This window comes from Crotalus tigris, unplaced genomic scaffold, assembly GCF_016545835.1.
Source record: "Crotalus tigris isolate CLP2741 ecotype Arizona unplaced genomic scaffold, ASM1654583v1 scf7180000024376.1991246, whole genome shotgun sequence".
Lineage (NCBI taxonomy): Eukaryota > Metazoa > Chordata > Lepidosauria > Squamata > Viperidae > Crotalus > Crotalus tigris.
In genome coordinates this window covers 202,248-274,336 of record NW_024100546.1, presented here as the reverse complement: position 1 = coordinate 274,336, position 72,089 = coordinate 202,248, and the positions used below count along the sequence as shown (strand labels likewise).

The 72,089-nt window shown below is 37.0% G+C and overlaps 4 protein-coding genes across 4 annotated transcripts in view; 2 read left to right on the top strand and 2 right to left on the bottom strand.

The window, feature by feature from the left end:
• The window catches only part of LOC120301331 (vomeronasal type-2 receptor 26-like), a 9,733-nt gene extending 2,959 nt beyond the window's left edge, over window positions 1-6,774 (top strand). The window contains exons 3-4 of the mRNA XM_039328441.1: window positions 3,325-3,451; window positions 5,873-6,774. Coding sequence (XP_039184375.1) covers window positions 3,325-3,451; window positions 5,873-6,774 — 1,029 coding nt within the window. The remainder of the gene's footprint in view (window positions 1-3,324; window positions 3,452-5,872) is intronic.
• A 15,565-nt stretch (window positions 6,775-22,339) lies between these two features.
• Window positions 22,340-37,912, top strand: LOC120301330 (vomeronasal type-2 receptor 26-like). The gene is made up of 6 exons (XM_039328440.1): window positions 22,340-22,515; window positions 23,234-23,522; window positions 25,624-26,466; window positions 27,669-27,896; window positions 36,134-36,260; window positions 37,011-37,912. Exons 1-6 carry the CDS (start codon window positions 22,340-22,342, stop codon window positions 37,910-37,912), a joined length of 2,565 nt encoding a protein of 854 aa, XP_039184374.1.
• Window positions 37,913-41,174: 3,262 nt separating this feature from the next.
• On the bottom strand, window positions 41,175-47,918 carry LOC120301329 (vomeronasal type-2 receptor 26-like). Its single transcript, XM_039328439.1, has 5 exons — window positions 47,628-47,918; window positions 45,431-46,294; window positions 43,945-44,175; window positions 43,048-43,174; window positions 41,175-42,094 (listed from the first exon to the last, which is right to left on the bottom strand). The coding sequence occupies exons 1-5, from the start codon at window positions 47,916-47,918 to the stop codon at window positions 41,175-41,177; spliced, it is 2,433 nt and encodes an 810-aa protein (XP_039184373.1).
• Window positions 47,919-54,231: 6,313 nt separating this feature from the next.
• LOC120301328 (vomeronasal type-2 receptor 26-like) lies at window positions 54,232-64,907 on the bottom strand. The gene is made up of 7 exons (XM_039328437.1): window positions 64,840-64,907; window positions 63,244-63,483; window positions 61,789-62,080; window positions 60,007-60,873; window positions 56,429-56,656; window positions 55,806-55,932; window positions 54,232-55,133 (listed from the first exon to the last, which is right to left on the bottom strand). The coding sequence occupies exons 1-7, from the start codon at window positions 64,905-64,907 to the stop codon at window positions 54,232-54,234; spliced, it is 2,724 nt and encodes a 907-aa protein (XP_039184371.1).
• Window positions 64,908-72,089: the final 7,182 nt, after the last annotated feature.

Sequence of the window (72,089 nt, the reverse complement as noted above, 5' to 3'; positions counted from 1 at the left end):
GTAAACTTCTTTTTTTGTTGCTGTTCTTGCTCTTTTTACTTTTACTAGTTTTTAATTCTTTTTTTAAAAAAAACAAAACTTTTTTTTTCTTTGTTAAAATGACCTCAAAACGTCCTGGACCTGCTTCTCTTCCTAAAGTTGCAACTCCTTCTTCAGTAACTCAGACTGTACAACAACAACCCAGACCTAAACTTTCTCAACCCTCACCACCACCGCAGTCAATAACACTTAAAGATTTGCAAGATGCTTTGGAGAACATTTATGAGAAAACTATACAAAAGACAGTAGAACTTATTGAGAAAAAAATGATCAGATGAGAGTAGATATTATTTCTGCACTGAAGGGGCTTGCTGGACTTGTAGAAAAAATTGATGACAGGGTGGATGAAGTGGTGGGGAAGGTAGAAATACTACAAGATAGAGTTGATAAGATAGAAGATAATGCAGACAATGTTCAGGATGAGATTTTAATATCACAATGTAGAGAAATGGAGTTTGCTTTGAGAATAAGAGGCTTAAAAGAGAATCTTCAGGAGAATTTGAAGGAAGAAATTGCAATTGAATTGGCTTCTATTTTGGAATGTGACCCTGAAGCAATGTTGAGAGATATAGAAAAGATTTTTAGAGTTAATTCATGGGTCGCAAAACAGAGGAAGCTACCAAGGGATGTGGTGGTTTATTTTGCTAGAAGATCATTGCGGAATGAAATTATTCAGGCTTTTTATAAGCACAGATTTCAGATTGCAACTCAAGATGTAATAATCTTAAAAGAAATACCTTCAAAAATCCTTAGGAGAAGGAGAGATTTTGCTTTTTTGGCGGATGAACTTAAGAAACAACAAATTCAATTCAGATGGGATATTCCTGTGGGGATAGTGGTGACTTATCTTGGCTTATGTTATCATCTTAATACAATTTCTAAAGCAAAAGATTTTTATATGACTGTGTTAAAAGCAGAGTCACCACCATCTCCAAGATCAAAAAAAGATGAGAGCAAGGCAGAAACACAATCTGATGTAGGCTTAAAGCCACACCCAGGAGAAGAGTTATTGGTTGAATCTATTCAATTAACTGATGACCCAAAACAACAGAGAATTACACGTGCTGCCTATAAACGTAGAGAAAGAGAACAACAACAGCAACAGCAACAGCAACTAAAGGTTGATGATGGATTACACTTTACTTCGGAGCCAGTGGGAGGAGCAAGGCCAAAGAAGTCATCGACTGCAAGTCTAGAGGTTTTGTTCCAAAGGCTTCAACCTGCCAAGAATGGCAAAGCTTCTAACCTGGAATGTTAATGGGCTAAACATTCCACAGAAAAGAAAGAAAATTTTTTACTATTTGAAACAACATAAAAATGATATTATTTGTTTGCAAGAGACTCATATTATCTCTAAAGATCAAAAATACTTGTTTAACCCTTGGCTTGGGGTACATTTTATAGCTCCTGCATTGCAGAAAAAAGGTGGTGTAGTTATATATGTAAGAAAAGAGCTTTCACCAAAATTAATTGACTTGGACTTTCAAGGCAGATATGTTATTATTGATCTTTTAATAAATGATAATAGAACTCTTCTAGTTGGATTATATGCTCCCAATCAACAACAAAAACATTTTTACAAGCTTGCCTTCATATATTGTGGGTACTTCATCACTAGAGGTTTTTAAGAAGAGATTGGACAGCCACTTGTCTGAAATGGTATAAGGTCTCCTGCTTGAGCAGGGGGTTGGACTAGAAGATATCCAAGGTCCCTTCTAGTTCTATTCTGATTAATTGTATTAATGAAATTGAACAGGCACTAGGTTAGAAAACAGAAGATTTTGAATTTAGTCCCACCTTAGACAAAAAAACCAACTAGGAGACCTTGGGCCACATACTCTCTTTCAGCTTATAAAGTAGCCATTAACAAACCAGTTCTGGAATCTTGTCAAGAATACTGCAGTGACTTTTCCAGGCAGTCACCAGAAGCCAAGACTGACTTGCAAGCACCAAAAGAAAAGAACAAACAACAAAAAAAACCCAAGGATATTGTGTTACACATCTCTGACTATAATTCTGAATCTATTTTGACTATATCACCCCCCCAAATAAAATGAATTGTGTAAAAGCTATAAACTCACAGTATGTAAAATATTTGCAAAATTATATGAATTTTTCTTTGTTGCAAACCTCTCTTTTTCCTAAATTTGTGATCCCTAAAGGATATGTTTCTTCTCCAAGATATGTCCAGACTTTTTTTACACGTAGTCCTCGATTTACAACAGTTTATTTAGTGACTGTTTAAACTTATAATGACACTGATAGAAGTAAAGGAAAGGTCTTCAAAACTTAATATTGAAAGAGAAATTTAAAATTGAATTTGCTGCAGTGGAAATTTACTGAGTGGAGAAGCAACTATAATAGATGGGAACCAGGAAAGGATAGCATAAAGGAAGGATATAAGAGAAACACATAGGCAAAATTGTTATCTGGGTTTTCAGAATGGAAAAAGGAGCTGTAAGAGAAGATAACTAGCAAAACAGGAAAGAACCTATTTTTCTAAGAAGTCATAAAAGGGGGGCAGAACTAGGCAAATGAGCATGTGCAATTAGTTGATTAATATTAACTGACAAACCTTGCATAAATTATCTCTTAATTTTAATGTACATGTGATGTATGATTTAGTATGTAGCAGGAAGAGACAGTCGGAAAGAGTGTAACCTCATAATACCTCAGCCAATAGGGAAAGAGGAGGGGTGTGGCAGCCGGGACAGGGCTGTATAAAGAAGGGAATATTTTGGGTTGGAACTTTGGAGAGAACCAAGCTTTGATAGCTTTTCTCCCAGCTTATTGCAATAAATGAAATAAAAGGCCTTCACTGTGTCTTGGCTGATTATTGGTCAGGCAAGCTTGCCTCTGGTCACAAAGGAAAGTAGCCAGGAGCACATAACAGCACCAAAAAAAGTGACTTATGACAGTTTTTTATACTTATGATCATTGCAGGATCCCCATAGTTACATGATCAAAATTCAGAGATTTGGCAACTGACATAAATTTATGACAGTTGCAGTCTTAGGGTCATGTGATCAACTTTTGTAACCTTCTGACAAGTAAAGTTAATGGAAATGCCAGATTCACTTAACAACTGTGTTACTAACTTAACAATTTCAATGATTCATTTAACAGCAGTGACAAAACAAGTTGTAAAATGGGGCAAAACTCACTTAATAAATGTTTCACTTAGCAACATAAATGTTGGATCAATTGTGGTCATAACTCCAGGACTACCTGTATATCTAAACCCTAAATGGCAATGGTTAATTCTCTTTCCTCTTCATTTACTAGACCCTGCCCATTTCATCATGTACAAACACCTGTCTCCCTGGTTACTTCAAACAAAAGCAAGAAGGAAAGCAATTTTGCTGTTATGATTGCCTCCTGTGTCCTGAAGGGAGAATTTCAAGCCATCATGGTAAGAGATTTTAGATACAAGTGACTGATTCATTTCAAGCTACTTAACAGAAAGATCAAAGAACACTGAGCAATGATGGGATAAAGTTTTTATTCCAACAAAGTTAGCATTTCATATGTCCGTGGTATCAGAAGAAACCTAATGAAAAGACTACATCAGCAGACATAAAAATATATTCATTAGTTTTTAATTTTTAGATAAAAAGGGTTCAGATATTATTTCAGGGCCATAAGAATTGATGCCAACCTCTTCATGAAATAAATTTATAAGTAATTCAGGGCATATCACTGTATTCAGAATCTCTTTCTTTGTATTGGGCTTTTTGGGCTTACCAATTATATCTTTTGTCATAAAATGTATATCTACAATGTTGCTTACATCCCTTAGAACAGGATGTCAAACTCAATTTCATTGAGGGCCGCATCAGCATTGTGGTTGCCCTCAGGGGCCGGGTAGGTGCGGCCTACTGGGTGGCTGTGGATGGAGTGAGTGTGGCCTACTGGGTGGGCATGGCCAGCTCTATATCATTCGTGTCAAGGGTACCTGTGGGGGCCTGGGCAGGAGTGGGACAGATCTGAGGGTTTCTGGCAGAAAGGGACCAGGGTAAGTGCCAAGGCATGATCCACTGGAGGAGCCTCACTGTTCCTCTCAGGCCATGTGGGGGAGGCTGGATGGTGGTGCAACCTACCTAGAGCCCTGGGCAGGAGAGGTCAAATGCCCAGCCTGGCTCTCGAGCACCTGCGGCATCAAGCCCAGCCCCACTTTCCCAAGGGGGAGCCAAGCTGCACTTACCTGCTCCTCAAGGCTGCTGCTGCTGTGCTTGCTCTCCTTAGCCAGGTTGCTCATGATGGGTACGAGGGCAAAGTCAGAGGAAGGTCCATTCCCTCTCCATGGGAGGAGAGCCGGCTTTGTATCCAAAGCTTCCTTAGCAGTAGGATGGGAGACCTTCGGGATAGGCCAGGAGGAGGGGACAAGGGGATGGTGAAAGGGCAGCAAGGCAGGACTAAAGCAGGACTTCCCTTGGACCCTCCCTCTCCTTCTTTCCTTCTTTCTCTCTTTCCTTCCTTCCTTCCTAAGTGCGGGTGGTGGGTGGGAAAATATTTGAGATGAGGGAGGGAGAAAAACAGGCAAGAAACGCAACTGGGGAGGTGTCACCCTTCATGAGGAATAAAGAAATGCACCATTGCCTGGAAGTGGCCAGTGCGATGGTGCATTTCTTCATTCCTCACAAAGGTGACACCTCCCCAGCCTGCACCCATGGGGTGGAGGTAAGACTGAATGTGTTTCAGTATAGATGGCCATCATAAAATTGTACATTGGCTCCTGGCCAGCCTGGGCCAGGGCCAAGTCAACAGGGGCCGTTCCCTCATAGGATGGCTTTGTGGGCCACATGAAACCACTTGGTGGGCCACATCCGGCCCCTGGGCCTTCTGTTTGACATATCTGCCTTAGAAGTATCAAATATATGCAACCAACAAAGGATGGAATTAACCTTCCCTCAGTTTGTTGCTCTTGTGAACTGTAACATAATTTATCTTAAGCAGACTTTCACATACAGTAGGATTTTCTGTCATATATGGAATAAACAGTGCAGGCTAATTTTAGGCAATGGATTTTTTTTATCTTAATTTGATGTTTTATGTTCTTGATAATTATTTATCATCAAGAGATAATTTCTTAGCTCACAATCACAGCTGAACTAACTTTTTCTTCTTTATTATATAATGCATATAATATATACAATATCTCTATAGTATAACATTATTTAGATAGCATACATTAAATATTTATGGATAGTAGATATTTATCTACTGGTTTGGACAAAACTCAGCAGCACTTTTTCGTACGGCTGCTGATAAAAACAGGATCGCCAATGTCCGATAACAGATAGGGCCCAAAAAGAAGAAGACATTTATCAAAAGACAGCAGTGGTAATACATTGAGTAATGTCAAGTGACAACAACGTCAGGAAGAAGGAGTATGAGAAGCTGGAGAAGTATCAGGATCTAAAGAAGGAACCAGGGAGGGTATACAAAGTAAAGGCCCATGTGGTGGAAGGAGGACTCAGGATTGTAACTCTTAAGTTGGGAAATAGATCCCAGGAACAACATATGAGTTCTCTTTCCAGAAGAATACAGAGCTAAAAACTGCACAGAATCCTAAATTCCAAGAGTACCATAGGTGTGATAAGGGGATTTCTCTATTTCTCCTCCCACTCCCAGTTCCTATCCTTACCCCTATCCCTATCATGTCTATCATTTCTATGCTTATCTATCTCTATTCTCTATCTCTATCATCTCTATTTCTCTATATCATCTATTTATGAATTACATGGAGGGATTGTATTATTGATAATTACTAATTAAACTGGAATAAATCCTGAAATGGTAATCATAGCTGAACCAACTTTTTCATATTTAGACATTGATGCCTGCTCTGAATGTCCACAAGATCAATTTGCAAGCAAGAAGCATGATTCATGCATTATGAAGACATTGACTTTCTTATCCTATGAAAATTATTTGGGAATGAGCTTAGCTATATTGGCCATTTCATTTTCTCTCTTCACTCTTTTGGTGCTAGTAACATTTGTGAAACATCACAACACTCCTATTGTCAAAGCCAACAACCGGGATCTCACCTATATGCTCCTTGTCTCTCTATTGCTCTGCTTCCTTTGTACATTTCAGTTCCTCATTCCACCTGGGAATATAATTTGCCTCTTCCGACAAATCAGCTTTGCCATTGTCTTCTCTATGGCTGTATCTTGTGTGTTGGCAAAAACCATCATTGTGCTTTTAGCATTCATGGCCACCAAACCAAGATCCAGGGTACGGAAGTGGGTGGGGAGAGAACTGGCCATTTCTATTGTCCTTTCTTGTTCTCTTATTCAGGCAGTCATTTGTACAATTTGGTTGGCAACATCTCCTCCCTTCCCAGATATGGACTTACATTCAGAAACTGCAGAAATTATACTGCAATGCAATGAAGGCTCAGTAACTATGTTTTACTCTGTCCTGAGTTATATGGGTTTCCTGGCAGCTTCCAGTTTTACAGTAGCATTTCTTTCTAGGAAACTCCCCAGCAGTTTCAATGAAGCAAAATTTATCACTTTCAGCATGTTGATCTTTTGTAGTGTTTGGGTGTCATTTGTTCCAAGCTATTTGAGCACCAAGGGAAAATACATGGTGGCCGTGGAGATCTTTTCAATCTTGGCCTCAAGTGCTGCACTACTGAGTTGCATCTTTTTTCCAAAATGTTTCTTAATTTTTCTGAGGCCGAACTTAAATATCAGGGAAGAGTTAATAAGAAAAAAACATTGAAAGAAGATATATTGATAGCTCTCTCTTATCATTTCCTAATTATACAGCTCTCAGAGTGATTTCTGGCTGGAGTAGCCTATAAAATCAGTGAATCAATTAAATATTTTGTTTTAAATATTTTGAATTATGAACAAAGTCTATTTGAGTTATCTTGAACTAGAAATTTTGGAATCATTCCAATTTTAAGAATATAAAACAATCTTAGGTTACCTTTGATTTTAAAATTTCTAAGCTAATGTTGTGTATTATTTGCCAAAATTTTAAACTACAGTCTTAGTTATTAAAATGCCACCTATTGATGAATTTTGTATCATTAAGTCCTTGTTGATTGTTGACAACTTCAAAGTTAGCTTTTCTCCCTGACATGCTGTGACTAATCTGGTCCTTTATATATTGCTTGTGCATCAGTTCTGCCCTTCTCTAGATTAGGAGACCCCACTTAGTCACTCATTCATTATTTACTTTATGGTTCTTTATTTCAATGCTTGCAATATGTGACTGGGCAGAATTCTGTGGTGTGAATGATTATGAGAACACCTTGTTTCATCTGAGGAAAACCTCTGTTTTGCAAGTTATACTAGTATTAAGGTCAGCCTTTTAATTAAGAAAAGCTTTTATTGGAGTGTCCAAAATAGTGGGTTATATTGTCTGACAGATTAAATGTTATCTTATAAAACAGAGCTTTTTGAAAAACCACAACTAATTTCCAATGTCTCTTTTATGTGCTGATATTTATGTATTTATTTATGTATTTATTATATATAATTTTCCTGCACACTCACTAAGTATTATCAGCATGTTTTTGGCATTCATATTGGCTATGAAAAATATCAATGAAAACCTCCAATATCATCCTGAATTTCAGAATCCATGAAAAATATAATGGTAAAAGGACTTATCATATTACCATGGAATTTTTCTTCCTGTAAACAGATTGGTTCCCAATAATAAATGTGGTATCCAAGACAATCTGATTTCTGTCATTTGGGCTCTGTATCTGAAATCTCTTTTGATATGTCAGATATCTTGGCAATATACAAAGTTTTGCATGATGTTTTGATGAGCTGTGAGACTTATTACTGACTGTTATTGATCAATAAAGGAGAATATTTGTAGCTAAAGGTTGTAATGCTCTTAGAACTTAGTTGTTTTCCTGCAGATGTTTCATTATCCAAACTAAGTAACATCATCAGTGGACTAGGACCACCCCACATTTTTTATTCATTTTCAAAGGTATAAAAATATTTATTAATATCTTATTTGGAATTATGTCTCACTAAAAAATTAAAGGTGGTTTTGTGTAGACTGAACTGGTGTAAGTAATAGTTTTAGACTTAAAAGCTCTTTTATAGCTATTCCTTCACAAGCATCTAATGGTCCAAAATATCCCTAGAACTTTTAACATAGACTGAAGCTTCAGATGACATAAGCATCTTCACTACCAAGGGAATCTAAAAATTTGAGAAGATAGGCAAGATTGCCTCTTTCCAAAAAGAGAGAGATAGGGGATGCCATTAGTCTTCCAAAGATCCTTGCTGTTATTCTCTATTTGAATATTTGAATTCTGAGTCTTACACCTTTCATTACAGGCATTTAAAACACTTTACCTTCTGTTTCTGGAATCCATCAACCTGCTCCATTACAAGTTTACACATATACACACAAACATACTGTAATAATTACATATACTAATTATATATTTATTCATTCATTACTCAAGAACTTAGTGGGACTATGGAAAAAAAACACTGGAAGACAGTGCACACATGCAGACATCAAGTGCAACTAATACTAAAGTTCCTCACAGTGTATGGAGGCTTTCACCCCAAGACTATGGTCAGATCTATTAAGTGTCAAAGACCCTGTACTGGTTGAAACCTGGAGCATTCAGGAATACATCAGTGAGTTGGTGTCAAAGATTAGCTGCTGAGAGAATGCCTAAGAGAGCAGCAGACATGGGAGGAACAACAAGCAGAGAAAGTGCCATGGCAAGAAAAGAAAGTGCCATAGAAAGATAAGACAAGACCATCAACAGAGAGCTGATGTGACAGAAATTGGAAAATCCTACAAAAGGCTGGCAAGGGCTGGACTAAAAAAGAGCAGTGAGGCACCAAGTATAGCAGCACAAGAATAGGCACTAAGAATGAGATTCATAAAAGCAGCAATCTATCACATTAGATGAGATCCAAAGTGCAGATTATTCAGATTTGACCTCAGAGACAGTCTAACACATAGTGGCAAAATGAAAGATACAATAGGAGAAACATTCATTGAATAGCATACCCAGGTAGCTGGCACTATGTACAGGAACATATGCATAGAATATGGATTAGACCCTCATATGTCCAGGTGGGAAATTGCACACAAAGTCATGGAAAATAAGAAAGCTAAGATCCTGTGGAACTTTCAGATTCAGACATCATGGTAGTAGACAAAGAAAGCAGTGCTGATAGATGTAGCAGTAACAAGTGACAGAAATGTCAGGAAGAACAAGTATGAGAAGTTGGAGAAGTACTAGGATCTGAAGGATAAACTTCAAAGGCTGTGGGAAATAAAGGCTAAATTGGTTGCAGTGGTGATAGGAATATTCAAGGCTTGGACTCCAGAGTTCTGGTTTTGATGTCATGGCGATGCAGATGCAGAAAGATAGAACTCCATCTTTCACATTTGGTTTTGCCCTGCTAGGGGACCCTAGAAAGGGTAGAAACTCACCTTGTAAAGGTGGCAAGCAAAGAGGGGACTCTCGTTGATTGCAAGGGGTGGCAGCCCTCCCATTTGATCCAACCAAGCCCTCCAAACTGGTGGGGGAAAGACAGGCCACATTCGTGTAGCCAGTCCAAAGCTGCTGACAACGGAAGGCAATAAGCACTACCAAGCAATTTTACAGCAACACAGATGGAACTGGGTGAGACCTGATACTCTCTTTATGATTTTAAGACCTCTTCCTGAAAATCTGCCCAAAGCACTCCCCCCCCCCATGAAAGAGAGAAAGGGAATTTCCACCCATTCCCTCAGAAAAGAAAAGCGGCAAATTAATTACTTGGGGGAAATGGCAAAACCTATAAGACTTATTTGGAATTAATATATACGGTACATACAACTTGAAAATTTAGGGACTAAAAGTGTTTTTAAGATCTTTTTTTAAAAAAAAAAGACTTGAAAAGTTTACAATATAAGTTTTGGATCTAAAAACTGAAAATGGCATTGATGATATATCTGGTGGTGAATTGTGGCACTACAACTTATTTATGCCTAAAAGAAATCTGGTTTGAAGCCCAGAACTAGATAAGACTTTGGCTGGCCTTGGAAGCTTTTACTATTGAGAATTGCAGCTGAGAAAAAAGTAACAGGCTTGGGGGCTGCTTATCTGTGTGGCAGAGATAATAATACTATTCTAAATTTGGCCTGTCTGAATTTTGAACATAAATACTGATTTTCAGAATTGTATTGTGGATTTATTTTCTTGTAGAAGAAACATATGGAACATTTTGGATTATTAATCTTGATTGTTAAATAACTTTCAATAGTTCTTTTTTCTCCCTGTATAGAAAGAATATATTTCTTACTGGACAGAAAAAATTGAATTGTATTTATATACAATTTATGAATGGTTTATGAATGGCCAGTTGGTTGAATAAATGTATAAAGGCTGCTTACAAAAAATAATAATAAAATGGATGTTCCATACTCAGCTTTAAATAGTAAAACACCATCTTTAACATCTGTTCCCAGTAGCCTTAGCTTGCCATATCACCAATAAAATACTGATGAACCACAGAAAGAAATTCTCTCCATATTGAAAATAATAGAAAAAAAAATAATTGCTTTAGCTTGTGATCAGGTCAAAAATAACACAAAGGAGATAAAAGAACAATTTTCTAATTTAAATCTACAAACTCAGAAAACTATAGAAAAGGAACCAGCAACCCAGAAAATAGAAGGAAAACTAGAGAATGCTGACACAAACACTGACGATCTAAAGGAAGAAACTAATGACCAGACTCAGATAAATGAAAACTTAGAAGACACAACGATAATATTGGAAACAGTAAAGACATTTTACAAACCAAGGTTTCAGAACATACTGGATGATAAAGAAGGAGAGCTGATGGAATGGAAGATAAAGCTGTTAACAGAACTGTGGGGAACTGGAGAAGGAGGGAGGCTGTTTAATGAATATCAAAAGGCTAGTTCTTCCAAAACTACTTTAACTAAATTGTTTCTCTTGTTTCAAATAATATACACAAAAATAGAGGAAGAATTATTTGATGATCCAAATCCATTGACTTGGAAAGTTAGTTGGCAAAGGAAGAAAGCTAGAGTAAGACTGAAGGAAATGAAAGCTTTGACCTATTAGAGGGGATGTTATATTACTAACTAGATGTTTGAATATGCTTAAGAATAGATTGTTAGAAATAGAAGTATTATTATAATTAGATAGTTAGGATTTGTAATGATAATATTATATCTTGGTATGTAAAGGGAAATAAGAATATGCTAAGAACTTTGAATAAGGGATGCTTTTGGTTGCCAAAATATAACTTGTTTTAAAATTATAAATGATTGGGATATTTTGAACATGGATGGGAAACTAAAATTGAAAAAAGCAAAAATAGGATATGGATTAAATAAATGGAAACTGAGTGCAAATGCAATTAAGATATGCTTTGGTTAGAAAATATATTCTAAACTGATATTATTGACGTTATTAGAAAAATGTAACAAATGTTGATATGCAATTGTATACTTACTAACAGTAATAAGAATTTTATTTGTGGAAAAAATGGTTATTACTAGAAGAAGAGAGGATGTACTGGAGGGTGTAATAAAATGGACATAGTTCGAAGAAGCTTATATGTACCACAGAATCACTAATGGACTCAGTCATCATGTTGTTTATTGGGCACTTGTTGTGAAAATAGAAAATTAATAAAACATTTATTAAAAAGAAAGGCTGAGACTCCTAAGTTAACAGATCCCAGGAACAACATCAGAACTCTTTGTCCAGAAGATTGCAGTGCTAGAAACAGTTAAGATACTGCACAGAACTCTCAAAATCCCAGGCTTCTAGTGAAGGACCCAAGATTGAGGAAGACACATACAACCCATAAGCATGAGAAGGTAGTGTGTGTGCATTTGTGTGTGTACGTGTGTGTTCATTTAATCATTTAATCATAATTTCTAAAATGATTTAATTTGTGTAAGTAATAGTGATTTCATTGCAAGGAACACTTTGACTTGGGTGTAGATGGGCAATTCAAAAATGTGATAAACAAATAAACATGTTGGAGATAGACATTTATGCTATATTTTTAATATGGAGGTTTTTACAACAGTTATTTGTTTGATGTATTTCACCATTTCTTCTCTAATTTACCAATCTTCTAATTAAATTAATTAAAGAGGACCACAACCTACTTCTTGGTAAGCTAGGAAAAAAATGAGATAGATAGCATCACCACCAAATGGATTTGTAACTGACTGACAAACCAGACTCAACATGTAGTCCTTAATAGGACTACATCTTCATGAAAGGCAGTAAGCAGTGAAGTACCACAAGGTTCCATCTTGGCCCAGTACTCTTTAATATCTTCATAAATGATTTAAATGAGGGAATAAAATAAAAACAGATCAAAATTGCAGATGACACTAAATTAGCAGGAATAACCAACACTCCAGAAGATAGGCTTGTGATCCAAATGGATCTTGACAGACTTGAATACTGGTCCCTATCCAACAAAATGAAATTTAATATATAGAAAAGTAAACATTTAAAAGCACTTAGGCAGGAAAAATCAAATTTACAAATACAGATTAGATGAAACCTAGTTCAAAGGCAGTAACTGTGAGAAGAATCTTGCAGTCCTAGTGGATAATTACTTAAATATGAGCTAGTAATTTGCTGCAGCAGCCAAAAGAGCTAATGCAATTCTTGGTTGCATTAAAAGAGGGATTGAGTCAAGATCACGAGAAGTATTAGTACTGCTTTCAATCATCCTGTTGTGTCCTGAGCCTGCAAAGGCAGGCTCGGGACATTGCAATGGTCCCGGGCAGTTGCAAGCTGCCCGGGACCAGACAGGCTGGCGGCGGCTTCGCGCGCATGCGCGAGATGCGGAGCATGCCAAATGTTGCTATTCGGTCCAGGGAAGCGTTCTTAAGAGAGGCAGAGAGACCTGCGTGCCTCAGAGCTGTAACGGAGCTGAAGAAACAACAATAAAGGCTTCTTGACACTACGAGATGCTCTGTGATTATTCGCCATTAAGCTGAGGACTCAACACTGGCGACGAAGGTGGGATGCCTTACAATCAATTAAAAATAATTGCAAGCTTACCAGGAGTCCTGAGTGTAGCTAGGAAAACGGCGTTAAATTCAGCAACTGCCTGCCAATACAGCATCGTTGGAGGTAAGCTGGCTGATAGACCCTTTCCTTACAAAAGAGAAAAATGGTGAAGATAGGAAGGCTTTCTGAATTTGATGTCACGCACCCAGAAAGATGGGAGTCATATGTGGCCAGAGTAGAAAACTACTTGAACCAAGTAAGAGAAGATGGCTTAAAGGCCGCTACTTTGCTCTGTGTTTGTGGTCAAGATGCATTTGAAATTGCTGAAAATTTAGCAGCCCCTGCGCCTCTTGAATCTATAACCTACACAGATTTAAAACAATTACTAAAAGAACATTTTCAGCCCAAGTTGTCTGTTATTGCATGGAGGCATACTTTTGAACAGAGGGATCAATGAGCTGGTGAATCAGCTAAAGAATACATTGCAGCTTTGAGAAGAGCAGCTAAGCCTTGTGAGTTTAAAGACTTAGAAGAAAGGTTGAGAGACAGATTTGTATCTGGGCTTAGAAACAGAGACTAGCAGCAGAGAATTTTTGCAAAGGAAGACATATTGTTCCAAGATGCCTTAAGAGAGGTTACTGCAGAAGAGACGGCAGGTGGGGCAATCAAGAATATGAGGCCTATCAGAAACACTCCAGAAGCTGTTTCTGTGTACCGTGAGGGAGTCCAGGAGAGCTCGGAAGAGGATCCTGAAGACGAGGTGGATCATCTCTACCCAGCCAAAGAAAGGAAGCAGAAGGAAGGCAAAGAAAAGTCTTCAGCTGTACCCAAGTGCTTCGGGTGTGGAGGTCGCCACAAGAGGACTGACTGCAGGTTTCGTTCTGCAATCTGTAGAGCATGTGGAAAGCAAGGCCACATAGCAGCTGTGTATCTGGGCCATGAGAAGGTACAACCCTGAGAAGAATTGAGCCTGAAAGGTACCAGGGTCCCCAGCCAAAATAGGGTGGGTTTCTGTACTTCACGAAGAAGCATTTATAGGACAGGCACACACAAGCCACTCAAAAAGAAACTGTCACTTAAAGTGAAGTTGCAAGGAGTTCCATTGGTTATAGAACTAGACACTGGGTCTGCACTTTCAATTATTTCCATTCACATATTCAGAAAGATTTGCTCTAGCTTATAGTTACAGGCCAAGCTTATCCAATATAGTTCTAACAGACTTTCAAAACTCCAAAGTGTGTGTTAAGGGGGAGTCCACCCTTAATGTACAATACAAGGATTTTGAAGGTCCATTAGATATATTGGTAGTTGGGGGTGAGCGCACGAGTCTCATTGGACTCGATTGGTTTTTGGGACTACAAGTTACAGGGCTTAACAGTTTGCAAACAGTAGGTCTACAAGAAGTCTGCAAATAATTTGCAGATGTCTTCAGCCACAGTTGGTACATACAAAGGGCCCCCAGTTTCCTTAAAGTTGGACCCCACTGTCACTCCTATCAGAGTAAAAGCAAGGAGAGTACCTTTTGCTTTAAAAGGAAAAATTGATGCTGAATTGGACAAATTGATTCAGCAAGGAGTCTTAGAACCTGTTGACTCAAGTCCTTGGGAAACTCCCATAGTCATGCCTCTTAAGGCTAATGGGGACATTCGCATCTGTGCAGATTATAAATGCACTCTAAACAAGGCATTGCAACAACATGCATATTCTGGCCTCCCTCAAGGGGGGGGGGCATATTTTTGCAAAGCTAGATTTAGCACAGGCTTATCAAAAGTTACCTGTTGATGAAGCTGCTGCTGTAGCACAAACCATTGTAACACACAGGGGGGCATTCAAAGTCAAAAGACTACAATTTGGAGTAAATGTGGCTCCTGGAATTTTCCAAAGCATAATGGAAAATACCTTGAGGAGTATACCAGGGGTTTGCCCCTATTTTGATGATGTCTTAATAGCTGGATATTCCACTCAAAATTTAGCTGAGAGATTGAGGGCTGTCCTGCTGTGGTTCCGGAAAACAGGCCTCAAGCTAAACAAAAGACAAGTGTAAAATTGGGTACCTTCTATAGATTTCCTGGGATTCAAAATAGATGCCAATGGGATTCATCCTGCTGAGTCCAAATTAAAAGCTATCATGCAAGCTCCTAGGTCTAAGTCCAAAGCTGAACTACAAGCTTTTCTGGACCTCTTGAATTTCTATAATGCATTCATTCCTAACAAAGCTAATGTAGCTGAACCACTTCATAGGCTTCTGGACAAACAGGCAGTGTGACAGTGGTCGCAAGCACATGAAGCAAGCTTCAATGAGGTTAAGGCCTTACTCACATCCAATAATGTGCTTGCACATTTTAATGAAACTCTCCCTGTGTGAATCGCTTGTGATGCTTCCCCTTATGGGGTGGGATCAGTATTTAGCCATCTACAACCTGATGGAACTCAGGTTCCTGTTGCATATTACTACAGAACCTTGTCTTCTGCTGAGCAAAACTATGCTCAGATAGATAGGGAAGCCTTGGCTGTTGTTGTGGGTATTAAAAAATTCCATGATTTTTTATATGGCAGACATTTCACGGTCTACACTGACCACAAGCCTTTGTTGGGGTTGTTTACAACAAACAAACAAACCCCCCATATCATCTCCCCCAGGATGCTGAGATGGTCCATCTTTCTTTAGTTCACAAACCTGGCAAAGAAATGGGCCATGCTGATGGCCTCAGTAGATTACCCTTAAAAGTAGTGGAGGCTGATCCTGCCCCTGCCATCAACATTCTTTCCATTCAGGCGCTGCCTGAGTCACCTTTAAATGCCAGGGATGTGGCTGCTGAATCAGCCACAGATCTCACACTCTCTCGTGTATTATCCTGGGTTATGTCTGGATGGCCAGAGCGTTGTCCAGGTACTGAGTTTCAGAGTTTCTGGCTTAAGAAACATGAGTTATCCACTTTTCAGGGTTGCCTGCTGTGGGGCAGCAGAGTTGTTATTCCTACCTCAATGAGATCTAGGGTCTTAGGTTCCCTTCATGAGGGCCATCCTGGCATTGTAAGAATGAAGGTGCTTGCGCGCAGCCATTTGTGGTGGCCTGGGTTAGACAAGGAAATTGAGGCTAAGGTGCACGCATGCCACCTTTGTCAGCGCTCACGCTCAGAAATGCTCCAGGCTCCGGTTCATAGATGGGAGGACACACAGTCACCTTGGTTTAGGGTGCATATCAATTATGCTGGGCCCTTTCAGGGTCAATTCTTCTTGGTCCTGGTTATAGCTATTCAAAGTGGCTTGAGGTTGTACCTGTCTCTTCAACCACCACTGCCAAGACCATTCAAGTACTGAGGGGGATTTTTGCTGCACATGGGCTTCCGGATGTGTTGGTGTCTGACAATGGCCCTCAATTCACCTCTTCCGAATTCCAAGCTTTCTGATAGGCCAGCATGATTCATCATGCCACCTCTGCACCTTTCCACCCTTCCACCAACGGTATGGCTGAACGGATGGTCCACATCACCAAGGATGCTTTAAAGAAACTGACCTATGGAGACTGGCACCACAGGTTGGCAGACTTTCTTCTTGCGTACCACACCACACCTTCAAATTCTACTGGGAAAAGCCCAGCTGAACTTCGCTGGGGGCGCAAACTGACTACTAAACTTGACCGGTTGCACCCGGACAGACTGCCTCCTAAGGCTACACAACCCAGGGCACCGAGGTATCTGCAAGTGGGTGCCCTGGTATGGACTCGTAATTACGGGCCAGGCCACTTGTGGGTTCCTGCTGTAGTGTGCAAGGTTACTGGTCCCTTGTCATACGAGGTCTCGTTGGATGATGGCCATGTCCTTCGGCGGCATATCGACCAGCTGCGTACAAGACCGGACTTACCCTCAGAAACTCCTGGGCCTTTTTCAGGGGGGAGGGGGACCTCCATGGGCAAAGGGATGGGTGTTGGCAGCAGCCGGGCCCCAACAGAGAGGCCACAGATGGCCTAGTCCAAGATTCCGCAAGTGTTCCAAACAGGAATCCATGGGAACTAGGAAGCACACAGGCACCAGTGCCTACTCCAGCCAGGGAGTCACCCAGGGGGCATACTCACCATTCACCAATACCATTCAGCACTCCAGTCAGGAAGAATAACCGGGACCATACTAATAACTCAAACATTGCAAGGGAGCTGGCACAAAACCAGTCTAATTGGCCCAGTACTGCTACTGTTTCCAGAAGGAGGTATTCAAACAGGGAGGTGGCCGGAGAGGCACATCCCAATTCTGACACCTCCGGCACAGATGGGGGGGCAACTGAGTTTTGGGGAAATACTGAAACCCTAGACAGTCCCGTTATGGGACTGGGAAGCGAAGGAATGCAGCCCCTTGATAGGTCCAGTGTGGGCCTGGGAGGCACTACAGAGTTGCCTAACAGTGGCAGTTTTATAGAGGGGCCAGAGAGCCTGCAACTAGGCAGGTCAACCAGGTTACTGGAAGAACAAAGTCCTGGTCTGACGAGCCCGGTGGGCAAGCAAGCAGATCAGGCAACGGGGCACGGTCCATGGGGACCACCAGGGTCTGAAAGAAGGGGCAAATTCATGTCATCCTCTGGGCAAAATGGAATTGGGAATTCTCAGGGTCTAAGGAGGTCACAGAAAGTCAAGAGATCTCCTAAGTACCTTGAGGACTTTGTAACTCTGCTGGCAAAGCAGAAACAGTGAGAGGGTGTCTGCTGTTGGGAGCAATGGAAATATGGGCACTGGGTATTAATGCCCAGAACAATAGCCCAGTACCATTTGGAGCATGGGTTGGCACACCATGCTCGTGTTGTGGTCGTGTGTAACTATTCATATAGTTTATTAGTCTTAGCCGGGGGGGGGGGAAGGGGTGTTGTGTCCTGAGCCTGCAAAGGCAGGCTCGGGACGTTGCAACAGTCCCGGGCAGTTGCAAGCTGCCCGGGACCAGACCGGCTGGCAACGGCTTCGCGTGCCAAATGTTGCTATTCGGCAGAGAGGCCTGTGTGCCTCAGATCTGTAACAGAGCTGAAAAAACAACAATAAAGGCTTCTTGACACTACGAGATGCTCTGTGATTATTCTCCATTAAGCTGAGGACTCAACACATCCCATTTGGCATATTCAACAAAAAGAAACTACTGGCTCTTTTGAGTTACCAAGAGTGTAGCTTTATTGAAAGATCCATCTAGGCACAGGAGAAGCTAAGTCAGTTCTAGGATTTTCCCATGAACACCCAGATAAGTAAAACCCCTTTTCCCCCTCTGAACCACCCAAAGTTCATAGTTCCCTAATTGGGTGCAGTTCTTTTGTTTGGGAAAAAACTGCACAACTCAAATATTTTTTTATAACTTGACCTTGTGTATAAGTTTCACGAGTGACAGAAGGCTCTCATGCATTCCATAGCTTGCCCCCCCTCCAGGAATTCACTATTGTGTAACAGTCCTCCAGTCATTGTTTAGTAATCTTCAAGTGAAAGCAGGTACAGGCAGCCATGGAGTCAAGTCAGGTTTGACAACCACTTTAGTAAGACCACATCTAGAATACTACATCCAATTTTGGAAGCCACATTATAAAAAAAGATTTGAAAGAGTGCAAAGAAGAGCAATAAAGATAATTAGGATCTGGAGACTAAAACATATGAAGAATTGAGAATGGCTAGTCTAGAGAAAAGAAGGACTAGGGCTGACATGTTGCAATATCTGAGAGGCTGCCAAAAAGAGGAGAGGAGGGTCAATCTTTTTTTCAAACTACCAGAAAGCAAGACAAGAAACAATGGATGGAAACAAATAAAGAAGAGAAGCAATCTAGAATTAAGGAGAAATTTCCTAACAGTGAGAACAACTAACCAATGGAATGGTTTGTGTTAAGAAGTTGTGGATATTTCATCATTGGAGACTTTAAATAAGAGACTGGATAGCAACTTGTCTGAAATGGTATAGGCGATAAGGGCGGCAAAGCGTGTTCACTTTTCCGCACTTATTGCGTCCGCAGAATCTCACCCGGCCACCTTGTTTAGGGTGACCCGCTCCCTTCTTAAAGTGGGGGAGGCAGAGGAACCCTTGCAGGGGAGAGCTGAGGAGTTTGTTCAGTTTCTTTCAGACAAAATCGCTCAGATTCAGAGGGACCTGGACTCCGTCTGGGCAGTGTCAGCCGAGATGCCCTGGCTGGTCTTAGTCATGTTATCTGGAGCGAGTTTGAGCCTGTGACCCCTGATGAAGTGGACAAGGCCATGAGGGTGATGAATGCCGCCACCTGTTTATTGGACCCATGCCCCTCCTGGCTGGTTTCTGCGTGGGGAGGTGACATGAGGCTGGCTCCAGGCGATAATCAACACCTCCTTGATGGAGGGGTCTTTCCCGCAACCTTTGAAGGAAGCGGTGGTGAGGCCCCTCCTCAAGAAGCCTTCCCTGGACCCAGCTGTTTTGAAGAACTTTCATCCTGTCTCCAACCTCCCCTTTGTGGGGAAGGTTGTAGAGAAGGTGGTGGCATCCCAACTCTTGCGATCCTTGGATGAAACAAATTATCTGGACCTTTTTCAATCTGGTTTCAGGCCCGGGTATAGCACTGAGACTGCTTTGGTCGCACTGACTGATGACCTCTGGTGAGCCCGGGATAGGGGTCATTCCTCTATCTTGGCGCTTCTTGACCTCTCAGCAGCTTTCGATACCATTGACCATGGTATCCTTCTGTGTTGTCTCGGCGAGGTGGGGGTGGGCGGCACCGTATTGCGGTGGTTCTCCTCCTACCTCTCTGACAGGTTGCAGTCGGTGTTGGTGGGCGGACAGAGATCGACCCCTGGGTGCCTCAATTATGGGGTGCCTCAGGGCTCGGTTCTGTCCCCCCTCCTTTTTAACATCTACATGAAACCATTGGGTGAGATCATTCGGCGACACGGGGTGAGATATCATCAGTATGCAGATGATACCCAATTGTATATCTCCACCCCGTGTCCTTTCAGTGAAGCAGTCGACGTGATGTGCCAGTGCCTGGAAGATGTGAGGGTCTGGATGGGGGTGAACAGGCTTAGACTCAACCCTGACAAGACCGAGTGGCTCTGGGTCTTGCCCCCCAAGGGTCATCCTGATGGTCCATCATTGGTCCTGGGGGGGGGTAAACTTACCTCCCTCAGTGCAGGCATGCAACTTGGGTGTCCTCCTGGACTCACAGCTAAATTTGGAACAACATCTGTGCACCAGTTGTGGCCTTATCTGGACCGGGAGGCTCTACTCACGGTTACTCATGCCCTTGTCACCTCAAGACTGGATTACTGTAATGCGCTCTACATGGGGCTACCCTTGAAGAGCGTTCAGAGGCTGCAGTTGGTTCAGAATGCAGCCGCGAGATCGATTGTGGGTGCACCAAGGTACACCCACGTGTTACCTATCCTCCATGAGCTGCACTGGCTTCCTGTGGGTCTCCGGATGCAATTCAAGGTGTTGGTTGTCACCTTTAAAGCCCTTCATGGCTTAGGACCAGGTTACTTACAGGACTGCATACTGCCGCATAGTTTCCAGAGACCGGTGAGGTCCCACCGATTGGGCCTCCTTCAGGTCCCGTCGGCCAGACAATGTCGGCTGGTGGGTCCTCGGGGAAGGCCTTTTCTGTGGTGGCTCCGACGTGGTGGAATCAACTTCCCCCCCGAGATTCGAACTACTCCCACCTTGCCGGCCTTCAAGAAAGCCATTAAAACTCTCCTGTTCTGGCAGGCCTGGGGTTGATGTCCCTGGGGGGGGGACACACGATTGGGACATGTTGTATGAATGCACTCATTTTTATTGTTATATTTATTGTTTTAATTTTGAACGCCGCCCTGAGTCCCTAGGGATTGGGTGGCATATAAATTTTATTAATAAATAAATAAATAAATAAATAAATAAATAAATAAATAGGGTCTCCTGTTTGTGCAGGGGGTTGAACTAGAAGACCTCCAAGGTCCCTTCCAACTCTATTAGTCTGTACTCATAATTTTACAATAGGATATTGTGAAATTGTTTCAGAATTAGTAATAAAGAATAGGATAAATTTTGCTGTGAAATATGCTCCTATGATATAGATTTAGAACATCAGTATCATATTTTAGACATGCCAAAGTAATTTGAAAAATGATAAGATATGGATGTAAGGATTAATGGCATGGATCTATTTTCATAGATTGTCTTCAGGATGGTGGAACAGGCCTCATTTAAAAAAAATAGTTTGAAGTAGAAAGTTAATTTTCAAAATAGCAGTTTTCCAATCAAGTCTGCATCCAAACAGCTGCACAAATGTGTCACAATATCACACAATACTGGACATATTCTCTCTAGGTATATCATGTTGAATAAGCGCAGTAGGTTTATTTAGAAAATCCTTAACAGCTCTCATCACAAATTTCCTTGGGGAAATTTTTAAAGTTACTGTATATAGCTGGAGGTTGTGGGAAAAAAAGATATATTTTAAAATGTAAGAGCAGATACTCATTTCAGTCTTATTTGATGAAAGTTTTGTAAGCCTTTCTCTTAAGATTGGAAACATTTGTGAAAATTCTGAATTCAATATTTGAAAGTGGTGAAATGATTTCTGCACAACCTTAGAAAGTTTCAGATTAACATTTTGGGTTCAAGTCAGTCTTGATTTTCTGGAGATTGACTGAACTAGTCCTTGCAGTTTTGTTGGCAAGATTTCCGAAGTGATTTGCCTTTGCCTTCTTCCTAGAGCTGAGAGAGTGATGGGGTCAAGACTACCCAGCTGGCTTTATGCTTAAGGCAGTATTAGAACTCGTAATCTCCTGGTTTCAAGTCTGATGCCTTAACCACCAAAGTGACTCAACACATCTTTGCCTCTATCACTCTCCCCAAAGTATACATTTTAAAAAGTTTTCTTTTTCTTTCATAAAAATTATCTCTATTATATTTTTACCATTAGTTGATTTCAAGTTGGCATGTCTCTTGATATTAAACTAGTTATAGACAAAGTATGTTCCTCATGATGCAAGACAGACATCCAAATGTAGAATTATATTTCTTCCCCTGTAATTATCATGAATGATGATTAATTCTGCATTCTGGAGAAATATTGATTACTCCCACTGTGAAGTGAGAATTGGTTGATAATATAAATATCCCCAGTAAATTTATGGTTTGAGTTAGAAACAAAAGATGGGTAATGGTCCAATACTACAATAAACAGTGTTGGCATAGAATGTGAAGAGAATGAAGTGTGAGTGCTCATCTCAGGGATGCTTCAGACTTGAATAAGGCCAACTATTTCAGCACTTAATATACTTTGAGAATGATATTGATTCTTCTTTTGGTGTTGTTTCCACACATGGCATGCCGCACAGAGATAATGCAATGCACTTTTAGCAATCTTCCTATTGCTCATCACAGGTACTTCCAAACTGAAGATGTCATCATTGGTGCCATTACTTCAGTTTTTGTTTTATCTACAGATAAGCATTATTTCAAAGAAAACCCCATTATTGCATTTATTGATAAACCTCTGTAAGTAATAATGCCTTTTTTCATGCATGCTTATTAAAGTTATTTTTGAGCATTTGGTAAATTAGGTTCAGTAATGCAACTATTCAGTTCTAAAACACCATCTCTATGTGAGATGGGTGGCACATAAATCTAATAAATAAATAAAAAGGAGAGACATTTCAATGATTGCACAGCACTAGGTCCAAATATATTTACTGATAATATTCTATTTGACAAGATTATGTGTGTTAAATCACATCCTAAAAATGTGATTTAATCCTAAAGCATGAATTTATACAATAAAGTAGGCAAACATTTGAGTTTTGCATTTCTAAATGAATAGGTTTTGCTATTGTAAATAATACTGATATTTTTATTGTCTTTGTTCTTTCCTATTATTTTAACTTTCAATGCTAGACTACTATTGCTAAGGCAGAAAGAATAAAAATATTTTCCTAAAATAAGAGAAAGAGTTGCACATCCAGTACAGAGATCTGTTAAGGTGGGGATGGGGAATCCAATTTAATTATTTTAAATATAAAAGTGCATTTTTAAATTATTCATTTTTCTATCAACATACCATATGCATGTGCACTAGAAAAGAATAGAACAGAAATTCATTTCAGATAATTGTCAAAAATGCTGAGAGACATTATTTAAATTATGAATCAATGGTTGACTTCAAAAAAGAATTTGTTTATGAATCACATTTTTATAATATGCCATATCATTCTTACAGGGTTCTCACTAAGCATTATCAGCATGTATTGGCTTTCATATTTGCTGTGAAAAACATCAATGAAAATCTTAAAGTTTTACCCAATATCACCTTGGGATTCAGAATCCATGACAAATATAGTGGTAAATGGACCTATCATACCACTATGGAACTTTTTTCCCCTGTAAACAGATTAATTCCCAATTATAAATGTGATACTAAGGACAATGTTATTTCTGTCATTGGGGCTCTATATCCTAAAATCTCTCTTGATATGTCACATATTTTGGCAGTGTACAAAGTTCCACAGGTAGGATATTTTGATGAGTTATGAAACTTCAGGGTCACCTATATTCTTCAACATTTTTATTCTATTAAAAATAAAGAAATTTCTATTTATATTTGTTTAGAATTATATTTCAGTAGATAAATGCAGTTTTGAAAAAGGCAAAAGATGGATTGCTCTTCTTCTACCAAGGATCCATGCTGATGTTCTCTAACAATTCTGGGCAGAAATCTTCATTTTTTTCTTAATTATAATTTATAGTCCGAGTCCGATAGTGCTCATTACAGGATTCTCTCACCCCTTGCATAGATCACTTCTGCACCATATGATGCTGATATCTATCCATATAGGTGGTGTTTTCACTTCTACTTAATCATACATTTATTACATTTTTTAAATTGATGAGAACATATTTTCTGCTTCCTGCAAGAACAACTTATAATGTTGTTATAAAGTTACAATGTTATGCATGAGAGCATGGACAAAAAATATATCCAGGTTTTTAAAATCTTTTTAAAATTCACCTCTAGATCATAGTCTGATTTCTTTTTTTTGTTTTCCTTTTCTTCCCCTTCCTTCCTCCCTCCCTCCCTCCCTCCCTCCCTCCCTCCCTCCCTCCCTCCCTCCCTCCCTTCCTTCCTTCCTTCCTTCCTTCCTTCCTTCCTTCCTCTTTACTATTTATTTTTGCTTATTACTAAGTTTCAATGTCTCATATTCCACAACTATTACTAGATGGATCATAGATCCTGACTTTTTAAAGAAGGTAGGTTTATTTGCTTCCAGTTTGTATCAGTAGCATTTATTGCTGATAATTATTTTAGAATAGAGGCTGTCTACAAGCTACAACCTTCCCTCCCTCCCTCCCTCCCTCCCTCCCTCCCTCCTTCCTTCCTTCCTTTCTTCCTTCCGTCCTTCCTGTGTGTAAAGCTAAGTGATTCTTGAATATTTGCTTAGAAATTAATAATAAAACAAATGTGTTCTAGTTCAAAATATTTTTTTACATTTTTATGTACAAATAATTGGATAACCTTTGCACAGAGATTTAAAGCTTAACAATTCAATGAAAAAAAAAAAAAACCCACAGGAAAGGCAGAATTCAGGGAACATTTTTTATGCCTCTAGGCTGAGACAACTATGATCTCTGCTTCAAAAGAATGAAACTTCTATATAGTCTAACTGATTGATGTATTATTTTATTAAGCCTGGGTTGACTCTTTGCAGCCTCACAGCTATATCTTCCCCAAAGTGATCATTCTCTAATCTGAGCCTTCAGGTTTTCGAAACATGCAACCATTGCTGCTATATTTGAGTTAATCCATCTTTCTGCTGTCCTTCCTCTTTTTCTCTTTTCTTCCTCTCAGTAACGTTAAGAACTTCTTAAGGAAGCCAATTCTTCTGATAATGTGTGCAAAATATAATTATTTCATTCTCAAGCACGAATTCTGCATTGTCCCAAAGTTGCTTTTTCAAAAGGCAAATTGAAGAACTTTCTTGAATGAGAAGCAAAACATTTTTTAAAAAACAAGAAAGTCCAGTTGCCTTTTGAAAAAAATGACTGGGATGTTTGAGAATCTTCATATAGTTTTGAATTAATTTATTTCATTGTTTTTGGCTATTCGTGCTATTTTCAAGAGTTCCCCAACTCCAAAGTTCAAAATCATCTTTCAATTCTTGATTCTTCAAAATCCAATTTGCAGTTCCATAGAATGTCCCACATAACATTCTTAGCTGCAGTATTCTAATCCTTGTGAATATAAGTGGATCATGATATCTGAATGTGTTTTCAAAGGCCTTCATTATGTTTAATTAATGTTTGTGTATAGTATATTTCTTAACTGTTTTTCTTTTACTGTTGACAGTCAGTCCTAAAAGGCAGAAGTTTATCTGCCACTTCAATAGCTTCATTGTCATTTCTATATTTCTCCTTAGGACTCCTGAATACTACCTCAATAACTCTTTAGTAAATTAAAAACATCTGACACACCAATTCCTTTTCATACAATTCATCTTAGATAAGTTAATAGATGGAGCAATCTAATTTTTTAAATCACCCAGTGCTTTAATTACCTTCTTTCATTTTTGTGTCTCTTATTTTTAACCCCCTATCTAATTGCTATATTTCTAGTTTGTGTATAGCTCCCTTCCAAAAATGGAAAAGAAAACCCAGATCATTTCTCTCTATGAAATGGTCCCAAATCAGGAGCATTGGTACAAAGGGATTTGTCTGCTATTGTCGCATTTCAGATGGACCTGGATCGGTGTTCTGGTTAAAGAAGATGAGATAGAAGGATTTCAGCAAAACATAATGTCCATGTTTTCTCAATATATGGTTTGTGTTGAATTCTTAGAAAAACTTAAGCCTTTTTTCATCAGTACTATTTTTGATGAAATAAAACAATTGTTGGAAGTGTATGAGGCAATCATGAATAGCAAAACCAATGCAGTGGTAGTCTATGACCAAAATGTTTTACTTTTGAGGGTGTTGTTATATTTACCTCAGATGGAAGAAGTATTTACAAAGCCTAAAGCTAAAGTGTGGATCCTGGTCTCTGAGCTGGATCTTGCTTCCTACATATTTCAAAGGGGATGGGATATGCAAGTCCTCCATGGTGCTCTTTCCTTTGCTGCTTACTCCAATGAAGTTCCAGGATTTCAAACTTTCGTTCGAAATAGGAATCATTTATTCATAAAAGAAGATTTGTTTGTGAGAGAAGTATGGGAACAAACATTTGGTTGTGACTATCCCACTTCGTCTGTGAATGAAGATAGCATTTGCACTGGGGAAGAGAGATTGGAGAGCCTTCCAGCAGCTCTTTTTGAAATGAGCATGACTGGCCATAGTTACAGTATATACAATTCAGTCTCTGCTGTTGGATATGCTTTACATGACATGCAGTCAAGTCTACAAAAATATAGACTGCTAAAGAAAGGAGGGAAATTGTACTTTCAAGATCAGCAGCCATGGAAGGTAAAGTAGAAGTTATATTAAAAAAAATATTATGTTTGGATCAGTTAATTTAAATGTTTAATTATATGTGGCATGAATATATATTTTACCAAAAATATGATTTTGTCCATCTATCTTTTTTACTCCATTAGGTTAGAGGAATAGAATATCTAAACATTAAGCAGTTAAGCAGTGCATCTATCTATCTGTCTGTCTATCTATTATTGGACCTTTCTTTTATTTATTTATTTGTTAAATGTATTTGCTGCCCTTCTGTAGGGCTATTCTGGGTGACTTATAACAGTAAAATGGAAAAAGAATGATAACAAAAATGTAACCATAACAATAGTAAAGCAATAAAACAAAAGTAAACAATGAAAGTACAAGAATATGAATTAAAAGTTTTCTTAACAATAAGGAATAATTGATTTTTGTTTTTTACAAATAAGTGCTCATTCATTCATTCATTCATTCATTCATGTATTTGATAGCCCACCTTTTCCCCAGGAGCTGAAATAGACATGATTAAGAATATTTTTTTTTCATCTCAAGATATCAGTGGAATACTGACTAGTTCTCGGACAGATCTTTAAATAAAATTTAAATAAAATCAAGGTAATGAAATTGAGAATCAGTTTTATGTAGTGGTTAAGACATCAGGTTAGAACACTGAGTTCCATTCCTGCTTTAGGCACAAAGCTTAAATGTATTAACGGGGTTGTGAACCAGCTTGGTATAGTGATTAAGGTGGCAGTCTGGAAACTGGGAGATAGTGAATTCCAGTCTTACTTTATGTACAAAACCAACTAGGTGAGTCTGGTCCAGTCATTCTCCCTATCAGCCTTAGGAAGCGGACAATGACAAACCACTTCTGAGACCCAGCCAAGAAAACTGTACAGATCCTAGCAGTTGCCAGGAGTCAACATTGATTTGAAGACATACACACAGAAATTAAAAGGGTTATTCTACTCAGATGAGAAAATTCACATGACAAAAAGCAGTTCCTTAAACCTCTCTTTTGTGGTATCCAGAGACCCAGAGCAGGTCTCACAGTCAACTGAATGGACATTCAGTAGCTTAGTAGCTGGATTATAATTGTAATTATTAATTGAACCCAATGATGAGAGCTGCTCGAAGTTCACTATACTCTGAATGAAATAATTTCATGTTTTCTCTAACTCATCCTGTTATATGTGCTTGTTTGTTTTTTCTTTCATGTCCAGCTCCACTATTATCTGAAAAAAGTCTCATTTAATAACAGTGCTGGAGATGTAATTTCTTTTGATATGAATGGGAAATTGTTAGTTGGATTTGATATTATAAATTGGATAATATTCCCAAACCAATCCCTTCATCGAAGGAAAGTTGGGAAACTCGATCCTTGGGCTCCTCAAGAGAAGATGCTTATGATTAATGATAATGCTATCACTTGGCATAGTAGCATTAACCAGGTAGCCTCAAATTTTTATCTTCTATGATTTTCAGTTGACAATATTAAATCCCTTGTCATACAAATGTGCACAACTATTAACATGCAAAGATGGCAGACAAAGACTACAGGATTGCATTAAAAGAATGCAATATTCTTTAAAAATACAATTATGTATTTGTATAAAATAAGGCCTGTCAGATGGCTTGTTTGCCTACCAGCTAGGCAATTCAGTTTAAATTGCATTCAAGATTGATCTGAACTATTATAAATATTTGCATATTTAACATTATGTACATAATTTATTTGTCTATATTATGTGCGTGCTTGTGTGCGTATGTGTGTGTATGTGTGTGTATGAGAGAGAAGAGACATAGAATGCATATACATATACATATACATATGATGGCTTGTCTGACAGAGAGTGACTGGCCCAAAGCCATCCAGCTGGCTTTTGTGCCTAAGGCAGGACTAGAATTCAAAATCTGCTAGTTTCTAGGCCAATACCTTAGCTAATACAAGATAAATAGATGATAGCTAGATAATGGATGGATGGATGGATAGATAGATAGATGATAGATAGATAGATAGATAGATAGATAGATAGATAGATAGATAGATAGATAGATTACATATTGTATATAATGTACTACATATATTATATATTAAAATTAAATTAATTGAATCAAAATAACATTATCAAATTATAAAATATTATGTACAAAATAACATACATATCTACATCTATATTTATTTATTTTATTTATATATCATCCATCTCACTGTCAGGTAACTCCAGGCAGCTTAAAATATAAGAAATACAGAGCATTAAAACATTAAATACTAAAATATTAATATTGACAGAAATCAGGTAAATTAGGAACCAGAATACAGAATACAGTGGGGTGTCAGGAGGTATATCAATATTTGCATGAACACGTATGTCAATACTTATGTCTATAATTTCTGTATATCTCTAGCTAGCTAGCTATCTATCATCTATCTATCATCTATCTATTCTTCTATCTGAGAAAAGAGGAATTTTTAAGAGTTTTTTTATATTTTTATATCCATTCCATGAGAGAAGATTTAGAATAGAATAGAATAGAATAGAATAGAATAGAATAGAATAGAATAGAATAGAATAGAATAGAATAGAATACTTTAGTTGGCCAAGCTCTTAGTGTACATACAAATCAATGGAGTAAAAATAATCATTATAATAATGTCAATAAGAGGGCATAGTAAATAAGATAAGGATAATAATAACTCTACAGCCATATGACATCGGTAAAGGTACATAGACATTAATAGCACTGTGAGAATTAGATGTTCAGCAGAGTGATGGCATGAGGGAAAAAGCTGTCCTTGTGTTTAGTTGTTTTGGCATGCAATGCCCTATAGCACTGTCCTGAGTTGAAATAGTTTCAGGGGTCTGTAAATATTTTCTCCTTCTGACCTATGCAATATACAGGTCTTCTATGGAAGGCAGGCTGGTTGCAATTGTTCTTTTTGAAGTCTTAACAATCCATTGAGTCTGTATCTGTCTTGTTTAGTTGCTGTACCAAATCATACAGTTATAGAAGCACAAATGACAGACTCAATAATTCTTCTGTAAAACTGTATCAACATCTCATGAAGCAATCTGAATTTCCTGAGCTGATGCAGGAAGAACATTCTTTGTTATGCTTCCTTAGTGATGATTTTAGGTGTCAAATCCTGGAAGATTATAGAACCCCAAAGCTTGAAGGATTCTACTGCTGAAACTGGGCTGTTGAGTAAGAGGTAGTAGAATGAAAGGGCTCCTGCTAAAATCCACCCTCATCTCTCAATTTTAAGCATGTTCAGCTGCAGATTGTTCTGGCTGCACCATACTGGGCTATTGTTCAACCTCCAATCTATATGCAGACTCAGCACCATCTTCAATGAGATTAATGATTGTTGTATTATCTTCAAACTTCAGTATTTTAACAGAGGAAACCCTAGAAATGCATTGATATAAAGAAAGAAGATCAATGGAAAGGGCACAGAATCAGAGGGGTGCCTGTATTAATTGCCCGAATATTAGATGTATTAGATGTAATCTTCCCTAGTTTCACCTGTTGCTTCCTATCTGTTAGAAAGCCTACAAGTATGGACAGGCACAATTAGCTGAAGAATTTAGAATTTCTGGATGGGCTTCCAAAGAGAGCAATTTCAAGCAAGACAGACATTTCATTTCATAAGGGATACTCTATATGAGCTTTGATTGAAACAAAATATAATAATAATAATAATAATAATAATAATAATAATAATAATAATAATAATAATAATAATAATAAAAGACGAATAATAGAGAAAATAAATTATAAGGGTAAACTAGTTTCTCAGAAGGAATTAATTAAAAAATCTTTTTTGGATTATTATCAAAACCTATACAAATCTACTAATGTACAATTGTTAGATATAAATAAATATCTAGCTGAGGCAAGTTTTCCTAAACTGACTGAGGATCAGAAATATGAAATTAATGGTTTAATTACCAAGGAGGAAATTGCCTCAGCAATTCAACAATTGAAATTAGGGAAAGCACCGGGTACGGATGGGTTAACAGCTGTTTACTATAAAGCCTTAATGGAGGAGATGATCCAACCATTAAATGATCTTTTTAACGGTATCTTACAGGGTTTAGAGATTCCTCCTTCATGGCGTAGTGCTTTTATATCATTGATTCCGAAGGAGGACCAAGATCTTACTTTACCAAAAAATTATAGGCCTATATCTCTTTTAAACGTGGATTATAAGATATTTGTAAAAATTTTGGTAAATAGGCTCATGAGGGTGGTGCATCATCTTGTGCATAAAGATCAATCAGGGTTTATAACAGGAAGGTATATGAAAAACAATGTCAGACAAATTATTAACTTACTAGAATATTTAGACAAGAACAACCAAGTCTCTGCAGGGCTCATATTTTTAGATGCTGAAAAAGCATTTGATCAATTGAATTGGCATTTTATGTTAAGAGTAATGGAAGAAATGAATTTTGGTGAAAAGATATTACAAGCTCTTACGGTAATATATCAAAAACAAACGGCACAACTTATTGTTAATGGAGGTTTGTCGGAGGTTTTTACAATAGAGAAAGGTACTAGACAGGGGTGTCCTTTATCGCCATTGTTGTTTGTTTTAACATTGGAAATATTATTGATCAAAATTCGAGAGTCTCAGGAAATTAAAGGAATATATGTTAATAAAAAAGAATATAAGTTGAGAGCTTTTGCGGATGACTTGGTTGTTACTTTGTCGCAACCTGACTATTCTGTAGTAAACTTATTACAGTTGATTCACCATTATGGTTTGGTCTCGGGTTTTAAGATTAATGTAAATAAGACTAAAATTTTACCTAAAAATATGTCGAGTCAGGAGAAGCAGATTTTGGTTAACTTGACGGGCTTTGAGATTGTTAATAAGGTAAAATATTTGGGGGTGATGCTGTCTGTTTCTAATGCAAAATTATTTAAAAATAATTATGAAAGGTTGTGGGTCAGGGTACAGAAGGACTTGAAGAACTGGGAAAAGCTGCAATTATCCCTCATGGGAAGAATTGCAGTGATAAAAATGAATATTCTACCCAAGTTTCTTTTTTTGTTTCAAATGTTACCAATTTTGAAAAATGAGATTAATTTAAATGAATGGCAGAAGGGTCTCAATAAATTTATTTGGGCAGGGAAAAAACCAAGGGTTAAGTTCAAAATTATGCAAGATTTTCGTGAGAGGGGTGGACTCAAGGTACCAAATTTGAAATTATATTATGATGCGGTGGCTTTAACATTAATTAGTGATTGGGTAAATTTGACAAACTCTGAGATACTTTATTTAGAGGGATGGGATTTACTTTATGGGTGGCATGCCTATTTAATATTTAATAAAAAAATAGATTGGGCTTTTAAATCTCATATTTTAAGAATTTCTTTACTTAGGATTTGGAGAAAATATTATAAAAGTGATTTTAAAGTACCATTATGGGCTATACCTTGGCATGCGATAGAAGGAATAAAAAGAGGGGTTAAAATGGATATGGTGTCTTATAGACAGTTACTTAAATGGGATGGACAAAACTGGCAATTAAAATCACGGGAAGAATTAACACAAGAAAATTTTACTTATTCTTGGTTCCAATATAGGCAACTACTAGATAGATGGAAGATGGATTGTAAGGTGGGTTTTCTTAGAGAAGATGAAAATCTTATTAAGCAACTGAAGGATCAAAGACAAACCCACATTAAGAGAATTTATGGGGTTTTAGTTGAATTGGACTCAGAAACGGAACTAATTAAAGATTGTATGATTAGATGGGCGCAGAACTTTGGTGAGCCAGTTTTATTGGACACCTGGGAAACTATTTGGGTGAGAAATGTCAAATTTACTCAAGCACAGAATTTAAGGGAGAATTTTTATAAAATGTTTTATAGATGGCACCTTGATCCACAAAAAATGTCTTATATGTACCCTGACGTACAACCCAAATGCTGGAGATGTGGTTATAAGGAGGCTTCTTATTATCATATTTGGTGGTCATGCAGAGAGATAAAAGCATTTTGGATCAAAATATGGTGGAATATCCAGAGAATTTTTAGAAGGAGGGTAAAATTCACTCCGCAATTATTTTTGTTAGGTATTGTTACAGATTGTGATACAAAGGAGGTTGTATTGATGTTAAATTTGATTACAGCCGCGAGGCTGTTAGTTGGACAATATTGGAAGAAGGAATCTTTGCCTACATTGCAGGAATGGTTTTTTAAAGTAGCTTATTTGGCGGAAATGGCAAAGATTTCGGCTTTCTTAAAGCAACAAACGCAAGAGAAGTTTCTTGCTATTTGGGATAAATGGATAAAATTTATACAATTTAGATTGGGTATACAAAAATATCATATAGCTTTTTCATAAGTTTTATTTTCATATATATTATAGACATCTTTTTTATATATATAAATATAAAGTTTTTATTTTAATTCTTATCTTTATTTTTTTAAGCCTATATTCTGCTCTGGGAAGCTCAGAGGGGGGAAGGGAGGGTTTTGGGGAGGGGTTTGGGATGGGGTTTTTTTTTATATATGTATTGTTTAATTTTTCTTTTTTGTATATGTTGTTCTTTGTTTTGTATTGTTTTTGTTTTTTCTGTAAAATTTATAAAACTTTTAATAAAAAAAAAAAAAAAAAAAAAAAAAAAGACAAAATGCCAAATCCAGTCTGAACATCTGGCTGACTGTGCGATAATTGATAATAATAATATTAATAATAATAAAGGCGGCCTTACTAGAAACTGCTTCCATCCTGCGACGATACCTGTAATACCATCAAACATCCACATCTGCCTATCCCAGGTCCTGGGTAAGGACTCGATAGGTAGACAAAATGCCAAATCCAGTCTGAACATCTGGCTGACTGTGCGATGATCTATAATAATAATAATAATAAGATTGGAAGGGACCTTGGAGGTCATCAAGTCCAACCCCCTGCTCAGGAAGGTAACCCTATACAATTTCAGACAAATGACTGTCCAGTTTCTTCTTAAAAACTTCCAGTGTTGGAGCATTCACCACTTCTGGAGGCAGGTTGTTCCACTGGTTAATTGTTCTAATTGTCAGGAAGTTTCTCCTTAGTTCTAGGTTGCTTCTCTCTTTGGTTAGTTTCCACCTGTTGCTTCTTGTCCTGCCTTCAGGTGCTCTGGAAAATAGCTTGACTCCCTCTTCTCTGTGGCAGCCCCTGAGATGTTGGAACACCACTATCATATCCCCCCTCGTCCTTTTTTTCATTAAACTAGACATACCCAATTACATCAACCTTTCCTTATATGTTTTAACCTCCAGTCCCTAATCATCTTTGTTGCTCTTCTCTGTACTCTTTCTAGAGTCTCAACATCTTTTTTACATCGTGGTGACCAAAACTGGATGCAGTATTCCAAGTGTGGCCTTACCAAGGCATTGTAGAGTGGTATTAATACTTCACATGATCTTGATTCTCTCCCTCTGTTAATGCAGCCTAGCACTGTGTTGGCTTTTTTGGCAGCTGCAGCACACTGCTGGCTCATTTAAATGATTGTCCACTAGGACTCCAAGATCCCTCTCACAGTTACTACTATTGAGCAAGGTACCCCGTATACTATACCTACACATTTGGTTTTTCTTGCCTAAATGTAGAACCTTACTTTTTTCACCATTGAATTTCATTTTGTTAGATAGCACCTAGTGTTCAAGTCTGTCCAGATTCTCCTGTATCCTAAGCCTGTCTTCTGGAGGGTTGGCTATTCCTGCCAGCTTGGTGTCGTCTGTAAATTTGATGAATTCCCCATCTATCCCCTCATCCAAATCATTGATGAAGATGTTGAAGAGCACTGTGCCCAGAACAGAGCCCTGGGGCATTCCATTACACACTTGTAGATGTGGTTCCATTGAGGACTACACGCTGAGTACAGCTAGTCAGCCACGGATCCATCTGGTGGTGATGCTGTCTAACCCGCATTTTTCTATCTTATCAAGTAGTAGGTTGTGATCTACTTTGTCAAATGCCTTACTGAAGTCCAAGTAAATTATGTTCACAGCATTCCTCTGGTCCACTAATTTTGTCACTTAGTCAAAGAATGTAATAAGGTTTGTCTGGCATGATCTGTTTTTGACAAACCCATGTTGGCTTTTAGTAATGACTTGGTTTGCCTGTAGGTGTTCGCTGATTCGTTGTTTGATTATCTTTTTCAGAATCTTCCCAGGTATTGAGGTCAGGCTGATAGGTCTGTAATTTCCTGAATCAATTTTTTCCCCTTTTTTGAAGATGGGAACTACATCAGCTCTTTTCCAGTCCTCTGGTAGTTCCCCAGTGCTCCAGGATCTTTGAAAAATATAGTTCAATGATCACATCTGCCACATTCTGAGATCACATCTGCCAGTTCCTTGAGAACCTTGGGATGTAATCCATCTGGTCCTGGTGACTTGAACTCTTCTAGGCTGGACAGGTGCTCACTTACCATTTTCTTGTCTACCTTAACTTGTGTTTCTATTCTGTTTTTTATGGCACTATTTTTGATAGGTTAATCTGCTTTTTCCCTTTGTGTAAAGACAGATGCGAAAAATGAGTTAAATAGTTCTGCTTTCTCTCTGTTGCTTGTCACCTTCTTGCCACTTTCACCCACTAATGGACAAATCATTTCCTTCACCTTTTTCTTGTTTTTTACATGTTGAAAGAAGCTTTTTTTGTTATTTTGACTTTGGTCGCAAGCCTTAGTTCATTTTGAGCCTTAGCTTTCCTCACTTCATCTTTGCAGGCTCAGGCTATTTGCTGATATTCTGACTTAGTTATGTGCCCCTCTTTCCACTTTCTATACTTGTCCTTTTTATCTTTCAATTTGTCAGAGAGTTCTTTATGCAGCCATGCTGGTTTCTTTTGAGAGTTGTTATTTTTCCTCTTTGTTGATATTGTGCTAGACTGAGCTTTTATTATCTTATTTTTCAAAATTTCCCAAGCTTCTTGAGTTGTTTTCCCCTGGAGGATTCTCATCCATGGAATCCTTCCCAAGCCCTCTCTAAGTTTATTGAAATTAGTTCTCTTGAAGTCCAAGACTCTAGTTTGACTGTGTTCTATTGCTTGTGCTTCCATAATGTGGAATTCCAATATTGCATGATCACTTCCTCCCAGGGTTCCTATGGCTTCCATCATTTCATCTCTGTTAGTGAGAATTAGATCCAAAAATGGCTATTCCCCTAGTTCCCTTCTCTACTTTTTGGGAGATAAAGTTGTCTGCTAGGTTTGTCAGGAATCTGTTTGATCTTCCACTTGGTGCAGAGTTTGTCTCCCAGTTCAGGGTAGTTAAAGTCCCCCATAACTATTGTGATATGCTTCCTACATACCTTAGTTAACTGACTAGCAAAAAGCTCATCTATTTCCTCTGTTTGGTTGGGTGGCCTATAGTATATACCTATGGCAATGTCATTTCCCCCCCCCTTTTGTATTGACCCAAAAAACTTTCTTTGAAGTTTTCTAGAATCCTAAAATGCTAAGGAAATAAATGTTCCAGAAACTCAGTATGAACTCAGTGTAAATGTAATGTAATGTAAATACGTGCCATAAGTATGTCTGAATCATATTGCAACTAGTATCCAGATGGGCAATTCAAAAACTTCTGTAGACATATCAGTCTTTAAAAATCTAAACTTATGTTCTGAACATTTTCAAATATTTTCCTGAAGGGTAAAACTTTACTTTTCCTCATTTATGGATTAGATTATACCCACATCTGTTTGTTCTGTTAGCTGCCATCCTGGTTATTTCAAACAAAAGCAAGAGGAGAAACCACCTTGCTGCTATGACTGTATTGTATGTCCTGAAGGGAAATGGTCAGGCTTGAATGGTAAGAGCTATCATTCAACTCTTAATAACCCTAGTTTGCTTTTCTTCTGTATGGTGGTAATATCTATGCACATACACAAAGTTGATGGCAGAAAAAGAGTGCCAGAATTATTCAAACTTATTGTTTTAATTTAACTCATCATTGTTTAAAACAATATATTTCATCAGAGAATTTTATTATAACAATAAAGCAACATCAATTACATATAATGACACTATTGCAATTAATAATTTAACACATATTTATTTTAAGTTAGCTGAACTAGAGTAATCTTATTTTAAATATTTTTTTTTAAAAAAATCAACCTGAAATAATTAGTAGCAAAACAGTGCAGTTCCATATTCTTTTCTTTATAATCTGCACATTTCATTGAAGATCTGTAAATAATATTTTTCTTCATGTTTTTTTAGGAAGACTTTAGTGGTTTAGAAGTCTGCTGTTCTTACTTAAATATTCAAAAGCCTGAATTAAATAAAAAGAAAGAAATATTTAGATTGCTTGACATTTCATTCCCAGATTGTTAGAATTTTTAATACAATGCCATAAATAATTAATTCATTGATTGTATGCCATCAAGGAGGGGTCAGATTTAGTGACCATATAGCTAAGTCTTCTCTAGAATAAGCAGTAATAAACTGGGTTTAAAACTGAAATATAATTCTAAATCACAATAATCAGAATATTTTTGTAATACTGAGGATAAAAATATCTATGAAAAAACAATGAAAATGAGTCTTTCCATTTTTTTAGATGCTGAAGACTGTTCAGGATGCAAAGAAGATCAATATGCAAGCAAAGATAAAACTTCCTGTATTCCCAAGAGAGTAACTTCCTTGACTTACGAAGAACCTTTGGGCATTGTTTTGACTATTGTGGCCCTCTCATTTTTTTTATTCACAGCTATGATTTTTGGAATATTTTTGAAACATCATCACACCCCCATTGTCAAAGCGAATAACCGGGATCTCACCTACATTCTTCTCATTTCTCTCCAGCTCTGCTTCCTTTGTTCATTGCAGTTCCTTTTTAGACCTGGGGTTATAATATGCCTCTTTCGACAAATCACTTTTGGACTCATCTTCTCAGTGGCTGTATCATGTATCTTGGCCAAAACCATCATTGTGGTTTTAGCTTTCCTGGCCACCAAGCCAGGATCCAGAATGAAAAAGTGGGTAGGGAAACAATTGGCAACCTTCATTGTACTTTCCTGCTCTCTTGTCCAAGCAGTCATTTGTATATTATGGCTGGCAAAGACTCCCCCCTTCCCAGATGCTGATATGATGTCTGTTACTGAAGAAATTATACTAGAATGCAATGAAGGCTCAGTGTTCATGTTTTATTGCATCCTGAGCTATATGGGTTTCCTGGCAGCAGCCAGTTTTATAGTGGCTTTTCTGGCCAGGAAACTCCCCAGCACTTTCAATGAAGCCAAGCTGATCACTTTCAGCATGTTAGTCTTTTGCAGTGTGTGGTTAGCTTTCATTCCAGCCTATCTGAGCACTAAAGGAAAATATGTGGTGGCTGTGGAGATTTTTTCTATATTAGCCTCTAGTGCTGGGTTACTCAGTTGCATATTTTTACCAAAATGCTATATAATTCTCTTGAAACCTGAGTTAAACCAGAGAGAACTACTCACACAGAGAAAATATTAACAAACCCCGTGTTTCATTTAAATTGTTCCTGACTATTATTCTTTAAGCTGTGTCCTATTAGGTATGCTAGCAATTATGGAATGTAGGCATGATTATTTCAAAAGAATCTCTAGAAATGTTTACTGCTACTAGAGTCATGGCATTAAAAGTTGTCAGTTATTCACAAGACTATAATGAAAAACAGGGTTTTAGTCACACGGTATTATACATATTACTTGAGTATAATTTTGAGGATAGATTTATTTGTCACATTACATTGCTATTCTGTGCAGCTTTTCCCTGTGCATCAGTTCTTGCTTTTCCAATGATCTCCAGGAAATGAAGTGGTAGAACAGACATCTGGAGTATGGTTGGATGAGAAAAGGAGTGAATCTCATTAAACATAATTCAAATTCTGCATTCAGGGATATATCATGATGATACGAGTGCTAAAACATCACACTATTTCTCTGTGCTTATTATGTTATCTGATAGACAACTGGTGGCCTGATTTAGGGTGATCTCTTCTTTGCTGTGGAGAGCCAGGCCACAAGATCTGACCTCTTCGGGGGCTACAGGGAAAACTATACATGCTATCTGGTGGCTACAATTTATCACATACACTCAGAGTTGGCCTTTAGACAGGTCCAGATAGGTTGCCTGGAATATCACCTTATGGCAGACATGTCAAACACAAGGCCCGGGGGCCCACAAAGTGGTTTCATGTGGCCCACAAAGCCATCCTGGAAACAGTGAAGGAACAGTCCCCATTGCCTTGGCCCTGGCCCAGGCTGGCTGGGAGCCAATGTACAATTTCTATGCTGAAACACATTCAGTCTTACCTCCACAAGGCCATCTGGAAACAACGAGGAACCAGCCCCTGCTGCATCGGCCCCACCCCATGGGTGCAGGCTGGGGAGGAATCACTTTTGTGAGGAATGAAGAAATGCACCATCGCACTGGCCACTTCCAGGCAATGGTGCATTTCTTTATTCCTCACGAAGGGTGACACCTCCCCAGTTGTGGTTCTTGCCTGTTTTTCTCCCTCCCTCATCTCAAATATTTTCCCACCCACCACCCGCACTTAGGAAGGAAGAAAGGAAAGAGAGAAAGAAGGAAAGAAGGAGAGGGAGGGTCCAAGGGAAGTCCTGCTTTAGTCCTGCCCTGCTGCCCTTTCACCATCCTCTTGCCCCCTCCTCCTGGCCTATCCTGGGGCTCTCCTATCCTATTGCTAAGGAAGCTTTGGATACAAAGCTGGGTCTCTCCCATGAAGAAGGAATAGACCTCCCTCTGACTTTGCCCTTGTACTAATAATGAGCAACCTGGCTAAAGAGAGCAAGCACAGCAACAACAGCCTTGAGGAGCAGGTAAGTGCAGCTGGGTGCCCCCTTGGGGAAGTGGGGCTGGGCTTGGTGCTGCAGGTGCTTGAGAGCCAGGCTGGGCATTTGACCTCTGCTGCCCAGGGCTCCGGGCAGGCCACACCACCATCCAGCCTCCCCCGCATGGCCTGAGAGGAATAGTGAGGCTCCTCCAGTGGACCATGCCTTGGCACTTGCCCTGGTCCCATCCCTTTCTGCCAGAGACCCTAAGATCTGTCCCACTCCTTCCCAGACCCCCACAGGCACCCTTGACATGAACGATGTAGAGCTGGCCACGCCCACCAATAGGCCACACCCACACGCCCCCTGAGGGCAACTGCAATGCTGATGTGGCCCTCAATGAAATTGAGTATGACACCTCTGCCTTATGGTGTTATCTGGATTGACCTTAATGAAGTGGACTGACTTGTAAGGTATATCAGGAATCATCCTGCCTCATCTACATGGAACTGCTAGGTTAGATCATCCTCAGTTCAGGGTTTAGTGTCATTAGTATATGAATGGTACTCATAATCAATCCCAGATTATGTAGTTGATACTGTCAATACATCAACCCAGTGTCTGGTGATTATTCAGGTCTGAGTCAGTGTGAGAAAGATTTTGACTCAATCTTGAGAAAAGTATTTGATCCCTCCCACATACAGGGCAGGATAAAAGACATTTTTATATTTGATTTGGGGGAGTTTGCACTTTCCCATTTGAAACTAGTGTGCAAATTGGAGGATGTCATCTAGTTGCAACTACTCCTTGAAAAGCAGGTGGCAAGTAACCAGGAGAACCTCAGTATGGGTAGATCATATGGACCAGTTGCATTCTATTGTAGACCAAGATGCCCTTCAGATGGTTCAGTTCAAGATTCTAGTCACCACCTATAAAGACTTCATGGCATACAGCCTGTTTATTGGAGGGTCTCACTATTTCTGCCAGTCCATTCTGTTCATAGTAGGTCTACTCCAGGTACCCTCAATTAAATGTCATATGATGGGAATGAGAAATCATGTTTTCTTTTTCAGCCTCTGGTCTCTGATACAGCATCCCTCCCCTCCCCAGAGATATCCCTGATTCCCATTCTCCTTGTTTTCTGGAACTTGCTTAAGAGCAGGCTCTTTTCTGAGATCTACAGATAGGATGGTTGTAGAACCCTATTATTTTCAGCATGCTATTATTTTGGTTCATTCAGCTTTTGTGATTTTAATGTGTTTTTAATCTATGCATTAGATTTATTGTTAGCCTCCCTGAGTTTTCTTGATATTGAATGGTTTTAACAAATCGAATCAATCAAATACATCCATCAATCCATCCAATAAAAAATACATAAATAAATTTGGGTTGACATAAATCTTGTGTTTATCATTCAAAGAATTATGTACCCATTATCATCTAAAAATACACAAATGACCTCCAAACAAGTTTTAAATTTCCCAGTAATTTATTCCATCAGAACTAAGTATAAAACATTTTTTAAAATTAAAGACAACTTATAATGTAAAACAGTATTTCAGAATGTTATTTATAAAGAATAATATCACAGCATCTTGTCTTCAAAGCTCAGATTGGCAAGGTTTGAAGGATTATGTCTGTGAAGATTCTCAATCATCCAGATCTTGGTTGTCCCAAAGGTATGTTTTCCAAAAGGCAACTGGATTTTCTTGGGTTTTTTTTCTTTGAAAATGTTTCCCTTCTCATTCAAGAAGCTGAAGAACTGAACTGAAGAAACTTCTTGGATGAGAAGTAAAATGCTTTCAAAGGAGAAAAAAAAACCAAGAAACTACAGCTGCTTTTTGGAAAAAGCACCTTTGGGTTTGAAGGACATCTTACTATGCAAATGACTTCTTAAACAAAGAATTATTTGAAGAACAGGGTAAAAGTGCTATGCAATGATAAAATATGTTACAGGTATGAAACTAAAAATTTATAATGTTTAGGGATTTTTTTCTTGTTAATTGTTCCCATGTATTTAGCTTAGGTTTCAGCAAAATAATATAACATTTGGGGAAAAAAATACAGCCCAACAGCCCAGCACTGGAAGCTAAGATTGAAAAAATCTCCACAGCCACCAAGTATTTACCTTTCGTGCTCAGATATGTTGGAACAAAGGACAGCCAAACACTGCAGAAAACCAACATGCTGAAAGTGATGAACTTGGCTTCATTAAAACTATCAGGTAATTTCCTGGCAAGGAAAGCTACAGTGAAATTTGCACATGCCAAGAAACCCAAATAACCAAAAACATAGTAAAACATTCCATCGGATCCCTCACTACATTGCAAGACAATTTCATTAGACACTGAGTGTATATCAACAGAAGGAAATGGGGGAGAGGTTGTCAGCCATGCAGCACAAATACTTGCTTGAATAAGGGAACAGCAAAGAATAGCGGAAGTGCCTAGTTTTCTCCCTACCCATTTTTTCATCCTTGATGCTGGATTAGTGGCCATAAAAGCCAAAACAACAGTCATGGTTTTGGCCAACAAACAAGAAATAGCCACTGAAAATGTAATGGCAAAAGTAGTTTGTCGGAGAGGACAGATCACCTGAGTAGGTTTGCCAATAAAGAGTAATGCACAAAGAAAACAGAGTAAGAGTGAGAGGAGGAGAATGTATGTGAGATTCCTGTTGTTGGCTTTGACAATAGGGGTGTTGTGGTGCTTCAGAAATATTCCTAGAACCAGAATGGTTATTAAGGAATATGAAAGTATCCCGAGAATTAAACCAATCCCCAGGGGTTCTTCATAGGACAAAAAGTCTATGCTCTTGGGAATGCATAAATTGTGATCTTTGTTTGGATAATTATTTTCTTGGCATTGAATACACTCAGCTGCATCTGGAGGAAAAAAGAACAGCTGTGATTTCTCCAAAGTCTACATTCTCTTTTGAAATTAAGACCTGTTCAACTGAATGCTGGAATAGGAAAAACAGCTTACTCTAAATTCTTCATACAGATTACATCAGAATATAGATGTTCTAATCAATTCATAATTGTTCTGCAAAAATTTCACAAGTGCTACTTTCTGTAAAAGTGGGACTGTTTACATCAGGGGTGTCAAACTGTCGGCCCACGTGACGTCGCGAGTTTGACACCCCTGGTTTACATTATCTTCAGAGTTCCATTAGCATGCTCCCTGTACTCCACTTTGAATTACAAAATGCTTGGAGAATCAAGAAAAGGTATAGGTTTAATATTCTCAGAAATGAAATATGTAGAAGAAATTATTTTGGGGTATCACACAAAAATGAATATAAAATTCTGACTATTAGGGAAATGTATGTACAAATGAGCATTATTGTTCAGGAACATCGTTGGCTAAAATAAAGTATTACAGAATCAGAGAATACAAATTTTCCTATAAATGTTCTGAATGATTTCTGATTATTTCTATTGATAATGATGATGTTGATGAAAATGCTGCTGATGATGATGATTTTGCTTTTTGCTTTATTAAGGCTGACATTTAAAAGTTAAGTTTTTCTATATTCATAAAACAAAGGAGAAAACAGTACATAGAATGCGCACGTGCGCGCGCGTGCGCATACACACACACACACACACACACAATGCATCTTTAAAATTGCTCCACTCTGGCTTTGTACCTATTTTGTACTCATTTTTAAATTCTTTGAGATTTTATCTATATAAACTTTAAAGATGCAAAATAAACAAAAATGAAATTTGGGGGGAAAAGGGGATCATAAAATTTTATCCTCTTGCCAGAGACCAATATATATTTTTCTTTAAAATGTAATTCTTCTCTTTGATGATCAGTACACAACTCTCACCCTTTATTGTAGATATCTTCCCTTCTGAACATGGAACGCAATCATAACAGCAGAAGGGTTTCCCTTCCTTCTTTTGCTTGCTATATCCAGAATGACAATTGTCATTACAGACAGAAAAAGGCTGTGTCTAATGCATCAATAAATATAATAAGAAATGGTTAGACTCTTTAATATCATAAACAGAAGGATTTTTTTTCTTTTGCGGCAAAAAAAACCTGCAGTAGGGATGTAATTAAATTAAATTAAATTAAATTAAATAATTAAATTAAATTAAATTAAATTATTAATATTCTAAATCCAAGACTGAATCTGAATTAAACAACTGAAAATTATTTATTTATACCCAGTACAATTATAGCCAATATAATTTTTCTTGTTGCATTTCCTATGACATTTGAGTAAAATCAGTGAGCATATAGTATACCCAAAAATGCAAACTATTATTTTCTTACCATAAGTCATCCCAATTTTCCCTCCTTTGAAATATTTATATCCTATCATACAAAAGTAAAAATAAACAATGCATTTTTTTCCAGAAATATTTCACACAGGTTTAAAATAACTGTTCAAGTCATATATAGTAAAAACATACAATAAAAAAGTAAAAAGAAGAAAGAAAGAAAGAAAGAAAGAAAGAAAGAAAGAAAGAAAGAAAGAAAGAAAGAAAGAAACTAGGAGAATTTATCTGCATCTCTTTTCAAAGTTGGGTAAGATCAGAGGCCATCATAAAATTATTCCAAGACAAAAATAAACTGTCAGAGCTCTAGAGAACAATTCTTGTAGGCTTCTCAAAATTAAAATGCACTGAAAATATTTGGATTCTGTTTCTTAAAATTTCAGTTTCTTTACATTATTTCAAAATGTGGGTACTGCTCCAGATATGCATTTAAGTCATACCTGATTAAACCAGTTGTGCCACACAATAACATCATGGTTGATGGTAAATGCTTGGTTAAGATTAGAGTTTTGGCGATCCATTCTTCCAATCTTTACTCTAGCAAAGGACTGATTTGGGAATGTAATCCAATTTATGATATCAAATCCTGCTACTACTACTCCATTCTGGTCAAAAAAGATCTCATCTCCTGCACTGTTGTTGAACCAGACTTGCTTCAGAAAGGAGTGAAGCTAGGATGAAAATACCCTTATTCAGTTTTGCCTATATCACTTCTAAAATCTATACATCTCGGAGTGGTTATATGTAGCATTATCAAATAAAATAATTGCAGTTTAAGCTTAATAGTACAAGTTGGTGGCTACATATAGAGCACAGTTTGAAAGAATGCTTAACAGGTATCAGTGCTGCATTTAAGAGAAAAGAAATCATTCTTTACAACAGGCACCACAGGAAAGAAATCTTATCTCCATTTTGTGGCAAGGTGACAAATCTGCAAGTCAGGCCAGAAGTAACACAATGTCTGTGGAATGAAGAGCTGATATAAATGGTAAACTAATTTGGTCATATGATATTCAAATCTTTCTATACCTATTGAAATTCCTGAATCTGGCTTGGTACAGATTGTCTTTCTATGCAGAATTTTAACATTAGTGGGAATAAATGCAGGATAAAACTGAGTAGTCAGCAATTTAGCCTTCTGAATTTCCACCTTCCAAATAGAAGCTACCATCTGGAACAGGGGTGTCAAACTCGCAATGTCACGTGATGTGTCACAAGGTATCACAACTTTTTTGCCATTGCCGGCAATTGGATGAGAGCAGTTTCAGTGTGATGCATCCATTCCGCAGGCTGGCAGTTTGACACCCCTGATCTAGAAAGTAGTTGCAGTAATCCAGGTTTGACATAACCAGTACATAACTCAGAAAGGCTAAACTGTTCCAAGTAGAGCAAATTTACCAAGCTGGTAATGGACACCATTAGTCAGTGGCAATGCTAGAACTAGGAGTTCCTCAGATTACAGATCTGTTTTTTGAGATGAATTTAATCTAGCCCAGAATAATCTGTTTTTAATTTCAAAAGCTGGAAATAACTGATCTATAGTCTCTCCATCTCTCTTGGTCAATCTTTCTCTAGGAAGTTAAACATCTGCCTTTTGGGGATGTAACATTAAAGTTTCCGGGGCATAGACATGCTTTTCCTTATATCAATTAATTTCAATCATGTTAGAAATCTTAAATCTTCAATCTCCTTACTGATGACTAGCACAGTGACTAGCACAATTATGAAACTGTCACCTCCTTCCCTCCTGCCTTTCACAAATAATGTGAGGTTTAATGAGACAGGTGGTAAGCATTTTGACAGTGTTGCTAAACTGTTGATCTTTGGTTGTGTTTATTATAAACACACCTATTGTTCTCAAGACATGAAAGTTTTCTGTTGGCATATGCTTATAGTGGTAGATTATGCAGTTCTCACAGGACTTACTTGCCATGGTTGATAATTCAGTTTTATTGTCTTCTCTTCTTTCATCATTATTCTAGATCTGGAATTTGATGTGAACAATGCACCCAAGGAATGGGCCACTGCATAGACAGCATTATAGATGCTGTAGCTGTGACCAGTCATACTTGTTTCAAAAAAGGGTCCCAAAAGGCTTTCCAGTCTCTCCTCTCCAGTGCAGATATCACCCTCAATTTGACCTGAAAAAGTATTGGGGAAAACACAGCGAAAGGCCTGTTCCCAGAAATCTATGATTAAACCATCTCCTGTTACACTGGAAGGTTTCCTTCCATGAATAAACATTTTAAATTGCTGCAGGTCTTTAGAATGGATTGCAAAAGACAAAGCACCATGGAGAACCTGAATATCCCAAACCCATTGATAAACAAGTGATTTTATCTCCATCTGGGCAGTAAAAATCCAGACTTTACCCTTTGGTTTGCATAAACTGACTTCTATTTCTGGAAAGTGTAGCACCCATCTCAAAAATATGATGGAATCAGCTTCTCCGTAGAAGACCAAAGCATTGGCTGCACTGCTCATGACTTTTTCATACATTTCAGACCCTTTTCTTATTATATCTTCCTTATAATCTTCAAAGCTTACATTCTCAGGGCATGTTTCTGCGAAAGCTAAACAGATACCCCTCTCAGAAAATAATGGAAGCATGAGCTTCAGAAACATTTCTCCATTATCTTTATCATCAGCAATGAATCCAATCCATAACCATTTGAAATGGAGGAGTAACTGAAGAATTCCTATATACTGAAGGGCGTCATCTGGAACCATCTGATAAGGGGAAAGGAATTCAGTTTTACCTGTCCTCTTTAGAGTGGAACCATACAGGAGCTACAAACAGATTTAGAAATGAGGTGAGGTGATGTATAGAAATGTCAAATACAATGTTGATTTCTGTAGAGTATTGTGAATCAATGTATTATTATTGTTGTAGTTTTGTCCTAAGCTAAAATTATTAACCTAAATATTTCTAGCAATTTACTATGGGAACTAATATCTATAAATCCATGCTTCATTGCCTGATATATCAATATGATTGAGGAGGCCAATGGTTATTTCTTTGTTTTTTGCTATAGGAATGAATGTTTTTAGGAAAAAAAGTCTGCTTTCTTTTCTACAACTTTTTTACATTAATTTTGTTGATGTGGCACTTAAAAAAGAATAATTGATGAGACCAAAATTTTAATTCTGCCTTATAGCATTATAGAAAATATGGATATTTATTAATTGTGCTATTGAAGGGTGCTTTTATTTACAGTAACAATAATGTTGAGAATAAATGACAACCTAATGGTGGGGTGGAGTATCAATGGGTGATGATAGGTATTGAGAGCTTGATGAAAATAGAAATGGAATTAATAAGCACATTACTCCAAATAAATGGCAAAGCAAAGCAACACATAGATAAGTATTTGTCTAATCATATTTTTGGGATTTTTTAAATGAAAAAATTGATGATAATCTTTAACTATAAACATTTTAAAAATAATAATTCTTATACTTATATTTTCCTATACTGTTTCCAGTTTCCTCATTCATATATTCTTTTAAACTTAATTATCCTATGTTTTACATATGTTTCCAAACATCACTTTTTGTCCCTCTATCACAACTTTTTTTTTTTTCTGGCGCATGATCGACCGACATGGCGCACCTTGGTGTACCAGGGTTCCCAGACATACGAACACAGAAGGACAATCTTGGCACAAGAAAAGTGAGCACTCCGCAAAGCCAGAGCTGCAAATGCTGAAGTAACAGTGTCTACATTTCTTTGTTCAGTATGTGGCAGAACATTCCGTGCTAACATTGGTCTTATTAGCCACCTATGGACACATCGTTGATGGCCCATAACCCACAAGATGTCAAGGTCTTCATCGAAATCGATGGACGAACAACATCACAACTTAAAACTACACAATTCTGTGTACAGTTTTTAAGATGAGAAATTATTTTAGGATGGTAGTAACCTCTCATTTGCCTATTCATGAAGAGCACATGATATGATTTGAACTGAATTGAAACAATTTCATAAAATTACATATGACATTAATTAGAAGACATTTCTGCCTGCATAAAAATGCATTGCTAAATGGGCTATTAAATATAAAGGTAAACGGGAACACCCCATTTTGTTTTATTTCCACATTCTGTACATGCATCCTACCTGTGGAGTCTTATAGATACCCAAAACATTTGTTATCAGGTGGGAGGTCTCTGAGTGAAGTCCCCCTATGATTGCACTTAGTTTATTCTTGAGGCCACACTCGTAATTGGGAATAAATTTGTTTTTTGTTGAAATAAGTTGCATTGTGGCTTGGTAAGTCAATCTGGCATCAGAGTAGATATCATACATGTGGAATCCCAGGGTGACATTGGGTAAAATGAAGGGATTTTCATTTATCTTTTTTACTGCAAATTCCAAAGCCAAGACGTGCTGATAGTTCTTAGTCACCATGCTACAAAAAGATTTCCATCAGTTACAAGGATATATCTTGCTTCATAAATTAGGTCATTTACTTTTTCAATTCACATATTACATTATTTTTAAAATTCTGTATTTCCTGAGGTAATTCTCATGATGATCTCTTACAGCAATTTTTAAAGAGAGGTGTAAATACATTTATTGCTCTTTCTAATAAAAAGTGAAATTCTTTAAAACGTGTGCAAAAACCATTTCTAAGCAATATTTTCTGTTTTAAAATGCATTGTTCCGGTGAGGTTTCTTTCTTCCATTTAGTTATAATGCAAAGGTGAATATTTCAAAGAATTTTTCAAAAAAAATTATGAATGTCATAATATGAAATGGTATTTATTTGAACACATGAAAAAAATAAAATGAAAAGGCATAAACAATGGAAAGAAGTTAAAGTGAAAAATTGAGGAAAAATGTTGGAACAAAAGATAGCATTATGAAAGTAATGTATTCTGAGGTGGGTTTGTTTGTTTTTTACCAAGGAAAGGGAATCATTTATTGAATTTTTACTTTATATAACATAATATAAATGATATTTACAATGGACTCTTTAAGGTAAATAAAGACTTCTTCAATGGTGATAGAACTGAATGTTATGCCTTTTGATCTCAAACAAAATGGCATTTGCTACATTTTTCTAATTCAAATAATTGTTTTCTTGGACGCATAGAGTAAATGAACAATGTTAATTTTAGGTAAGGGCAATGCTGTGCTGCCTTTGTGAAGTGTTCTAAACACAGGGAATGGATATGCAGCAATAAAATGAACAGAACCTTTAACAATCGCAACTCCAGCTTCAATTCCTGCATCACTCTTCTGAACACACAATTGGCCATTTCAAATGTATGAATCCGCTGAAAAAAGTGTTGTGGGGAAAATCTTACATGATTTCTTCAGATGATATTGGAAGAGGTTGTTGGCTGAAGTCTGCTGGAATAGACAAGATGAAACTTTGAGAAATGATGCCACCAACTATAATGTCTCCTAGCTGATCATATTGATGAAGAATGGGAGGAAGGTTTTGGAATCTACATTTAGTAACCTTACATGATATCCAGCAAAATAGAATCAGTAGAAATATCACTGATAATCCATATGCAGAGCAAATTTTCATTTTAGTGCAGATGGAGAGTTCAGTAATGAACATTTGCTAATAATAAAAGTCCTGTCATTCCTAAAATCTTATTTTCCATCTCTGAAAAACAACACCTATTAGCAATCACATTGGTATACAGTAGAATTTCTCCATGTGGAATTTTTGAATGATAGGTAAGGGAATTGCATTTATACCACCATTCATAATGGATATTTTGTTATTATCTATTTTAAATCCAGAGCCAATTTAGAAAGCGGCATCACTAATTGTAATAATTACACTGTGGTTTTAGGCTGTGTTACAAATATTTACTCTTCAGACAGAAAGAGTTTAAATTGAAAGTTTAAAACTGAAAGTTTTAAAAATAAATAAGTTCAAAAGATCTGATTCCTGAAAGAAACATGCAAATGTTTCATCACATAACTGGCCTATATGAGAGGAAGAAAATTCTAGAGAAAATAATATCAGGATCCTACACTTCCCTGTATTTTATATTAATTGCATTTTTCTTCTGTAAGCAAAACAGATTACCATCCTGGTACAGGCAGTTCTCACTTAATAACAATAAGTGGGATCAGTCATTCTGTCAGGAAGAAAAGCAGTAGCTAAATAGGAAATTTATATTTCTTTATGTTTCCTTTTCCCCACTTCCCCCACCCTTTGGAATGCTGCCCTCAGTCCCTGCAGTGCTGAGACAGCTCAACATTTATAAAACTAATAAGTTTTATAATTTTTTTTAAAAAATGGCTTTTGTTGCTTTCTAACCACTCCACCATCTTTTAAAATGCTCATCCTAGGATAATTAGCAAAACAGGGATTAGTTTGCACTTATATTTGTTTAAAAGGAGGAGACCACAAGAAGGCAGGCACACAATGGAGAATACATATTGAAAGCAATTTGTATTGGCACTGACAATTGCAAGCACACTCAACCAATGTAAAATAAGAGCAAAATAGAAAAAACAGACAAAATATTTGTAATATTAGTAATGGGATATGACAAGAGATAATATAAAGCCTTTCTATAAGCAATTAAGTATTTTTCCCATAGATAAACTGGAAAAATATAGTATTCTTCTCAAACACAGATACTTGCATTAACGTTCGCATAGCATTGATACACCTTGATTCCAAGATGAAAAAGTACAGAAAAATGAAAGAATAAAATCACAATCCAGATATAACACAGATATATGTTTACAATTTGTCAGATTATAATACACAATCTTCCCTTCAACAATAAAGCAGTTTTCCCAATGACTGGGGAAAAAAGTTTACAAACAGAGATGTATCTGTGAATGTTTGCATACTATTTGCTTAATTTCAAGATATCTCACAATGGGGGGGGGAACAGAAGAAAAGTACATTATAGAAAGTCCAGAAAGAAAGACAATGATGTCTGAATTATTTAAGGGAAAAACAGAAAGAAAAACTTGAAAAACGTTTCAATTCATATTTTATCAAAATTTACCAAAATAATCAAAACTGAAATATAAATAAAAAATGAATTCATCCTTCTATATTAGGACAACACTAAAATAATTATAGATAAGAAAAAAAACTTTTATTTAATGTGTATATAAATGTCTGTCCTATTATAGAAAATGGTTTACAAATATGTTCATTTTAGAGGAGCAAAATGTATGTATTTTTGGAGACATTCAGATGAAATCTGTTTTTATGTGTACCTCAAAATTAGTAACTGAATCCAAAATATATCAAGGTTTGAAGGAATAAGAAACAGAGTAAAATATTTGGCAGATTGATTATGTATGGCAGATTTATTTATCCCGAGCAAGAAAGATAGCCTAAATATTTTAGGATAACTAATCTGATCCTTACAATACCTATTCCTGGACAGATAGAAGTACATATATGTATTCTGGAGCCAATCTCAAATGTCTCTTACAATATCAAGTTCTGTCACTTCTGGAACAACCCAACTACTTTTCAAAAATCAGACTGACATAAAGAGCAGTGACCAATATTTGTCCTACCTAGCATGACAGTGATTAAACATGATAATTTTAGTCAGAAAAATCTGGCCGTATATAACTGATATTGTTGACTCTTAAAAGTAAATTAATACTTCAGAGGTATTGTAAAACTATTGATAGAGAATTTCATGAAATGCAGTCTGAAGTTTTATTCCAACTGAAACTAAAATAGTTCATGTAAGAGCCAGTTTAGTGTAGCACACAATAATATAGATAGGAATGTGTAGACTAATGGATTTCTATTGAGGTTTGCCACCAGAATACAACTAAATAATATCTGGTATGTTTTTTATTTTAATTTTTTTGTAAGAATGGATCCCTCAGATGAGAATGTTGTACTGATGAACCCTTCAAATTTACATTACTTCCTATGGCTGCTGGGTCATAAATGTCCATCTCTCTTTTTCTCCATTTTTTGTGCTTGAATCTAAGTAAATATATGACACATAAAGCATGAGCCATAGCAAAGAAAGCATTATACTTAGATGCTGTAGCTTTGATTAGAAATGGTTCTACAAATCAGTTTTGTAACCTGCAGTTTATCCAGTCCAGTGCAGAGATCACTACTTCATAACCCAGTTGGGAAAAGTGCAGCCAACAGTTGCTTATTTAAAAAAAAAAATCTTTTGCATTACAAAGCTTTCAGTCCTAAATAAATTGCTAAACTCGCAGCCAATTGGAATGGATAGCCAAGGATGATAGACTGGTTTAGCAGGGTTTTGATCCCATTTATTGCTACTTAAATTCTAGATGAGAGGTCAAATCCCACACTTTACCTTTTGCTCTGTTTGTCCTTTCACTATCTCTTCCGTGATATCATGGAAGCAACCAGTCCAAAATTACTAGAGATCAAACATTACTAAAAGGAGAAACAGACTGGCTGTCCTTGTCATGATTCTACTCCATACATTAAATACCCATTTCCTTAAATCCCCATGTTCATTTTCCATGCCTACTTTGTAGACTGCTTCTATAAAAGCAAAATAAATCCCACAACTGGCAAATTTTGGAAACATGCTTTGAAGGATCCATTCTAAATTAATTGTAGTTGGGGTGAAAGCAAGGTCCATCTGAAATATAGAAGTGATTCAAGAATCTCCCTGTATTGACGGGCTTGATTTGGGTCCATTTGGCAGAAATAAAAGGCATTGTGTGATCCATCCTTAGTGTAGCAGAGCCATAGGAGACATGAATAAATTGGTAATTGAAAAAAATGACAAGGAAAAAGTTAATGTGTACATCATCTTATTATTATGTTTCTTCTCACAATCAGCCAGACTGGATTTCACATTTTTGTAAATCTATCAGTCTTTCTCATGGATTTTGGACAGGTAGGAGTTGTTTGAAATATCATTTGAGATTTCATATTAGTAAAGTTGGAAGGGACCTTGGAGGTCATCTAGTCCAACCCCCTGCTCGGACAGGAAACCCTACACTATTTCGGACAAGTGGCTGTCCAGTCTCTTCTTAAAAACTTCCAGTGTTTGAGCATTTACTGCTTCTGGAGGCAAGCTGTTCCACTGATTAATTGTTCTCACTGTCAGGAAGTTTCTCCTTAGTTCTAGTTGCTTCTCTCCTTGATTAGTTTCCACCCGTTGCTTCTTGTCCTGCCTTCAGGTGCTTTGGAAAATAGCTTAATTCCCTCTTCTTTATGGCAGCCCCTGAGATATTGGAATACTGCTATCATGCCTCCCCTTGTCCTTCTCTTCGTTAAACTAGACATACCCAATTCTAGCAACCGTTCCTTATATGTTTTAGCCTGCAGCTGCCTTTTGTAATTGATTGTAATTGACAAAGGGTGGTTAAAACTTTGATTTTAGAAAGTTACAAATAGACTAAGGACCCAGATACAAAATGTTAAAATAAGATTATGGAATTAACTATAAAGAATACTTCCTAAGAGAAAATGCTTTTGAATTATTTTTTAAAAAAACATAATAAGATTTTAAAAATTAAATGTCATGGTTCCGACAGATGAAACTCTTCAAAAGAACTTTGAGGCATTGTTTACCTTAAAGAATCTTTTATTTGAGAAAACAAAGTATCAGCACTACATAGTTGAAACCAGAAACTAAATTCCCTTCCCCTGGATACAAAGTAGCAAAGTGCAATTCCCTCCCTACAACAAAGTTATTATTGTTATGACTACCTGGACTCTCATCCCTATTCCCCTTCCCAGCATCAACTAATTCTAAAAGCAACAGAGAAAATGGCTGCATTTCCAGCTGTTGTCAAAGCAAGAACATCCGATGTTAGCAGCATTGATATTAAACACTAGAGGGAAACTGAGAGGAATAAATATTACAATTTAAAGAGAAGAGCACAGAATCTTAACTTAAATTACAAAATAAAGCAAAAAATGAATATTGAACATATTGGAGGATATTTTTAAATAAGAGACTTAGCAATTAATTTTCATACTGTCAACAGAGACATCTGCCTCTATGGAGAGACTATATAAAAAAAAGATTATGGAAGGGGAACAAGTTCTGAAAAGTTCTAGACTGAGGGGAAACTGGATTTACAAATTATAGGCTACAAAAATGACATGGAGAAAACAAAATGTGTGATATAAAAATAAATTCTGACTGATATTTTAATAATTAAAAGAGATATACAAATAATAAACCAAGAGAATGACCTGGGTAATTTTCCTATATTGGATTTACAAGAGACTTGTTAAATGATCTTATGGGAGCAGACAAAGAAAAAATAAAAAGAAATAAAGTTCTTGATTTTATTTAAATGCACTGTTAAAAAGAAAAGAAAGAAATACACAATTGATTTATTTGACTACAGTTAAAATAGATATGTTATTATCTCTGATAACTCTGAATGGATTTGCCTGTACTACCCTGGAATGGCAATGCTTCTGATGATGGGGAAAAATAATTTCTTTATATATTTCTATTCACATTTTTACTATATTTTTAATTTTCTTTTTATTTTTCTTTCTCTTTTTACATTCTTTCCTTTTATGTACTGTCTACTTTTTCTTTTTATTCTATTTTTTTCAGTTCATATTAACTTTTACTATTGTAATTGTAACTTTTTTTTAACATATTACCTCCACACAAAAAACCCCACCAGAATTAGCCAAGGTTATTTCAAATAGTGTAACAGGACCTTTAAAAAAAAGCATTATGTCATTTTTTTCCTGCATATAATGGATATGGCTTGCTGAGACAGTTTCCTTGCTTCTTCAATGGTTTCTCCACTTAAGTTTCCCATGGTTGTTCAGTTCAGGTTTCACAACAATAATATACCATTTGGGCAAAAATATAAAACTCAGCAATCCTGCACTGGAAGCTAAAATAGAGAAAATTTCCACAGCAACCATGTATTTTCCTTTGGTGCTCAGGTAGGTTGGAACAAATGAAAACCACACACTGCAAAACACTAACATGCTGAATGTAATAGATTTGGCTTCATTGAAAGTATCAGGTAAATTCCTGGCAAAAAAAGCTACTATGAAGCTGGCAATGGCTAAAAAGCCCATGTACCCAATCACACTGTAAAACATGATAGGTGATGCCTCATTACATTGCAGGGTAATTTCACCCATTCCTGACTGCATATCAGCATCAGGGAATGGGGGACTTGTTAATAGCCATACAGTACAAATGCCTATCTGGATAAAAGAACAAGAAATAACAATGGAACTGGCCAGCCCTTTCCCCATCCATCTAGTCCTCTTCGTTCCTGGTTGGGTAGCCATGAATGCCAAAACCACAGTGATGGTTTTGGCCAATACTGAAGAAATAGCTACTGAGAAGACTATGCCAAAAACATATTGTTGTAGGACACACTTCATCTTCCGAGGCTTCCCAATAAAAAGCAGTGCAGAAAGGAAGCAAAGAAGGAGGGAGATAAGAAGAGTGTAGGTGAGGTCCCGGTTATTGGCTTTCACAATGGGAGTATTGTGGTGCACTATAAATGTTCTTAATAAGGCAACAGTTATCAGGGAAAAGAAAATGGCACCAATGGCTAAACCCATTCCCATAGTTTCATTATAGGATAAAAAGGTTACAATTTTAGGAATACAGGTATTCTGATTCTTGTTTGGGTAATGATCTTCTTTGCATTCAACACAGTCAGGCATATCTGGAAAACAGAAGCTTATCCTTAGATACACAATGTTTGATACTGATGTAGTTCATATAAATGTTAATTTTAAAATGGTAAGAGAAATTTTCTACAAGAAAAACCATTCACTTGAGGGATGAACCATTTCTACAAGAACCCAAATTTGGATGCCTTATTTGGATTTTATAGAAATTCATTCAGCTTTATGATTGGTGTACTGTCTAGTTCTGTCTGTCAGTCTAACTAGCCATTTAGCTATCTACCTATCTAGCTGTCTAGCTATCTATCATTTATCTAAGTCAAACTATATACCACCTATGTATCATATTTTTAGGCTAAAAAAATCACTGCAATCAAAAACTAATGTCAAAGAACTCCAACAATCTGATTTGCATTTTTTCTTGAGTAAATAACAAAATTAAAACTGAAAATGAAATTGACTGAGAAATATAGGCTAAAGGGTAGAATTTTCCTTAAGCTGACGTGAAAATTCTTATATTTAGCAAAATAACAATCAAGTATATTTTCAGCTTCCTATTTTCAATGAGAATCAGTTAATTAAAAACAAGATGATCGAGGACATAACAATTCCACTATAAGTCTGAGAAACTTTAATTTAGGGAAGCAAGTTATATGTCCAGTGTAATGAATAATGGCTCATGTCTTTGAGAAAAGCACTTTACCTCTTACCTTCCCATTTAGAAATCTTGCTTTTTGGACAGGGAATGCAATCATAGCAGCAGAATGGCTCCCCTTCTTTCTTTTGTTTCCTGTAACCAGGGTGGCACTTTTCATTACAAACAGAGATAGGTTCCACCTAATTCCTCAATGAAAGTAGATAACATAAACCTTCACAAGGAAAACTTTAGAATCCTTACAGTCCAAAAGACACATATTACTGGAGAAGTTCTTTAAATAATAAAAAATAAACTTTATTGTCATTGTATATGTATACAGTATACACATACAATGAAATTTACATGACACCCAAAGACCAGGTCCCACGCACATAATCCCCAAAACACACTCCCATCCACCACAGTTAAAATATTAACTTAAAGTTATCCTCTTCTGATCTGGAAGCAGCTACTCCAAGCTTGCTGGAAAAATCCCAAACTAGAAACAGGCTAATCCAACCCTCTTGGAAATTCATTATTAAAAGGCTTGTTCTTTAACATTAGTTCCAATTCAGGACTCCAATTGTTCCTTGAATTGCTTTTAGAATAAGTTGCTTGCAGATGTACAGTATTTATTAAATCTTAAAACTGAAAATGGTAATCTTTTACCGCAACCACTATAATGTTGTATCTTACCTGATTAAACCAACTGTTCCAGACAATGAGATTTTCATCCATAGTCAATTTTGGGTCTCTTGGTTCTTGGGAGTTGATCATTCCAACTTTTATTCCAAAAAAAGACTTGTTTGGAAACAAAACCCAATTTATAATATCAAATGCTGTTAGAAACACACCATTCTGGTCAAAGGAAACTTTGTCCCCTATTGTATTGTTAAAGGACACTTGCTTTAGGAAATAGAGGAGCTGAGGATGAAATGGAAAACAAATATCTAAGAAAGTGTTCCAACTCAGGGAACTGAACAAAGATGTGAATATTTGTTTTATCTATCCACTTCCAGACACAACATGTACAGCATACAGTATTTCCTTGGAGGGTGGGATAATTTAATACAAGAGTCAGCCCCAATTGTCTCTTTCACACTATTAAATTTTGTCTCCTCTGAACTGACTTTTAACCCAATAAATCAGGTTGTCTTAAGGAGAAATGGTGAAGCAGTAGCTAGTATAGCTAGCATACTAGTATAACTTATTACTTTCTCACTGATTTTTTTCTTGTAAGCTTATCACAACAAAAGGGAAACCAGGACAGAGAGAGGAAAGGAGGAAAGAGGGAGAGAGGGAGGGAAGGAGGAAGAAAGGAAGGAAGGACAAGTAAAAATGGAGGAAGGAAATAATGGAGAGAGGGAGGGAGGGAGGAGGGAAGGAAGGAAAAGGAAGGAAGGAAGAGGACCTCATACTGACACATAGTTCCCAGAGACCGGTGAGGTCCCACAGATTGGGCCTCCTTCAGGTCCTGTCAGCCAGACAATGTCGGCTGGTGGGCCCTCGGGGAAGGGCCTTTTCTGTAGTGGCTCCGACGTGGTGGAATCAACTTCCCCCCGAGATTTGAACTACTCCCACTTTGCCGGCCTTCAAGAAAGCCATTAAAACTCTCCTGTTCTGGCAGGCCTGGGGTTGATGTCCCTGGGGGGGGGGCTGGGATACGATTGGGACATGCTGTATGAATGCATTTATTTTTATCGTTATATTTATTGTTTTAATTTTCTACGCCGCCCTGAGTCCCTAGGGATTGGGCGGCATATAAATTTTATTAATAATAAATAAATAAATAAGAGGAAGGAGGGAAAAGAGGAAGAACAAAAGAAAAGGACAAAGAGAAAGGAAGGAAGAAGCGGAACAAGATAAAGGAGGGAGGGAAGGGAAGGGAAGGGAAGGGAAGGGAGGAAGGGAGGAAGGGAGGAAGGGAGGAAGGGAGGGGAAGGAAGGAAGGAAGGAAGGAAGGAAGGAAGGAAGGAAGGAAGGAAGGAAGGAAGGAAGGAAGGAAGGAAGGAAGATTTCTGATGCTCCCATATCAATAAGGGAATTAAACAGGGTTATATTTTATCACAATTTTTGCTCAATCTGTATGCTGAAGTGATCATGTGGAACTCCATGATGTTTGGGGGAAGATTGGAGGAAGAACCACAAATAATTTGAGGTACGCAGATAACACAACAATATTGGCTGAAAATAACGAAGACCTGGAAAAAAATCAAGGACGAAAGTGAAAAAGTAAGATTGAGTCTTAATATTAGAAAAACAAAGTTATTAACAACAGCTGCAGATGCACATGAGATGTTTAAATCAACAATAAGGAAACTGAATTAGTTCAAGAATTTATCTTCCTTGGATCCAAAATTGTTCACAACAGCATCTCTACTCCTGAAGTGAAACTTAGTCCTCACCACAATGGTTAACATGAATAAGATCTGGAAAAGCAGACATATTGGTATAAACATAAAAAGCAGGCTAGTTACAGTAATAACAGCAATAACAAGAACAACAACAACAACAATAATAATAATAATAATAATAATAATAAGAAGAAGAAGAAGAAGAAGAAGAACAACAACAACAACAACAACAATAATAATAATAATAATAATAATAATAATAATAATAATAATAATAATAATAATAATAATAAAGTTGGAAGAAATCTTGCAGAAAACCTTGTACCATTTCAAACAAATGGCTATGCAGTCTCTTCTTAAAAACTTCCAGTGTTGGATAGTCTTCCCTATAATGATGGATGGGTGTGAGAATTGGCCAGTAAGAATGGATGATCAAAAAGAATTAATGCCTTTGAACTGTGGTGCTGGTATAAATTATTGCACATATTATGGACTGCCAAAGTAACTAATAGAGAGTTGCTAAATCATATAAAACCATACACATCAGTAGAAACTGAAATCATAAGGTTATGTCTGATTTATTTGGCAATGTCATGCATTCAAATTCATTGGAGAAGTCATTGCTGCTAGGCATAATTAGTGGAACAAGGAGAAGAGGCAAGCAAAGAACATGCTGGCTTGATAACATCAAATATGAACCGAGGTGGCGCAGCAGTTAGGGTGCAGTACTGCAGGCCACTTTAGCTGATTGTGTTCAGCAGTCAGCGGTTCAAATCTCACCGGCTCAAGGTTGACTCAGCCTTCCATCCTTCCGGGGTAGGTAAAATGAGGACCCAGATTGTTGGGGGCAATGTAAATATATATATATACATTGCATACTGGTGTACACCGCTTAGAGAGTGCTTGCACTTAAAGAGGTATATAAGTCTCATAAATAAATAAATAAATAAATAAATATGATACAAAGATGAATATCAAACAAAGGAAAGAAACTGTACTTAACAGAGTAGCATGGAAAGCACCCGCCTATAAAGTCGGCAAGTATCAGATATGACTGAATGATTAACAATAACAATGTGAAGTTTGTAGAGAACTTCATTGTGTAGTTTTCATTGAAGAACAAGATTCATTCCAACTAAAACCTAAATACTTCATGTAAGATCATTTTAGCTAGAAGTAACAAGACTGTGAGTTCTAATCCTGTTTTAGGCATGAAGTGAAGTGGGTGAACTTTGGCCAGTCTCTCCCTCCCAGTCTTATGAAGAAGACAATGTTAAACCACTTCTAAAAATCTTGCCGTGAAAAGTTTAGTAGCAAGGAGATGGGATTGACTGGAAGACACATACAGAAAGAAACCAAATCCTAAATATTTAAATTAAACTTTGTAGGAATATGTTTCCTGAATACCAATGAATTATTGTGGAACATAATTTTAAATTTCAAATTAACCAAGTAGGTGCTTATCTTGAACTGACTATATTAAACTGAATTAAAGTACTTCTTACTTGGGATTAAGATCTATTTAACTCAGCAGAAAATAATTGTGAGTAAACCATTTTAATTTTATACTGAGTATGAAAAGACAAGAGAAGCTATCCCAAATTCTGCTTATATAACATTAATCATGTAACAACTTTTTAATATAGGCTACTCAAGAATTTTATGTTAAAGAATGGATTGTGATCTTAACAAAATATTTGCTTCTTATGAAAACTTTTCTAGAATTGTTTATTAATAAGTGTAATAAGTTTAATACATATTGATCAAAATCATATACCCACACTGTTATAGGAAGCATTACACTAATATATGGATTCCTGTTAGCAGGTTTGCTCACTAAAGTTTACTAGTATGTTTTTACGGTATTATTAACCCCACCATTGAGAATAAAGAACCAGTGGGCTTTTCAAATTACATTACCTCCCATGAGTGCTGAGTCAGAAATGTCCATTTCCATCTCTCCACCATTCTTTTGTGCTTGAATCTGTAGGAATACATGGCATGCAAAGCATGAGCAACAGCAAAGACAGCATTATAGATGCTGTAGCTATGCCCAGTAATGGTTTTCTCTAAAATGTTTTCAGAAATGTTCTCCAAACTCTCCAGCCCGCTGCAGAACTTACTGTATCTATGGTTCAGAATCCATTTGGGAAAGTTGCAGCTAAAAGCAGAGGACCAAAAGTCCCTCATTAAAAAATCTTCTTTCACACTGGAAGGCTTTCTGTCCTGAATAAATTCTTGAAATCCTGGCAGTTCATTGGAATGAACAGCCAAGGATAAAGCACCAGAGTAGATTAGTTCAGCAGTTTTTTGACCTCGTTTATTGCTATAGAATTTAAGTTCTACTTGAGCAGTCAAAATCCACACTTTACCATTTATCTTGTTCCTTCTTTCAATATCCCTTCCTAGACCTAACAACCTGTCCAAAAACACTGGAGTGCGAATATCACCAAAGAGGAGAAATATATTAGCTGTGCTGGTCATGATTCTATTCCATACTTTAAATTTCCATTTTTTAATATTTCCATATTCGATTTTCATTCCTATATTGTAGACTGTGTCTATAAAAGCAAAGCAAATGCCACGAGTAACAAATGCTGGAACCATAATCTGAAATATCCATTCAGAATTTATTCCAGTTGCAGTGAAAAATCCAACCCAGGTCCATCTGAAGTAAAGAAGTAATTTGAGAATCTCCCTGTACTGATGGGCTTCATTTGGAACCATCTGGTAGAAGTAAGTGGTATGGGTGTGATACATTGTCAGTGGAGCAGAGCCATAGGAAAGCTAAAAAGATTGATAATAAGAGAGGAGACAAATAATAAGATGGAATGGAGCAATATTACTGTGTACATCTGCTTATTCTTGTTATTTCATACTTCATCCAGGAGTTCAAGAGAAATATCTATAATGCTTTCTCCTCCTTTTTCCCTAAAGAAGAAAAACATTAAACAGAAAGACAGTGGCTAGCCCAATGTCACTAGAAAGCTTCCAGGGCTGAGAATGGAAAGTTCTGCTCTTTCTTTATCTATTATTTAAAATCCTGCAATGCATATCTATCAGTATTTAAAACTGTAGAGTGTATCCTTTTGTTAGAACCAAAACCTCATTAATATGCTAAAGAGATAAACTATATTTCCTAAAAATATTAAAAATTCTTTTGGATAAAAAAGTACTTCCATTTTCTTTTGACTATCATTTAACATCATTCAATAAAAGAGCATGGAAGCAAAACAGATTGTGATAAGCCATTCAAAAGTCAGACTTTTAAAATGTTTAAAATATGTATCAACATATGCAAATATATAAAACATATAAAAATACTAGCAGCACTGGAAAACTTTTTAATACTGGGATATTCTGGGCTGATACTTCTCAGATCAGCTATATTGACACACCAATAAATTTGATATGATTACAGGAAATAATTCCATATCTATCTAGAGAATGCATTAAAAAAGGATAATTGGATCACTTCTAAAGTGATAGAACTTTCTGACAGATTAGCTATGTTGACACACCAATAAGCTTAATAATAATAATAATAATAATAATAATAATAATAATAATAATGATGATGATGATGATGATGATGATGATGAAATAAATCGATTTCTATCTAGAGAACACAAAAATTAGTGATGAGAAAAAAATGATAATTGGATTACTACTAAATGCTTGTAATTGATACATATACCCTACCTGAGGCATCTTGTAGATGCTAAAAATATTTGGGATTTGATAGGAAGATTCAATGCCAAGTCCTTCAATGACTGCAAGAAGATTGTCTTTACTATCACAATGGTAATTGGGGAGAAAATGATTCTTTGGAGAAATAAGTTGCATTGCAGAACGAAAGGCCCATCTAGTATTGATATGGCTATCATAGATATGGAATCCAAGGGTAATGTTGGGTAAGATCTGGGGATCTTCATTGATTTTCTTTATTGCAAAGACCAAGGCCAGAATATGCTGGTAGTTCTGAGTCATAACCCTACAGTGGAATTTCCATTATGTGTCAGACTAATGTATGTGCCATAGTATAAGAGGCATACAGTACTTGGTACAAAAACGTGACTAATCACCCAAAAGATGATCTATCGATTAGAGGAAGACAGGTATGGACCCCATCTAACAAAATTATATAAAATGTGTGTGAAATTTCTAGAGTAAAGCAAATTAAGGATTTATCTTTTTTGGAAGAAATAAGATTCTCTGCCATAAAGATGAGTTCTAGGCCATAGTTTAAGAGTCATGTTTGGTATAATATTTTAAAAAAATTACCTCAGCATGAGGCCCCCCCAGCAAGCTAAAGGATGTGATTTACTTTTCAATGTTTATTATTTATGGCAGGCTATTTTTAAAACAAAGCAAAACTTGTACATTAAGGAGATGATTTATAATTTTCTAATATGCTAGCTTCTTTTCTTTCACTCCCAGATTGATTTTAGAATTCAAAAATGTAACTGTTGATGTATCTCTACTCAGACCACTAGTCAATTTTGGCCAATCACCTCAAAATGCTACTTTCAGAGAGTCCAAGAGAAAGGCTGAAGTGGACCCCTTCTATACATAACTTTCTACCAAGTAAGTTATATCAGACTTATGGGAAATCTTTGGGAGTTGAACCTGATTTTCATAAAATTTACATTGCCTTTTTACCTTATGTATATTTATATTTGTATCTAAAGACATTTTCTGATTATTTAAGATTGTTACACATTTCTGGTTCTTGCAGAGAGATAAATTCAAAAACAATTATACAGAGTAGAGTTCTAATTTGAAACAACTGTTGAATTAAGAGAATCTTGGTCTAAATGAATGAAAATGCATTCCTTAGTAAAAAAGTTAAATGTGTGTGTTGCTCTTTAATGTATTTACCTAACTACCTTTAGCAATCTTACTAAATTGTCTTAAAATCTAACTAAACACTATTCAGTCTGTAACATTTTTACTTCATTAAAAATATCTTAAACACTGGCTATAAAAGTAATATTTTCTTGGAGAAGCAGGGGAACAAAATCAGATTTGAAATCTTACTTGGTTTCTAGCAAAAGAATCTACTCTATTCCTTGCTGCAATAAATCATACCGATAAAATCGATCTGCTGCATATAATCTATGCAAAAGTATACTGAAGGCAAACCCAATTCCTTACTGGTACTTTTCAGAGTATGTTGGAGATGGTGGTTTATCAAAAGTTTTGGGGCTGGAGACAAAGAAGGTTTGACAAACAAGACTACCAAAGAGAAGATCCCCTGGCTGAAGATACATGTGAAAAATGTGATGGTGATCCACAATTCGACACTCTACATTCATCTGGCATGTTACACGAGGCAGCAGCAGAACAAACAATGCTACTACTATCAACATACTCAGTACAAATTGACCCTCTAAACTAAAACACAAATACATATATAACTACATCTATGAAAATAATAGATGGATTTAAATGAAAATTGAAATATTATGACTGAATCACAAAGAGCATATGTTTGGAACAATCTGACTCAAAACCTATCTGTAAATCATTTTTAGTCCTGTATTTATATACATTTGTTACAAATGTTCATGTGTGTGCCTGTACACACACTCACACATACACACATAGTACCAATACAACTACATAAGGATATGCTGTCATACGTGTACACAAGTTGTGATAAAATCAACAGGGACCTTGGAAAGCAATAGAAATAATTATAGTTATTTGATACTTGCCTAGAATTGGTGAATCCTCCATAGCATTGTTGAGAAATAGGATTGTTATCTTTCCCTTGATTATTTATTATACTTTTGCAGTCTGGCAAATATTTTTTTTAGATATACATTGTTGCACCACATCAAGTAATACGTTTTTTCCCCTCTTGAAAGGATTGAAAGGATAAACCTAGACTATCCTTGCCCCATTTCTCCTACTTCTCCTTTTTCTTCTCCTTCTTCTGGTAAATGTGTGCCTTCCTTTCATACTGTCAGATTATGGCAAAACATTTTATATGGACTGGAAATCTCTGAAAATAGTTTGGAAGGGATTCAATCTGGACAGTATCCTTCTGTTGGTTAATTCTGTCGAGTGATGTCAAGTAATCTCTGGTTCTACACAAACAAGTCATTAAAATATATATCTCACTTTTATCTCTGGGCAATGCATTATATGTTCTAGATATGGAGGGATTTCCATCATCCCATTGCCATGATCAAATTATATGATGATGCAGAGTTGACTGATAGCAATATTTTATTTAATAAGAATTTTATTTCCAAAATTTTACAATAATCAACAATATTGATCATTGTAAAAAAGGAGAAAAAAGCAATTCACAAAAATTAATATTACCATTTTAGTAGCCCTTTCAGATATTAATATATCCATCTAGCATAAAACAGTTATAGTTGTCCAGGTTAGCATAAAATATAAAATTGGATCATAATATTTGAGGAGATGATTGATAGCTACCTATGTGAGCCCTACATGGTATGAAAGAACCTAAATTGTTTCCAGGAGGTGCTTTGGCAGTTTCCCAACCATTTATTAAGCCCTCAAATAAATCCTAGATAAATCACTGGCAATATACAAAAGAGCTAAATGCTATTACCCCAAACAGTGTCTTCCTGGACTTTTAATTAGGTCCTTTATTTCGAGAAATGAAGTACTTGAGAATGCCTGTGAATAATATTGTGAGGTCCTGAGGAAATTAATTGAAACAGTTTATGTCCAGAATGTAAGGGGTCTGTACATATTTTCTCAGCCCACCTTCTGACCCACACAATATACAGGTCTTCTAAGGATGGAATGCTGATTGTGATTGTTTTTTCTGCCATCTTAACTATCCTTTGGAGCCTGTATCTGTCCTGTTTGGTTTTATTACCAACCCATAGTATAGTTGCAAAGCAAACTTTATAGTTCCTAAACTATGGAATTATAGTTTCTAAACTATGGAACTATAATTTAGGAATTATAATTTCTAGACTAATTCCTACAATTTAGGAACTATAGAGGTTGCAAAGCAAGCACCAGTTCAGGTATCAGTCACTGTACTGCCATTGGGCATGATATATCTCTTCCAGTTGTCACTGATAAGCAACAGTTATTAAAGATGTAAATGACTTATTGCCAGGTAGAAAGGAAGGCATTTTTTTGCTTGTGTTTTCATTTATAAATCTTCAAATGTACCAACAATTTTGTTGTGATTCTAGAAAAAAAATTAACATCCCCAAATGCAAGGAAAGAAAAAAAAGAGAGGGAAGGAAAATTAGTTTCTGAAATATATTTGAAGTTTTATACATCTATTTTCCCCTAAAGACAATTCACATTCAAAATTATGGTCAGTTAAAGCAGTTTTCAGATTGTGATTATTTCTTTTTTTAAAAAACAAATTTTATTGGTTTTTTGTTTCTTAGAACAAAATGCTTGAGACACACCATGGTGCTGGGGTAATCAAACATCCAAAAATAAAACCATATATGAATAACTCAAATCAATACATTAAATATTCCCTCTCTATTTCCCTCAAATAACATAATATATTTAAAATAATCCATTTCTAGATTAAATTTCTATAAAGTCTATTTATAGAACCTTATAAAGTCTATTTATAGAACCTTATAAATTTACAGTTACCATAGTCAACTTTAACCTTAAATAAACGCATTATCACTTCAGGTATCCTTTCCAGATATATTCTAATTCTGATCTCTTAAGTCCTTAATTTTATCACAACTCTTGTTTATTTCTTTTTCCACTACACACTATGTATCCTGATTAAAATAAAACATTAGTTTACCCTATACATATATAGTCCATCAATCAATCGATCTCTTTAACCGCAAAATAATATCAAATCTTAAATCATTTCAGTCTGCTAGGTAAGATTCAAATTTTATCCAAGTAATTATCATGCCTAAAAACACTCATATTATCACACAAAAACATCATTTTACTAATTTAACATGTTCAATTAATTATTGAATCAATCCAGATCTAAAGAACTTTCTTCATTCCATTACATAATAGTTTTCATGGAAATAAGCCTATTATTCTAAAAAGTACATTCTTAGTCTATTTAAAATATATATTCTAATAATCACCCATTTTTCTCTTACTTCTAACTTTAAATCTTAATCCTTAAATCAGTCCATAGTTCTACAGTGCCTTTTAATCCATTACATCTAATTTTCAGTTTCTCTTTTCAGTCTTATTCTAGCCTTCTTTTTGTGCCAGGCAGGTTTCCATAACAAAGCTTCCCTTTTAGCCGATAGATCTCCTTCTGTTGCTTGTAATGTCATTTGAGTCAGTAAACAGCATCCCATCCTCTGCATTGGGCATCTATTTATCTTGTCCTTGAAGCCTCGTTGCTTTAAAGGTTCAAGTCTCAGTCTTTGATTCTTCTGATCCTCAAAGATATAGATGAAGTGCTTGTAAGGTGAAATAAATTCCTCTTTAATCTCAATTGATTTCTCTTCTGAAGTATTTTGATTTATAGAATAGTCAGGTGCAGTCTGAAAGTTAGTTTGAGCATTTGGAGTAAAGCTTCTGGCTCTTAACTCTGTAGTGTACTCTTTCATTTTAGGACATATTTGTTTAGTAGCCTCATAAATCTTTTCCAATATAAGTTTACAGTTTAAATGTGAATGAGGTTTCTCCATTTTAATAGTAGTTGAAGAGAGTCCCTTTTTTCTTTTAGTGGAGGCTGAATTTAGAAAAAGTTAAACAATATTCACCCCCACAATTCCCACAGCTACATCAGCTTATCTTTTCTCTTCAAGAATAGTTTGAAGGTCAAATCCATCTCATCTCCAAACCCTAACCAGCAATTGCAATGTTAACTTTTCACCACTAGATGTCCTCAGTAGATTAAAAAATCTTTCCCAGACACCATTTTTTTCTTTTCCTTTTTTCTGTCTTTTAAAGAAAAAGGTGGAAAAAGAAATAATCTTCCAGTATAGAATAATAGTACAGCTCTAAAACAGAGTTTTTTCTGTACCCCAAAGTAGATAAAAATGAAATGTAATCATTAAAATTACAACACCTTTCTTCCCATGCAAACAAAAGCTGCTTTTTCAAGACAGAGAAATAATTCCAATGAAGCTTTTACAAGCAAAAAAAGACAAAATAGGGTGAAGAGAGGAGCAGGAGGAGTTTCACCTGGATCATCCATGGTGGGTCTTTCACGCTTAGATGTGCCTGTGACTTTTGGCTGATGCAGCAGGGTAATTGGCTATCTTACAGGACAATCTTTTGCTCCGTTGACCCTAAGGAGATAGCTGGGACTACGGGAGAAGCTGCCGCCCTCCCGCAGTCATCAGCCAGCCCCCCCCCCAATGGTCACCCTTCCAGGGTGACTTTCGACCCACTTGGGGGTCTACCAGCAAAGAAAACACAGCCGGAGTGGAGACAAGTCTCAAAACACAACTGGAGTCACCAGGAACTGGAACTGGAAGTCAGATTGTGATTAATTCTTGATGCAAGATTTACCTAATCTAAAAATTTCATATAAAAGGGAAAAATATAAATAATCTTTAAGGGTCATGGGAAGTTTCTAAATTTGATAAAGAAATACACTTGTACAACAATTTATAAAAAAAATATTTAAAAAAAATAAAAATATCTAAATAAACATTAGAAAAACAGATCGGATTCCAAAAATGTATAAATCCAGTAAAGGACAATTTATTTCTAGAAGTATACACTTGGGAGATGGGATGATAAGTCTGGTCTATTTTCCAGATTTTGACTGAATTCAGTGTTCACTACCCTGCACAGATCAACTCCATAGCCAAGACCCTCATCTCCAGAACCAAACACCTAACCAACAAAGACCACCTGAAAACTGAATTATACACTCTCACAAATGTATTAATCTCCAATGGATTCCAAAGAAATACAATTACCAACCTAATCCAAAGGGAAACAGCCCCCAAGAACCGAGACATAGAACAGTACAATTACATCGCCTTCCTCTCCTACATCAAAGGCACCACAGATAAAATCAGCAAAATTCTCCACAAACACAATATCAAGACAGCCTTCGGCACCGACCAAAAAATAGCCAACATCTTAAGAAACCCCAAAGACATGATCCAGCTAGAAAACCAAGGAGTCTATGAAATACCATGCAAAATCTGCCCAGCCACATACATTGGACAAACTAATAGGAGAATAAATACACGCATTGCAGAACACAAGAACACAGTCAGAAAAGAAAAAAAACCTTCCTCCCTCTTCCAGCACCTTAAAGCTACAGGACATGAAATTGATTTTGAAAGAACCAAACTAATCTCCAAAACTGAACACCACAACAAGAGAATAATTATGGAAGCCATTGAAGTAGAGAAACACCCCCACAACATGAATAAACGTGATGATACCTCCCACCTACCAGACATCTGGAAACTAGCCCTAATCGACGAACGAGTCCTAGCCATGAAAACTGACTCCAGACCCAGAACAACACAGTACGCCACCACCATTCACCCTCACCAGACCCAAATCCAAGCCCAAACCCATCCCTCAGATGAAATGCAACCACCATCCAGAAGCTAAACCATGACGACATCACCAGCTGCTGCATCTCCCTCCAACCCCCACACAAAGCAAATGGACACAGGCCATGAACACAGAGCTAGACCGCAAACTTGGAGCCAAACCAAAGCCCGATATGTTACTTTATAGCCTTCAGCCCTGGACATCACATCACAGAACTCAGGAGGTTACAATGCTAAAGCTCAGGATGTTACAACACAGCCAACCACCCAGTATATTGCAACACAGAACTCAGGATATCACTACACTAGATCTCAGGATGTTACCACACAGCCCATTATCCAGGTTGTTACAACACAAAAGACTAATGGTCGCTCAGCCTACTCAGCCGAACAATCCGCAAACAATGGCTCCAACACAGCCAACCAACCCATCTACAGCAACTAAGCCGGCACTCCACACCCACCCACCAATATTTATAGAGAGATGGCAGCTCTGATCACACTTTGCTCGCACAAGCACGAAGCCGAAGACCCCAGCCTGAAGATGACAGGTGGAACCTCGTCGAAACATCGCCAAGATACTCTCAATCTTACACAGGAAAAGACTTGAATATACCAAGACCTGCATATATATATATATATATATATATATATATATATATATATATATATATATATATATATATATCCCATGCACCCATGTACCACTTGCCCCACCACATACATCAGACAAACCAACAGAAAAATAAGTACACACATTGAAGAACACAAGAACTCAGTCAAAAAAGAAGAACCAACTTCTTCCCTGGTGCAACACCTTAAAGCCATAGGACATGAAATTGACTTTAAAAAGACCAGAACTATCGCCAAAACTGAACACTTTAATAACAAAATGATCAGAGAAGCCATCGAGATAGAAAAATGCCCACACAGCATGAATAAACAAGATGATACCTCCTGCCTACCAGCCATTTGGAAACCCTCCCTTATTGACAAATGAGTCCCTAACACAAAGAATGACACCAGATCCACACTCACAAAAACCACACAGGATGTCACCACCACACATCCATGCAAAAAGCAAACCCAAACCCATACCAATGATGAGGCAAGACCACAAATCTGAAGCCAGACCACAGCTGCATCATTAGCCACTTTAAACCCCTCCAATCCATACATGAAGCAAACTGACACCCACCATGAAGATGAGGCAAGACCACAAATGCAAAGCCAAACAACAGCAATGCAGTCACCATCTCACATCCCCCTGCAACTCAGACTAACCTGAGCACAACAAAGACCCACCCAAACAGAATACTCCCCCATTCAATCAGAGCACAGCCAAGCCCTAACCAATCAAAACACATCTCCACCCAATCAGAAAACAGCCAAACTCCCACCCAATCAGTTCATACCCCCATTGGCAGTTAAAAGGAAGAAACAGCTATGATCACACATTGCTCCTAGAAGCACGAAGCCGAAAACACCAGCCTGAGGATGACGAATGGTACTTCGTCGAAATGTCGCCAAGACATTCTACTTTTACGTGGGAGAAAACCCGAATAACCAAAGACTTACATACAAACACCCGCGAAAACCTCAGAAAACAAATGTGTGTGTGTGTGTGTGTGTGTGTGTGTGTGTGTGTTTAATAAGTTTAAATATTGGAATCCCAGGTATGGACATTTAAAGTCAGTAAAATAAAATGATGAGCTCCGGGATGTAAGAAAAAAGGCTTCTGTATTGCTAAGCTTTTATCAACAAGCTGTTGACATCATCAGACCAAAGGGCTAAATGAAAAGGGAGCATGTGCATACATTTACATAACAGTTAAAAATGGTTACAGTATGGCATGTGCATATAGCGTGCTCATAAACAGCTCACTCGTAAAAAGTCATATTAATAAGAGCAAATACACAGAAGTCAGTCTCCAGATGAAATTCAAAAGTCGTGCCTATCAACTATTTGGCACATAAGCTCCATCGCACCTATCAACTGTTTGGCACGAGATTCTCAGGGCGCCATACGCAGTCGTACGCCGGCTGGATTCTTTGCACAAGGTTCATCTCGCTCCATCACGTGCAGGTGCTGTAGGATCTGATCTGCAGGGAGATAAAGCAGATGCCCTCATGGGGCATATAAGTGGTTTGGCCAACCTCATTCCCCCCTTTTTGGATGCTGTGAAATCATCCCCACTATAAGAATCAGTCTTTTGGATTGTATAGTTCTTTTAGTGCAGGATTGCTGTGTGTGTATGTCTTGTTGGGTATGGTCATTTGGCATGTTTGCATATGGTCATTTATTATGCTTGTCAGTTGTGGGTGGTTTTGTGGGGCTTGAGGATTGGGCTGTAACATTTTGTTCCATTGAATGTGATAAGTTATGTTTCATTGCAGGGGTCAGTTTTGATCTTGGTCTTAATATTCTATTGCTATTCAGGTATTGTGTGTTTTGTTGTGTGTGGGTGAGGTTGTTGGATTTGTGTTTTGGATATTTGTGTCATGGATGTTGTGGTCAGAGGTGTTGTTTCTCTGTGTGAGAATATCAGAAGGTGTTGTGTTGTGTAAGTTGTTATAGTTGTGTTAGAATTATGTTCTTTATTTGGATTTAATGAAAAGGGTTGTGTTGAAGAAAGGATGTCTGTTGTGTTGGTTTGGGGTTTGGCATGTGAATGGGGTGGTGCGTTTGTGTTATTGTTAGCTGAATTAAAGTGTTTAGGTATTTTGTGTTGTTGTAAATGTCTTTTTAGGGTTTGGTAAGGGGGTAGTAGGTCAATGTGTCTATTAATAGATGGACCATTACATCCAGGAAGGGTAACATGTTGTTATTCTCTTCTTCTGCTGTAAATTGAATGTTTGGATAGATTGAATTTAGTTTTGTAAAAGTTCGGTGGTGTCACATCGCTTGATGACCGCAAAGGTGTCATCAACATACCTAACCCAAAAACTGGGTTAATAATCAGTCATCACCACACATTCCAGATCTTGTAATACCACTTCAGCAATGATGCTTGAGATGGCTGACCCCATGGGTGTGCCTTTTACTTGTTCAAGAGCCGAGGTGGCGCAGCAGTTAGAGTGCAGTACTGCAGGCCACTTTAGCTGATTGTGTTCAGCAGGTCAGTGGTTCAAATCTCACCGGCTCAAGGTTGACTCAGCCTTCCATCCTTCCGGGGTAGGTAAAATGAGGACCCAGATTGTTGGGGGCAATGTAAATATATATATACATTGCTTACTGGTGTACACCGCTTAGAGAGTGTGCTTGCACTTAAAGCGGTATATAAGTCTCATAAATAAATAAATAAATATATTGTGTCTTTGAAAGTAAAATAGGTTTGAAGGCAGAAACCCAGTAGTTGTACATAGTCCTCTGTGTTAGGAGAATTGGGATGTTGTAGTTCTCCTTTTTGTAGAAGGTTTCTAAAAACAGAGATGGCTAAATTTTGGGGAATGGAGGTGAATAGGGATATTACATCGAATGAGATCATGATCTCATCGTCCTTCACCTTTTTGGACACAA

What these genes read in the sequence shown, in the direction of transcription:
- LOC120301328 (XM_039328437.1), bottom strand. Translation starts at nt 64,907, where the DNA reads ATGGCAGAAAAAACAATCACAATCAGCATTCCATCCTTAGAAGACCTG. An exon ending in TATATTGTGTGGGTCAGAAG is followed by an intron (nt 63,484 to 64,839) that starts GTGGGCTGAGAA and finishes TTTGTGTTTTAG; the next exon opens with TTTAGAGGGTCAATTTGTAC. An exon ending in CAAGATTTCTAAATGGGAAG is followed by an intron (nt 55,134 to 55,805) that starts GTAAGAGGTAAA and finishes TCTGTTTTCCAG; the next exon opens with ATATGCCTGACTGTGTTGAA.
- LOC120301329 (XM_039328439.1), bottom strand. Translation starts at nt 47,918, where the DNA reads ATGGTGACTAAGAACTATCAGCACGTCTTGGCTTTGGAATTTGCAGTA. An exon ending in GTATCTATAAGACTCCACAG is followed by an intron (nt 46,295 to 47,627) that starts GTAGGATGCATG and finishes ATCTGTTTGTAG; the next exon opens with CTCCTGTATGGTTCCACTCT. An exon ending in GGCACAACTGGTTTAATCAG is followed by an intron (nt 43,175 to 43,944) that starts GTATGACTTAAA and finishes TTGATGCATTAG; the next exon opens with ACACAGCCTTTTTCTGTCTG.
- LOC120301330 (XM_039328440.1), top strand. Translation starts at nt 22,340, where the DNA reads ATGGCATGCCGCACAGAGATAATGCAATGCACTTTTAGCAATCTTCCT. An exon ending in GCATTTATTGATAAACCTCT is followed by an intron (nt 22,516 to 23,233) that starts GTAAGTAATAAT and finishes TCATTCTTACAG; the next exon opens with GGTTCTCACTAAGCATTATC. An exon ending in GGCATAGTAGCATTAACCAG is followed by an intron (nt 27,897 to 36,133) that starts GTAGCCTCAAAT and finishes TTTATGGATTAG; the next exon opens with ATTATACCCACATCTGTTTG.